Genomic DNA, 65,290 nt, shown 5'->3' with positions numbered 1-65,290 from the left:
TATTGCGTGTCATTTACTGCGGTTTTCTTTAGACGCAGAAATAATTAGCAAAAAAAAAAGGAAAAAAAATAAACCACAAATGCTATGGTTTTTTGCAGCCCGCAGCCAATAATCTCACAAATGCTGCGATTTTTTGCAGCCCGCAGCAAATAATTTCACAAATGCTGCGGTTTTGTGTAGCCCGCAGCAAATAACCTATAGCATTTTACTTATGGAAAATTTAAAACCCGCGTTTCAACGTTCATTTTACTCAAAACCCTCATATACTGTTGTATTCACCTTAAACCCACGACATTTGCTGTTCTTCAAGTTCTTCAATTTCTTCAAGTTCTTCAAAAATTTCTTCAAAAACCCACGACATTTGCTGTTCAATCTGTTCTTCGGGCTTCTTCTTCCTGCTTCTTGTCTTCAATCTGTTCAAGTTCTTCTGTGTTCTTCATCATTTTGCTTAAACTCTACTTTTACAACATTTGCTTCTTCCTGCTTCTTCTTCCTCATAAACCCACGACATAAGCTTTCTTCATTTGCTCTCTTCTTCATTTGCTCATAAACTTACAACATAATTAAGCACGACATTTGAAGGCCACGAATTTGCTTTCTCATATACTCTGTTCTTCATAAACCCGCGAATTTCTTATTTAAGCTTTCTAAACCCACGAATTTTTCTTCATATACCCACGAATCTTCTCTCTTCAAGGTAATTTTCACGAATTAATGGTGTTTTTTTATGTTTATTTTTACTTATGTTTGGAAAAAAAGGTTTATGTGTAGTAATTTTGTTTTTCTTATTTCATTGTAGGTGACATTGTGATTGTTCTTCATCTACATACACAAGGTAATTTCTAGTGATGCTAATTTTTATTGTTTTTCATATTTTTAGGGTTTTGGGAGTTTGACATTGTTATATATATTTTGTATAATGAGTTTGATATTTTTCAAAGTTATGTTATTAATTTGTTAATTATTTTGATTTATGTGTATTTTGTTAAAAATGTGGTTTGTTGTTGTACATATGTTTTTAATTTTTAGAATTAGAATATACATATTTTTAGGGTTAAATGATTTTATTTTATTATTTATATTTTGAATATGATTTTATTTATAATGTGGTGATTATATTGATGTATGAAGTATAGAATATATGTTTGGTTATATAGAATTAGAATATGAAGTATGAAAGATGAAGTATACAATGTTAATTATTTTAAGTGATTTTATTTTAGAACACAATGTAGTGCTTATATTTTTAGGGTTAAATTTTTTTGGTATAAATAAGTATATATGTGTATTAATTTTATTTTGAATTAATTAATCACACTAATTAGGATGACAAAAGATCGTTCTTGGATGTATGGAAGCATTGAATCGTCAGAATTTATTGATGGCATATTAGAATTTTGTAGTATTGCGGTTGAACATCAAGTTAGGACGGGGGGAGTTGGTTTTTATTGTCCATGTGTTACTTGTGGCAATGTATCAAAGGTAGATAATGTTGATATCCTTAGGGAGCACATACTTCGGCGTGGGTTTAGGCCTCAATATTATGTTTGGGTTTGGCATGGTAAGGAGGGAGTTTACAAAGAGAAAAGTGTTGTTGAAGACGTCAATAATGTGGCTAATGTCAATGAGGATGTAGTAGATCATGTTGATGGGTATGAGACAGATGAAGAGAATGTCGATGAGGATGTCGATGAGGATGTGGATCGTGTTGATGAGATGATGGAAGGAGTCGAGGATGATTTAGGAAAACGTCCTCGTGTTTTTGACTTGTTGACAGAGGCTTCTCAAAAGCCTTTGTACCCTGGATGTATAAAGTTCACCAAACTAACAGCAGTGTTGACAATTTTCAACATTAAGTCAAAGTCCAATTGGAGTGACGCTAGTTTCACAATGTTATTAGAAGCGTTAGGTGAGATGCTTCCTGAGGGAAATGAACTTCTAAAGTCGACATATTATACCAAAAAGCTCATGTGTCCTTTCGGCTTAGAGTACCAGAAGATTCATGTGTGTCCGAATGATTGTGTATTGTATCGGAATGAAAACGAGAACTTAGAAAAGTGTCCTAGGTGTGGCTTATCGCACTACAAGCGTAAAGGGGCTCGGGATGCTAAAGGGCCCCCGGCTAAGGTATTGTGGTATCTTCCAATAATACCTAGATTCTAGCGCTTGTTTTCTATAAAGAAAGATGCGTTAAATTTGAGATGGCATGCAGATAGGGTGAAGAAAGGTCACTTGCTCACACATCCATTTGATTCTCCGGAGTGGAAGAGTATTGATAGGTTGCATAAGACTTTTGGGGATGAGGTTCGTAATTTAAGGCTCAGACTGTGTACAGATGGAATGAACATAGTACTTGGCCGGTACTGTTAGTGATCTATAATTTGCCACCTTAGTTGTGTATGAAGCGTAAGTACTATGCTTTCGCTTCTTATCTCGGGTCCTAAATAACCTGGCAATGACATAGATGTATATCTTGCACCTCTCGTTGAGGATTTGAGAAAGATGTGGGATGAAGGCGTTTCCGTGTTTGATGCATATGCTAATGAGGAGTTCACCTTGCATGCAATGCTTTTATGCACCGTTAATGAATTTCCGGCATATGGCAACTTATCGAGGTATAAGAACAAAGGGAAGAAAGCATGCCCAATATGTATCGATAACATGGAATCCACGTGGATTCCTAAGTGCAAACACGTATTCATGCATCATTAAAAGTTCCTCCCATAAGATCACCAATATCGTAAGAAGAAGAAGATGTTCAACAGGGAGGTTGAGGACCGTGTAGCTTGTCGACCGTTGACCGATTATGAGGTTTATGAACAGGTTAAGGGAGTTGAGACTGTATTTGGTAAAACAGGGCAAATGCAAGGGGGTGAAGATTGATTATGGAAAGAAGAATCAATCTTTTGGAAGCTTCCATATTGGAGAGATCTACAGGTTAGGCATTGTCTTGACGTTATGCATATAGAGAAAAATGTATACGATGCCATACTTGGGACTCTCATGAACATTCCGGGTAAGATAAAGGATGTTAGGGCCATGCGAGATTGGTTTGAATGTAAAGGTCTTCGTCCGAAGTTGTGGGCACATGTTAAGGTGAGTAAGAAAAGAAATAGAGCTGATGAAGTTGGTGACAGTAACAAGGGAAAGGGCGGTAAGAAGAAGATGAGTAATGACAAAGTTTATTTGCCTCCAGCTTGCTACACATTGTCCAAAGCAGAGAAGCGGGCATTTTTTGAGTCTTTGTATGGCATTAAGGTTCCGTTTGGGTGCTCATCCAACATGAAGAAATTTGTGACCCTAAATAGTGAGCTGAAGTTGGGAAGCATGAAATCTCACAATTTCCATGTAATGATGCAAGTGTTCTTACCAATTGCAATCTGTGGAATACTGCCAAAACATGTGAGATATGCTATTATCGAGCTATGTTCGTTCTTCAACACAATTTGTAGTAAAGTTCTTGATCCCTTTAAACTTGATGTTCTTCAAGTCGACGTGATTGTAACTTTATGCAAGTTTGAGATGTATTTTCCACCTTCTTTCTTTGTATAATGGCTCATCTTATTGTCCATCTCGTTCGTGAGATCAAGCTTTTGGGTCCAGTTTTTTTAAGGTGGTGTTATCCTTTTGAAAGACACATGGGTGTTTTACAAAACAAGGTGAGGAATCCAGCACAACTCGAGGGGAGTATGATTCAAGGTATTATGAGCGATGAGATTAGTAACTTTATAGCCGAGTATTTAGCCATGGCAAAGCCTATTGGACTTCCCACCTCTGGACATAAAGTAAGGCTTCAGGGAAAAGGAACAATTGGCTTCAAATCGATCACACCTCCTCGAGACAGTCTTCTACAAGCACACTTGTATGTGTTGCATCATATTCCTGAAGTCCATCCTTTTTTGAGTGAGCATTTATATATATTACGCGTAAATATCCTTGAAAAGGGGATAGGGGATTGATGCAGTTGCATAACAAGACATTTATTGAAACTTGGTTTGTTTTGCACGAAACTTGGCACTTTCGCGCATAAAGTACCTCAAACTTGGTTTGTTTTGCACGAAACTTGGTACAACACTATTTGGTATATATTATTGTTTTGAAGTGGTTAGAATTGAAAATAATAGTCATATGCTATAAATTACGTGTTAAGTTGCGATTTTATGGGTTTTAAAGTTTTTTTGGCACTTTTGCGCATAAAGTAGCTCAAACTTGGTTTGTTTTGTACGAAACTTGGCACACAATAATATTTGGTATATATTATTGTGTTGAAGTGGTTAGAATTGAAAATAATAGTCATATGCTAGAAATTACATGCTAAGTTGCGCTTTTATGGGTTTTTAAGCTTTTTTGGCACTTTCGCGCATAAAGTAGTTCAAACTTGGTTTGTTTTGCACGAAACTTGACACACAACACTATTTGGTATATATTATTCTGTTGAAGTGGTTAGAATTGAAAATCATAGTCATATGCTAGAGATTACGTGCTAAGTTGCGATTTTATGGGTTTTTAAGCTTTTTTGGCACTAACATCTATTTTCTCTTAGTGCTTTCGACAAGCTGATAATACCGTTGATTGCGGCTACTACACTCTCAAATACATGGACGATACCTTACAATCCGTGAAGGAGGTTGGAGTCAAAAACATTGACGCCGTAAGTATTTGTTACGTTCTTAAATTATATTATTATATATTTACTATTGCTAAAATCTAATGTTTATGTATCATTTAATTTAATATTATATTATAGGTTTTATATGACATTCCAAGGGAACACGCCCTTTGAGAGATGGAGAAATGTGCCAATTGAAAGACAAGATTGCCGCGTATCTTGCTAATTTTTGTTCTTGGTAAATAATGTAATTAGTTTAGATTTAGGACTTTAATTTGTATATGTACATATTATTATATATACTATCGAGAGTTTACAAAGAGATTATTGGTGATAATTGGTGATTATCATTGGATTAATCATTGTTTACATTGTACATTATTGGATATTTATTAGTATTAAACGAAAAAAGCAAAAAACAAAAAATTATATATGCTGCGGGCCTCCATAAAACCGCAACATATAGTCTTGCACTATATGCTGCAGTTTTAGGGAGGCCTGCAGCATATGGTTGACTTTTCTGTTGCGGATTTAAACCGCAGCATTTACAATAGGCCATCTGCTGCTATCACTAATGCTTGGGGCCAAAATCGCAGCATATTATGGCCAAAAAACCGCAGCAAATAAGGTTCTTTCCACTAGTGAGAGACCGTCTTTAATGGGCTGGCCCATTTATTATTTTTAAAATAAAATTTCAGAACTTGGTTTAATTAAAAAACTCAAATTGTGAGTTTCCAAATATTAAACTCTCTCATTAACCGTGCAACATTTATGTTAGTTTTATTTTTCCTTTATTAACTTCTTCACCTTCCTTTTTCTCATTCTTTTCCTTCTCAAGCTTTCTTTTTTCAAACTTTCTCTATTTTTTAGACCATTACTTGTTGAATCAACAAGTTTGATTAATTTTTTTCATCTTTTCATATTCTTTATTTTTCTTTGTTCATAGGTAAACAAGTTTGATTCATTTATTTGTTGATCTATTTTTTTCGTTTTTAGGGTATTTTTGACAGATTTATTTTTCTGAAGTTTTCTCCATTTTTCGAACCATAACTTGTTGAATCAACAAGTTTGATTAATTTTTTCATCTTTTTATCTTCTTTATTTTTCTTTGTTCATAGGTAAACAAGTTTGATTTATTTATTTGTTGATTCTTTTTTTTTTTTTTTGTTTTTTAGGGTATTTTTGACAGATTTATTTGTTTAATAATATGTATTTCGTGTGAATAGTGTGTAATTTTTTTGTGTGAACAATATGTAATTCTTTTGTTATATTTATGAAAACTTATAAGAAGACAAGCTTGATAAAGGATTATTAATCCCCAAATACAAGAACAAAGTTGTGTTATGTTAAATTGGGAACAGAAGAAAGGACGTGAATGAAGTTGGCATTAAATATATACTATAAGTAGGCATTAATTATACTGTAAGTAGGCATTAAGAATCTTGTAAATAAACATTAAACATATTGTACGTAGGCATTAGGCATACTGTAAGTATGCGTTAAGCATATTGTACGTAGGCATTTACATTAAACATATTATAAGTAGGCATTAAGAATGATGTAAATAAGCATTAAGGATATTATAAGTAGGCATGAAAGATGATGTAAGTAGGCATTAAGCATATTGTACATAGGCATTAGGCATACTGTAAGTTGACATTAAGCATATTCTAAGTAGGCATTGAAAATGATGTAAATAAGCCTTAAGGATACTATAAGTAGACATTAAAGATGATGTAAGTAGGCATTAAGCTAACTGTAAGTTGGCATTAAGTATACTGTAAGTAGGCATTAAGCATACTATAAGCTGGCATTAAGTATAATGTAAGTAGGCATTAAGCATTCTATATGTTGGCATTACGAATGATGTAAGTTGGCATTAAGGATTTTGTATATATTAAATCCTTCACATTTTAAATTTTTTTTGTTTTAATGCCTATTTACATCATTGTTAATGCCTATTTATAGTATACTTAATGCCTACTTACATCAGACATAATGTTAACTTACATTGTACTTCATGCCACCTTACATCACACTTAATACCAACTTACATAAGACTTACTTACAACACACTTATTGCCTACTTATATCATACTTAATGTCAACTTACTTCAAACTTAGTGTCAACTTACAACACACTTAATGCCTACTTACATCAGACTTAATGCCAACTTATATTAGACTTAATGCCTACTTATATCAGACTTAATATTAACTTACATAATACTTAATGGAACCTTACATCAGACTTAATGCCAACTCACATCAGACTTAATATCATCACTTATTGCCTACATACATTAGATTTAATGCCAACTTATTTCATACTTAATGTCAACTTACAGCACACTTAATTTTTATTTACGTCAGACTTAATTTTGAAAAAAAACAAAACACCAATTGGGAGTTTAATTTCAAAAAAATCAAGAACCAATTATGAGCCTTTTTTTCTTTCTTCTCAAAAATATTACAAAATTTAGAGACGATTAGCAAAATAACCATATCAATGGCGGAAGATTTGGTGTTAAACACAATAATGGCCGAAGGTGAGATGAGAAAAGAAGATGAATGAATATAACATAAATGCAACGCTTTTTTTCGAGAATTGCTCCTACTGTGCTTGGAAAGTTGAAACAGTTTCTTTTTGAAACTCACAAAACTTAAATCAGCATTACTATTTTTCAGTTTTTTTTATTAATTAATAAAAGGTATGTAGTGGGATGGGGTTGAGGACCGTCTCTCACAGAGACGGTCTCTCAAGAGACTAGCTGATAGGAGTATTTTAGCCAAAGTCATCAACTAAGGGAATAATTTGCCCAATTTTCCTTTTGATTCCATCCTGTTAAATTAGTTTTATTTCTATTTTTGATAATGACTCACAATCTTTCTTTAATTTTCATTAACACATTAAACTTGCTTTTTCATCACATTCACATATTGCTCTCATCTTCTATAAAATATCACTTAATCTAATTTTCTTAATTTTCTACTAATTATTAATAGGACAATTTTCATATGAGAACAAAACTAGTATCTATGAACCCATAGTTTCATCACAAATTTTTTTAAGAGATGTTCTCTTTAAGAGACCATCTCTAATTGTGCTGATCCATTATATATTTTTTTAAATATTGTAAGTGAGCATTAAGAATAATGTAATTAGACATTTAAAATATTGAAAATATGCATTAAAGATAATATAAGTAGACATTAATATTTAATTGGTTGAACTTAAAGTACGTCTCTAAAAAAGACGATCTCTCAATAGACTAGCTGTAGTTTCATACCCATGATATTTTTGGCTAGGAATCAATAACTTTCCCACCATTAAAATTTCCCACAAGCCAATCCCATACAATTCCAATAGTATCACTTATTAGAATTATTTATTTTTTAAATTTATTTTATATTGTAATTAATATCTAAGACAAAATATAGTCCAATACAAATTTATTTAGATTGTATAATGCATAATTCATAATATCAATCTTTTGTAAGTATTAATTAAGAATAATTTAAATTAAATTTAATCAAAAATTAAGCATTAAATTGTGTAAAAATAAAATAGAAATTTAGCAATTGTATATCGAAGAGGAGAAATTAGAATCACACCTCGATGCCAAAAATAATTCCACAAACAAATCTCCCATTCCGATTTAAGCCAGCACATGTCCAGGTCATCTTTTTTTCTAAATGCCCATAATCCCACAAATTGTCAAATTCAAATCGAAACCGTTGAATTCATCCATCATTACTCCAAATCGAATGATTGTGAATCATCCACGAAGCTCTCTGACAAGCCTTTGATTAAAGCACATTAATGTATGGCTATATTATCTCCACGATTGTTGATTGTTGACCGCTCATGTACAACACCATCTCACGGCTCTCTTTCTCTCTCTCTCTCCTCCTTTCATCTTTCTTAATTCTTACATGAACATCCCGCCGTTTTTTCTCTCCCAAAAATCTTGGAATTAGGGAGAAATATAATTACTGGAAATTATTTTATAGCTAAGGGTGGATTTTTATTATTTTATTAATATAAATTATTGATAAATAAAAATGCAAGAACAAGCTACTACAAGTGCTACTTCTGCTGCTGCAAATTCTTTGCCTTCTAGTAGCGAGAGATCTTCTGGTTCTGCTCTTCAACTTGAAGTTAAAGAAGGTAATCTTACTAAATTATAGAATTTTTTGCAATTTTAGTTATATTTATATGATATTTTAATGAGTTAATGAATTTGAAATGAAATTTATTTTATGTGTAGAGTGGAAAGGAGAAAAGTAAAGGTACCCAGTTAAAATTTATGATTTTTCTTTATTGGGTAGTGTAGAAATGTGGTTAAATTTTGATTTATCATGTGTGATTTTAAATAAAGGTGACATTTTTTGATTTAAATAGATCACTGAAATTTTTTATTATTTTAGATGTGCAGGGTGAGAAGGGAAGGGAACTAGATTTCACTTATGTTGAACCAATTTTTTTTACTTTTTGATACTTGCTTTTTATTAACTATATTAGTCTATTATTGTTATTTTGAAATATTTTTTATGCATTATAAATATCTCTAATTATTCGTAATTATAAATTTTAAAATTTTAATATTAATAAAATTATAATAAAATAAAATAAATAAAATTTCAATTTACCGTATCAACTTATTAAGTTAATAATAAAGAAAAAGTAGGTATCTTAATAATAAAAAATTATTACGATAAATATTACGAAAAAAATATAAAAAGCTTAATCACTAAAAAAAATACTTTCTCAGATTTGCTTTACTTGTGAACACTATTCATCAATTACCTTGTTTAATTCATTTTATTATAAATTTTATTAATATTAACTTTTTATAATTTTTACTCGAACACAGTTAGATATTTAAAATTGAAAACGTGCATTAACAAATGTATCAAAACCAAATAGGATAACTATAGAGAATAATAGGAAATAGTAAAGTTAATGAAAACACATGTGAACATATCAAATATTAAAATTTAAAATGGATAAAATTATTTATATTTAAAGTGTATGATATAAATAGATAGATTTCTTTAGAAGTAATTTTTTATTGAAAATATATATATTAATAAAAAATGTTTTGATAGTATCTTATTCAATGAATTTGGAAATGAAAGTAATCATGGATTATGATATGGAATTCTGTAGAAAATCCAGATTTTTCTGAAGAGTACTCCTAAAATCCTACTATGAACAGGAATATATTGATATCATATCCCACTACCTTGGGAAGTGTTGCATTTTATTATCTAGTCTTTTCAGTCAATTGTTTTTTTTATGATCCTGAATTTCACTTTTTATTTTATTTTAAATTGTTGGTTATGGTGAACTGAAGGCCTGGAAAGTGATGATGAAATCCGTAGAGTACCAGAGATGGGAGGTGAGCCGGGTGCAACATCAGCTTCTGGCCGGGACACCGGTTCAGTAGCCGGTCCAGACCAGGTTCAAGCATCTGGTCAAGGCCAAAGAAAGAGAGGTAGAAGCCCAGCTGACAAAGAAAGCAAACGCTTGAAAAGGTATACTCCATGATACCTTCTCATTTTGCAAAAGCTTAATCGGATGGTTCTCAATTTGTAAAAGCTGATATGTTATATACTTTAATACGAGAGGCCTTTGGGCTATAAGTATGGATGCAACACAAATCCCTTTATATAGCTGGTGCTAGATATTATTTGAACTCGTGACCTCTTGTTATATTGAATCTAATATCATGTTAAAGAACTAACTCATCCAAAAATTTAAGTTGATAATTAAAGCCATAATATATACTATAAACTCTAGCAGTTATGTCTCATCCATTTTTCATCATTTGGAAGTGAACCCACTAGTTTCTATTAATATGGTCTTTTTCTGAAAACAATCAACTTCTTCTTTGATGCTAATATCAAGTAAATGGCATTTCACTTTCTATGTTTCTGATTTTAAGTTTAAATAGTTTATTCCTTTAGTTAGTAAAAAAAGTTTACTTGAGAAATGTTCCTAGAATAATTAGTTTTAGGTGAAATTGTTAGATTTGATTGTTGATAAAGAGAGGCTAAAAGCGGTAAAGTTTGGTGATGGGGGCAGGTTGTTGAGGAATAGAGTTTCAGCACAACAAGCAAGGGAAAGAAAGAAGGCTTATTTGAATGATTTGGAAACTCGAGTTAAAGACTTGGAGAAGAGAAACTCTGAGTTGGATGAAAGACTCTCTACTTTGCAAAATGAGAATCAGATGCTTAGACATGTAAGTTTCCAAAACATAGCTTCATTTTTCAAAATGCAATATTATTGAACATGCCAAAACAATGTAATTTGTTAGGTGTCTCTTACTAGTTGTTGCGATCATATATTATCATTTTAATCAAAAACTGATAGAATATATATCATATTACGCCGACAAAGACTTAAAAACCAATACAATATCAATGGAGTCTTAGACATGCTAACTTTACGACGACCATAATAACTCCTAGAGGTTTGGACTCTTGGTATTTAAGCATGATTAGCTTTAGCTCCTTTGCACTAAAACTTAGTTGGGTTAAAAAAGTCCACAGAACTATGTGATCATTACTAAAGTGCAGGAAGGAGTAGTTGCACATTCAGTCTATTGTACTTATGCTGTATATGATGATTACTATTTTCTATCGTTGTGCGGATGAGTATTCCTTATGCCTTGTGTTTTCTTTCCAACTATGCCCCCCTTCTAAGTTTAAAGTGAGGAAAACTCCCAAGCTCTCAGTCACTATACTACTGTGTTCCTTTAAATTACTATTAATAGAGATATTTTCCCTCAAAATATGTCACTATAAGATGCAATCTCATAGGTACAGAAGGAATATTTCGAGAAACGTTTACAATCATGACTCAGTCAGTTGGATGTTTTAGTTTTCCTGTTTGGGGGTTTTTGAATGAGGTCAAAAAGTCCCATAATATATGTCTGGACCTCTTTTTGATGTGGGGTGTTTATTTGCGTGGCCTACTAGCCCATAATCTACTATTTTATTCTTCTTCAACCTTTGTTTGACTGATATATCACATAGATTCAATGAATTTTCATGTTGGATTTGCTCGGTTTGCACAAAAGTTCAATTTTCATTGTATTCTTGGGTTAAGTGGGGTTAGCTGGTATTTAGATCTATAATGTACTTTGTTATGTATGATCTGTCGACAGCTTTTATCTGTGTGTAAACATAAACCTGATTTAGTTTAACAGATTGCCACATATGTAGCAGGTTTGCTCGTTTTTACTTGCATCACTTAGTTACCAGTAGAGCAAGCTATAAAAGTTAACTTGTTCTTTTATCCTTTAAGACTGACGCTACTCGATAGCCATATTGGTACTTCCTTCGTTCGAATTTAATTGCTCCAAATGATATTTTGTTGCCTTTTGGGTTAGGTATGAGTATTGATTTGGAATATTAATTCAAAATCAAACCAAGAAAGTTTCTTTTTACATTTTAACAATAACAATATATCCTTATTAGATTCAAATGAGATATATGATTAGTAAACACAAATTATTGTGAGAGATCGTCTTTTATTGGGTTGGCCCATAAAAGAAAATGTAGAATAAAATAGGCATTAAGCTTTAATGGACCGGGTTTGGGAGACCGTCTCTCTAAGAGACGTCTCCCAAGAGACTTGGCTGATTAGTAAAGTACTCAAAAGGAAAATCGAGCTACTTATTTGGGATGGAGGACGTAGTAGATATCATTAACTTGCAGTCTTTTACTGCTGATTATATTGTTCCTACCTGGAAATAAAGCACTTGATACATTATGCTTATGCAATATGTATTGTTTAGACTACCAGGATGTGTCGAGCATGGGATTCCCGGAACTTATGCTAGCATAATGCCAGTGGCTCTTTTGTCCGACTCTCAAGTCTTGGAGACTAGTGCTGGGCTGCTGAATTATGATAGTTAACACTTTCCACGAGAATGAAATCATTGTATCGACTGGAGATGTTGGCTATAAATAAAATAGCGTATTTACTTGGCTTATGGTGAGAATTATGAGTAGCTAGTTAATGACCAAGACAAGAAATATGTGGAATAGGGTTCATAACTTCAAAATGTGCTAATGTTCCCATGTGTTTTCGTGAGTAACTGGACCAACGTTTGAACAAGATTGTCGGGCATTTGATGAAGCAGTTAGGTACTTAGGCTAACTCGAAACATCATCAACCGAACCTTTACTGTGTTCGCTTGTTAATCATTGACATCAGACGAGTAACACAGTCGTTTCTCATGGTGATTTTCTCATGCGTTGTTTTTACTGATAATATGCAGATATTGAAGAACACAACTGCAGGTCGAAGAGGAGGTGGTTCTAACGCAGATGCATCCTTATAACATTGCAAAACAGTGCGATCCTCACATTGAAATCGCCTTTTATGCTTGCCTTAAGATTTCGGATAGCTTTTCTGCACAAAATTACTTCTTTGTCTCATTTAGATTGCTTTCAATTCCTCTTCCATGTAGGAATTTTTACTGAAAATATAGCAAAATAAGTGGGATAGACGAGTATTTGAAAGATATTAGGCTAAGTTGGGTTAACGAAAAAGCTATTACCTTGGTTGTGACATTTATGCAATTATTCCATGAATTGCGTTTCCTGAGCTTGCAGGCTAACTCGTAAATTTTTAACAGAGATAGGAGAGGATTTGATCGTATTGTAATGTAGATGGTATTGAGTATTGACTACAGAACACCTCTTTGATAGCCTTGCTTATAACCATGCAAACAAGGCTGATTTTGAGATTTTAAGGGCCAAGGCGAACTATAAATTATATGTTCTAATGATATATTTCTTCCATTTCATTTCTACTTGCAATTTTATAATAAAAAATGTCACTGTGATATATAACTAACTAAATTGAAGGAGTATAAAACATAGATTAAGCAATTCTATGTCTAAAGTATTGGGTATGTGCAATATAAAATTTAATAATCTCATGTTTGAAAATGATGATTTCTTTTAGAAATTTGGAATTGGTTTAAATTTATTATTTGACAAATTAAAAATTTTCAAATTTAGATTTTAATTAAATTTTACCATTGTTTTAAAAATAGTTAAAATTGAGAATTTGAGAATGACTATTCAAATTTTATCATTTTCAAATTCTTTATTTATGATTTCACAATTGAAATTCATAATTTAGAATGAAATATTTGTTTTCAAATGAAGTACAAGAGAAATTTTTAATGAAAATTCACTAATGATTAAAATTTTGTCCGGCTTGATTCAATAAGATTTTAGTAATTAAATAATGTTGCATAAATGAACTTTCAGTACGATAAGTTTACTTTAGTATTTAACATAAAATTTCCTAAAATCAAGCTGCCTCTTTTTCCTTTTCTATCTTCTCTATCTGAAAAAACCCTAATTTTTATAGTTATTTTGGGGGCGTCATCAACCTTTTCATTGATGGTAACCCTTTAATTTTTCCGTTTTAAGTATTTTGAATACGATTAGAATAACAAAAAATTACTAGGTTTAATACAACTTTTTGCTTATTTCCCTTCAATAATACCAACATTTAATTAACCATAAATAATACCAATTTAAGGGTGTTTTCCTAGAATATCTCTAATATGTTTAAAATCAAACTATAGGACATATGAAAATAAAAAAATTGGTAAATTAGTTAATAAACTAAAGTTGGTATTACACTCTAGGAAAAAATCCTCCTAAGTTCGTGTTATTCATGGTTAATAAAAAATTGGTGTTATTATAAGAAAATTAATGAAAGTTTGTATTATTGACGGTAATTTTTCCTTAGAATAAATAGTTGTTCTCTCTCTAGAGGAGAGTTGTACCCATTTGTTGGGTTAATTCCACCCATATATTATATATTGGGTTTTATTCTTTCTCCACGTGAGAGGTCGAAGTTATGAACTTTGGTCTCTAGTTGAATTGTTGGTAGAGATTAATGCAATAATGCAGTAGACACCAAAATTGTAATTACCATCAACAACATCAAATCCAATTATATCTCAAGATTACAACATATTGAAAGACCCCCTCGTAGAAGGTTGATCAAACAGTGATGTGAAAGAGGATATTTAAAATTGTTAGATCTCATACACAACGATTGTAGTTTTGTTAATTCTGAATTATATTTTGTTAAAGTTGTTATGTACTTGCTAATTTTTATTTCTGATGTAGATGTCGCATGACTCTTTAATAATAAATCGAGGTATTATTCAAAAAAAAATTTTGCTCTAGTAGTGTTTGACAACTACACAAATTCTTGTATGAAACAGTCTCACCGTGAGACATGCCTCATACTTGGGTTAAATAGCCCAATTATAAAAATTTCTAGCTTATGAGATTCTTGTTTTGGGGTCGTCTCACCGTGAGACGGTTTCATAGAAGACGGGTTGTGACAATTGCATTTTTGATGGTATTTTTAGTTGACTTTTAGATTCTGGCTTTTTGGTTGATCAAACAACCAATAAAAGTGCTTAGTACATGGCTTATAAGTTAGCTTTTCAGCTGGCTTCAAAGCTAAATTAAAAAGATATTCTTTGTAGTTTTTCTTGGCTTTTGCCTTTAACTTATTTTTTTCATTAATAAACAACTAGTAAATAATAAATAATTTTACCAAATATTTCTTCAACAGCTCAATTATCAGCTAATATTTTTAGCTGCCAATTGATCGCACCAACCAACAACTATAATAACTACAGCTAACAATTATCTTGTCAAACACTTTTCTCAAAAAGTTAATTTTAAAATAAATATGAAATGGTGGTACGATGGGTAATGAGAATTTTATTAGGATAAAAATACATATTTGACATGAAGTTCCATTTCCATAAAAGTAATATGGTAATGTTCATGAAAAGTTTTAAGTACACTAATTGTTGTGAGAGACGGTCGTTTAAACATATCATTTCTAATGGGTCAGCTCATTATATTTTTTAAAATAAAAAAAGAAAATATAGTGTAACTGCACACTTACTCGGTAGCGTTTTAGGATATCTTAATTAGGCATTTAGGATATGTCAAGTAGGGGTTGACATTATGTAAAGTAGGTATTTTTAGCATGCTGAAATTGTCAAGTAGGTGTTTTAATCGCTTGATTCTTGTAAACGTCAAACATCTAGTTGTTATACTTAAAACACCTATTTAACATATCTCAAACAACTACTTGATATACCTCAAATACCTACTTTACATACTTAAACCCATACTTAATATACTTCAAATACATACTTGATAACCATAAATATACCTCAAATACCTACTTTACATACTTAAACCTATACTTAATATACTTCAAATACATACTTGATAACCATAATACCTGATTGGTATACCCTAAATACCTACTTGGTGTATCTCAAATTCCAACTTGACATACCTCAAACACTTACTAAGCATACACTAAATACCTAATTGGTTTATCCCAAATACCTACTTAGTATGCTACAAACACCAATTTGAAAACTGATAAGACAAATTTCAAATACAGCAAGCGCACGGTTGACGTGTAGTCGCGGGTCGAACACAAGGAAGAGAGTTAATCAATTTGTTTGTTTTATGACAACAAGACACGGATCAATAAGTAGTGCGGTTGAAAAGCTAGGACTACGATGAAAAAACTAAAGCTAAAACAATGATTAATATGAAGATGAATATGATATGACAAGCTCTACGGTGTCGGGCATCACCTAATTCTAACATGGGAGTTGATCACTCTCAAGATTGTATGAAATTGAGTTATTGGCATAATTAAATGTGATCTAATTAATCTCAAGCTTCCGCTCTATTGATTAATATCGATTTAGACCAAACTAGTGTTAATCCTCAAACTTCAGTTTTATTGGCTAAACTAGTAGAAATTTAACTTAAATATATCCCAATCCTAAATTAGTCCTAATCTTAAACTTGCATTTTATTGAAAAGGTTAATAAAGACGTTTACACCGAGATTCATTAAGCGTAGATTTAATTATAGACCCAAATTTCATACAATCAATCGATAAAATGTCATCCCATACTTCGAATTAGGGATTATACCCTAACTCGAAAGAAGAAAACTACTCACTAGACATGGTAATAAAAATGCAAATCATGATGAATGATGACTTAATAGAAATACTAAACATAAAGCAATGAATGATTTCAATGCACAAACATAAATAATAAAGCGATGAATGAAGAAAACTCATAAATTACGAAGAACGAAAGTGTAAATTGCAAGAGAAATTAGTGTAACAACAAAGTTTTGCATCGAAAGCTTAAAGAACAAAGATAATTCTATGGATCCTTCACTAGAACTACTACTAAAAATATGATAAAAACTCTTTTTTTAAAATAAAATAACTACCACTATAAATAATGGCTCCAAATATAGTCGTCGCTTTGCTACTACTTGGATTATGTGACTTTGGGTTTTCAACCTAGCTGGGCTTATCTCTTTTCAAGTATTTTTTTTTCTTTTTCCCTTTTTAAATAAAGAACATAGTACAAATCCAGCTATAATGAAGTTGAAATTACAATGTATATACTAGCTAAATCCATACAAAAATGTGGAACAGAAAACATGAATAACCAAGCAATAGGTTCCCCCATGCTTGCTTTTCATGGTGGGTAGCAACAGGGTGTTTAGCAACCCTTATAGGTGTAGGGTCTTTAGTAACCCTAGATATAACAATTAGGCACAAAGATGTAAGAATGCAGCCTACCTAATAAGCTTCAATGTTGAACCGGGATAGCACCATCGGTTACAACAACATTACCTCTTGGACATGAAACATCGGCTCTACTTATGACTCCCCAAAAATAAGAGGCTTTTTATCTTAATTTCATTTCCCCTCACAAGATAATCTCACAAAAAATCCCAACCCCTTATCAACCTCAAACCCATCCCAACACATAATTCCATCATCACAACCACAACATAATGTACCAAAATAAATACCCAAACTCCAACACTATAAGGCTCATATAATGGAGCTCTTGGATCTCGCAATCCAAGAACTTACTTTGGACAGAGAGTATGGGGGCCTATTGTTGGTTTAAATTTGTAGCTCATATGCATGCAGTGGTTAACAAGAGATGATGTGGGAGAATCTAAGTAAGGATGTCTAGGTGGGTCAAGGAATGACAATATGGTGGAGCTAGAATATAAGAAGAGATGAGAGTAGAGATAGGGATAGAAATATACCTGTCGAGCGCCACGACAAAGGACGAACAATGATGGCAGTTGATGAACACTCACTCTCCTTTTGCCTAGACCTCCTTCACAGGTTATTGGCTAGCATTCTCTCTTATTTTTTTTCATTAGGGAAACAAAAGGAAAAACAAAACAAAAATAATAACAAAGGCAATAAAAATCTTAATTAAGAAAGCATAAAAACTAAACTAGGAAAGCAGTAGAACTCTACACTAACAGGTAACGACTCCCTCCATGCTTATCAAAAGCATTGTCCTAAATGCTTAACAACATAGCAAAGTGATATGACCATAAAAGCATAGGCATACAAATTGGGGAAGTCTAGGACAAGTGGCCGTCAGTGACCACTCGAGGAACCGCGGTGAAAGATGGAGAAAGACTTTCTCGTCGACCTTTTAGCCTCTAAATGGGCCGTCTTTTCCCTCTCTCTTTGGGCTTCCAATTCAGCGATTTGGGCCCTAAGGTCTTGGAACGGGGTGCTCGCAAAATGTGCAGTATGGGCCCCCTAAGCCATCATCAATGAGCTCAGACGAGTATTAATATCATACATGTCCGAGTCGTATGAATCATGCAACTCGTTCCATTGGTAGCTGCAGGTTTCGTGGAGGGTCTGTAGGTTGTCATCTATGCGGTCTATACGACCCTTCATATACTTAAAACGACCTAGCATCTGCTGACGCCAGGCTTGGTCATCCTCATAGGAATATGATGGTACCTTCTGCCTATACTGAGGCTCTTCCTGATAACGTTGAGCCTCTGGGGCATCCTGCTGTTGAGGCTCGGGCTTCTACTAATCGCCCTCGGCCTCCTCATCATCCCCACCTTCCTCTACCTCCACAACATTGCCACCAAATAACTCAACAGCGTGATCCTGTGAGTACTAAATGACTCTCATGGTGAGCGCGCGGACATCATCGTTCTCATGAATGTCGAACAATGTGCGCGGTCTTGGAGGAAGGGAAAGTGTGCGCCCATTAGGGCATACCAAGTAAGGACCATCACGGCCCTTATAGTAAAAGAATTTCCCCTTACGCAGGGTGGCATAATCATAGTAAGTACTGGCGGTGGTGGCCAAGGTACCGCAGTTCTCAGGGAACTCAATCCCGAGACTCCAAGTAAGCATGGTAATCATGCCACCAACAGAGATCTTGCCTGTAGAAGATTTTTGGATCTCCAGGCACTTCTAGACAAATAAGTGCACCCAATTAGGGTGTATGGGTCCAGGTACTGCTAAGGCATAAAAATACCCCAGCTCGAACTGCCCCACCTGAGTAGGCTCGCCTTGACCAAAGATGGTCATGGCTAGAAGGCGATATACATATTGCAGGGCAGGGTGCCAAAACCTACTAATCTTGGTACCAGACCTAGCATAGAGTAGGCCCACTAGTAGAAAAAACCTCATTTTCTGCGTGTCATTTGCTGCGGTTTTCCTTAGACGCAACATTAAATAGCAAAAAAAAAAAAGAAAAAAAAATATATAGTACAAATGTTGCGGTTTTCCTGATGCCCGCAGCAAATAAGCATTATTTGCTACGGTTTTATTAAGCCCGCAGCAAATAAGTGCTTATTAAACGTAAAAAAAGCATTATTTGCTGCAGTTTTATTAAGCTCGTAGCAAATAAGTAAAAAAAAAAAATTCGTTTAATAAGCACTTATTTGCTGCGGGCTTCTTAGAACCGCAGCAGATAATGCTTATTTTCTGCGGTTTTTTAAGAAGCCCAAAACAAATAGTCAGTTCAAAAAATATAAAAAACGCGTTTTGACGTTCAATTGCTTAAAACCCTAAAATAACTTTCTTCAAAAACCCACGACGACGACTGTCTTCTTCTTCAAGCTCTTCAATTTCAGAAAATTTCTTCAAAAACCCACGAAAAATCTCTTCAAGTTCTTTAAGTTTTTCAAATCATACGACACTACTGTGTTTTCTCTTCATTTCGTTCATCATTTTCCAAACCCCACGACTTTGTTTAAGTTCTTCAAGTTTCTGTGTTGTTGAAATTTGTTGCTTTAATAACCACCCATTGCACGAATTTCCTTCTCCATCTTTGTTTAAGTTCTTCAACCCACCATTGTTGTTTTTCCTTTAAAAGCCACGAAATTAGGGCTAGTCTTGTTCTTTTTCAAGTCATTGTGTTTTAATAAGGATTTAGTCTTTTTTTATACTAATTTTGATTTTGTTTTTCATTGTAGGTTACATAATCTTATTGTAGAAACAAAATTATCATATCTCATTACCAAGGTATGTATTTTATATTTGAATGTGAATAATTTACTTATGTATGTACTTGAATATTTGAATATGAATAATTTTAATTAATTAGGATTTTTAGGGTAGATTGAATGTGAATAATTTACTTATGTATATATGTAGTTGTATATTTGAATGTGAATAATTACTTATGTATGTGGTATCAATGGTTCAATGGTAGTTGTTCTTGTAAACGACATCATGTAAGATTATAATCATGTAATTTAATTATCAGTCTTTATTTGGTGATGATAATTTTTGCTGGTATTAAACCTGCTTTGCTTAATTATCTGTGTGAAGTAGAAATTTGGAAGTAGGATAGTGGCTTTTGCTTATCGAAAATCGAATAAGAAACTGAAGAGGTTTAAAGAACCTCAGAATGAAATATGATTTATATACATTACTTATAAAATACAAGAAGATATCTTTTAGCTAATGAACAATTCTTTTAGCTTCAATCAGGTTCAAAAGGTTTGTTGCTTTTGTGTCATTATTTTTATGTTTATAAAGATTTAAGATTGCATGCGATGTTTGTGAATGATCAAGTTCCTTGGTGATTGATTGTTGATAATGTATTATTCATTTTCTATTTTTAGGATTAAGTAGGTATTCTAATGTACTTCTAGGATGTTAATTAATTATTTTTTTGGATGAGTTTAATGCTTATTTGTGTTTCGTTGGATTTGCAGATTGATAGTTTGCCATGTCGATATTTATTCGAAGGACAAAAATTCTCAACTCGAATCCACTATTCTCTTTCGCAAGCTGTTTTCTATATGAAACATGTAGGATTGAATCTCAAAAACCGAGAGCTTTTGATGTGTGACACTCTTTTTGGAGTCGAGCATTGTTTTAATGACTAGAGTAAGTTTAAAAGTAATTGTGTCAAGTTTAAAAGCACCTTTTGATTTATTAGGACTTTAATTTGTATATGTACATATTATTATATTATATATACAATCGAGAGTTTACAAAGAGATTATTGGTGATTAATGGTGTTAATTGGTGATTATCATTGGACTAATCATTGTTTATTACATTGTACATTATTGGATTATTTAATACTATTAAACGAAAAAAGTAAAAAAAAAAAGGCTATTATTTGCTGCGGGCTTCTTAAAAACCGCAGCAAATAGTCATACACTATTTGGTGCGGTTTTTTAAGAAGACCGCAGCAAATAGCCTTTTTTTTGCTGCGGTTTTAAACCGCAGCATTTAAAATAGGCCATTTGCTGCTATCACTATAGCTGCTGGCCAAAATCGCAGCATATTATGGCCAAAAAATCGCAGCAAATAAGGTTTTTTCCACTAGTGGCCGCCAATCATGTCGGCCCAAAAAGCACATATGTCCCCCCTAAAGGGGATCTGGTATTCTTTTGTGGAAAACTCCCACCCGAAAGCTTCAGCTATCTGGGGGTACGTCATACTATATGTGTAGTTAAAAGCGTTGAAACTAATGTAAGAGTATGTGTGCCCCCTTGATGAGCTGTGATGCTCAAGGGTAGATATGAACTCATACGTTAAGCGCGGGAAAACTTCCGCGCTTTTCCCTACTTTGCCTCCTAAATCGCCTCGTCGCAGTAGGGTTAAAACCCCATCGAAGAGACCGTGGATAGCTAAGGGAATGTCCTCAATACATTTTGTGGGAAGGAGAGTTCTCCTCTTGAGGGTGTTGAATTTTTAGGCTAGGGATGGCGTTAAAACGCATCTCATGGTGGCAGCGGATGAACAGCCAATGGCCCTTGTGGGCTCAGGTGGTGGTGGTGAGGGATAACTGAGAGTCCTCCTTGGTGGGGAAGGATCCTCACTTTGGGGTCTAGATGGACCCTCACCTGCTTGCCTAGCTCATTTAGATCGGGATCTAAATAGATTCATAGTTAAAGCAGCTAAGACCAGCAATCACACACAAAAGCAACAATGCATACAAATCAACCCACACAAGAATGAAGAACAAATCAACCCAAGCAACAATGTAGGACAAATCGACCCACACAAGAATGGAGGGAAAACACCAGAATAAAACACAAATTAAAGTAGGGAAATTAGAGTTATACCTGAAAGAGTCAATGGGAACACCAAGGGATGAGAGAGCACTTGTAGAAATTGAAGCCTTGAGCCTTGAAGATTAGGGCTTTTCAATTGAAGAGGTTAATTGATGAAAATGGAGAATTAGAGAGTGGAGGAATTGAGGAATAGAGAAGGTGATAGAGTAAGAGTGGGGTGGAATGAGATGAGGATGGGTATTTAAAATAGGGAAAAAAACATGGCTATTCAATGAAACCTGCCCAGAAACACGCGAAATTCAAAGGTGACGAGTCGTCGCATAGGCTCTAACCTTCTAATTCACCCGTGAATTGCTGTCTGCTGAATAGTTGAGGCAGTGAGGATGAGATGACTCATCGCCACTAGGGACAACTCGTCGCTTTCTCTCTGCCTTATTCTCGTTTCTGCCCTTTTTTTCAATTAAAACAAAACAATAGACATAGTAATGAACATAGTAATAAAATGCATAAAGAACTAAAAACAAGTAAATAACATAAAATAAAAGAAAAAGAGATTGTAGAATATACAAGAATACGGGTTGCCTACCGCAAAGCGCTTGTTTAACGTCTGTAGCTCGACATGACTCAACCTAGTTAACTAGGTTCGATATATAGGACATTTGAGACCTCAATCGGCTCTCTAATATGATAGTGCTTAGCACGGTGACCACTCACCTTGAAGGTGTTAGTTGGCCCTTGAACCTCAATGGGGCCATGTGGGAAAACTTTAGTCACCTTAAACGGTCCTGACCATTTAGATTTCAACTTTCCAGTAAAGAATTTCAGTCGGGAGTTATACACTAGCACCAGGTCACCTACTTTAAATTCAAGTCTAATAAGCCTTTGATTGTACCATATTTTGGTTTTCCCTTTGTATAGCAAGGGACTCTCGTAGGCGTCCAGACGGATCTCATCAAGCTCATTGATGTCAAGCAATCTTTTACTACCTGCGGCTTGAGGTCGAAGTTGAGGGTTTTAATGGCCCAATGGGCCTTGTGCTCCAGCTCCACGAGAAGGTGACAGTGCTTCCCATAGATGAGTCGAAAAGGTGTGGTCCCTATAGGGGTCTTATAAGGTAAAGAAAATCTTTGTAGCATCCCGTACTTCCTAAGAAGTGACTCAAACTTATGCTCGATGAAGTGGGTCCCATTATCCCTTATGACTATGCTGGGGCAACCGAAACGTGGAAATATGACCTTTTTAAAGAACTTGGTCACAACCTACCCATCATTAGTCTTAGTGGCTACGACCTCCACCCACTTGGAAACATAATCAACAGCAACCAAAATATACTTGTTTCCAAAGGATGAAGGGTAAGGACCCTGAAAATCAATGTCCCACACATCAAAAATATCAACAGCTAAAATTGGGGCCATAGGCATAGCATTAGCCTTAGGTAGATTGCCAACTCGTTGGCAACGATCACAAGTCTTAACATAGGCCTGCATATCTCGAAAGAGCGTGGGTCAATAAAATCCACATTGAAGAATTTTAAAGGAGGTCTTAGATGCAGCTGCATGTCCACCGCAAGGTAGGTCATGACAGTGTTGTATGATAGAGTGTACCTCAACCTCAGGAACGCAATGGCACAACATGCCGTCTGCAAAAGATTTGAACAAAAGCAGGTCATCCTAATAGTAATACTGGAGATCATGGAAGAACTTCTTGCTATACTAGGCGGAGAGACCCGTAGATAGTACTCCATTAGCAAGGTAGTTCGCTATATCGGCGAACTAAGGAGTCTCGTCAACAGCTGCGAGATTCATTAGCTGATCTTATGGGAAAGAATCATCGATGTCAGGCGTACCTGACACCTCATCTAAAACAAGCCTGGATAGATGATCGGCCATTGATTTCTCTGCTCCCTTTTTATCGATTATCTGTAAGTCCAACTCTTGGAGAAATAATACCCATCTTATCAGTCTGGGCTTGGCATCCTTCTTGCTCAACAGAAATTTAAGAGTTGAATGGTTCGTGTACACAATGATTTTAGATCCTATTAGATAGGATCTAAACTTTTCTAAGGCATAAACCACTGCCAGGAGCTCTTATTCTGTTGTAGCATAGTTAACCTGTGCCTCATTCAAAGTTTTACTAGCATAGTAGATGGCGTGCAACTTTCCATCCTTCTTTTGCCCCAGCACTCCCCCTACCGCATGATCACTAGCATGCACATAAGCTCGAAGGGCAAACTCCAATCTGGGGGCTAAATTATCGGTGCTGAGATAAGTGCCTGTTTCAATTTCTCAAAAGCATGTAGAGCTCTGTTAGAGGTCGGGCTATCTTAGAGAAATCTGATATGAATCGTCTATAAAAACCAGCTGCCCTAAAAACTACGAATCCCCTTCACATTGACTAGAGGGGGTAGTTTTTCAATAACCTCTACCTTGGCCCTATCGACCTCAATATCGTGACTTGACACCGTATGACCCAGCATAATCCCTTTTTGTACCATAAAATGACACTTTTCCCAGTTCAAAACTAAGTTGACTTCTTCGCATCTAACAAGCACTCTCTCCAAATTGGCTAAGCAATCATCGAAAGAGTTGCCATATACGAAGAAATCATCCATACAGACTTCCATGCACTAAATAAACTTAGAAAAAATACTCATCATGCATCGTTGGAAGGTAGTTGGGGCGCTACATAACTCAAATGACATTCTTCGATAAGCAAAGATACCATAAGGGCAAGTAAACGTGGTCTTCTCCCGATCATCAGGATGGATAGGGATCTGGGAAAATCTAGAGTATCCATCTAAGTAGCAAAAATGGGAATGATTAGCTAGTCGTTCCAACATCTGGTCTACAAAGGGGAGTGGATAATGGTCTTTTTGGGTGGCTTTATTCAGCTTCTTGTAGTCAATGCACATGCGCCACCCTATGACTGTTCTTGTGGGTATCAGTTCATTCTTACCATTCTCTATGACAGTCATACCGCCCTTTTTAGGGACAACCTGCACTGGGTACACCCACTTACTATCAGAGATAGGGTAGATGATCCCCGCATTCAACAATTTCAAAACCTCTTTCTTAACTTCCTCCTTTATATTGGGATTGAGTCTCCTCTGTCCCTCTATGGAAGGAGCGGCATCGGGCTCCAGGTTTATCCTATAGGTGCATATAGAAGGATTGATTTTCTTTATGTCATCAATGGTGTACCCAATGGCTTTTCCATGTTTTCGAACAAGGTTGACCAAGCGGTCTAAATCAGCGCCATTGAGTTCACTATTGACGATGATAGGATAGGTAGAGTTAGCACCTAAGAAAGCATATTTCAGACTAGAAGGGAGAGTTTTCAATTCTACCTCAGAAGGTGTGGAACTCTTCTTACTCAGCTCTGATACCTGCTTAATTTCATTTGCCTGCATAACCTCATTATACAATTCAAGATCATCAATATAGTCACCCTCAAAAGGGTCTTCCCATCCCAATACGTCTGCATTATCTCCCCCTGTTCCTTCAAGAAAGGACTATAGGGCATCGACCTCATGGTTCCATTTAGACTCGAGAGGTACATCTTCAGATATGTCAATAAGGTACATAGATTCATTCAAAACATCCCTTATTTCAAATTTGACTTTCTCCTCCCCCACACTCATAACCAACTTACCCCTAGCTATATTAATCAGGGTATTAGCGGTTGCAAGACATGGTCTCCCTAATATGATGAGGGTCTTAACATCCTCAGGTATGTCCATAATGACAAAGTCACAAGGTACTACAAGTTTTTCAATCCTTAAAGCCACGTCAGACAGGATTCCCTTAGGGTAGACAATACAACGGTCAGCCAACTGTAATATCATCCTAGTAGGGGTCAATTCATTCACATTGCGGAGTCTCTTATACATGGAGTAAGACATTAGGCTAACACTAGCACCTAAGTCACACAAATCTCTATCCACAGATATATTCCCAACAGTGACGGGAATAATAAAACTATCAGGATCAGCTAGTTTATGAGGTAGATTTCCGATCATGAAAGCATTAACATTCACTTCATTAGAGACCTGCACTGTCTCATCTAGCTTCCTCCCATTAGAACAGAGAGTCTTAAGAAATTTTGGAAAGGTGGGTATCTCAGACATTGCATCTAAGAACGAAAGTTCAATGGATACATTTTTCAAAAAATTCAAAAATTTCACATATTTCTTTTCTAACTTAGCTCGCGCCAATTTCTAAGGAAAAGGCACGTGCTTAATCAGAATGTCGGTGACCTTTGACTTTGATTTATCATGTTTGCATTGGTCACAGTGTTAGTAGCATCATTATCATTCAAAACAGTTTCATCACAAACCACATTATGATTTATAACAAGCTCATCAATAATCACATTATCAGGAATAACATCATTAGGTGCTAGCCTTTCAGAAGATACCTCCACAAGGGGGGATCGGCTAGCTGCTTACAACTTCGCGTGATAACTGCATTTATGGACTGGTTGGGCTCTTTAGTACCCTTGGACTCTGGCTGGCTCGAGAATTGGTTTGGAGCGCGAGTGTTGATCTGCTATGCTACCTGAGTTATTTGTGTCTCGAGAAATTTCATGTGTGAGACACTGTTTTGGATGTGGGTCCGCAACAAGTTTTTCAGTTCATCAACCTCAGACCTGAGACTAGGTTGGGCTGGCTGAGCGTATTGCTTGTACAGCGGTGGATGTTGGTATGGAGCTTGCTGATGCTGTGGAATAGCACACTCGTGCTTGAGTAGGACAAATTAGGGTGCTTAAAACCTGCATTATATGATATATCTGTTAGCGTGTGGGTCATCAGGAGGTTTACTGTACAAGGCGTTTGCCTCCTCGTAGACTTGGGAGCAAGTGCTCGAACAGTGGCCTGGGACGCCACAGGTATCACATAAATTAGCAGCATTATTAGAACTAGAGGAGGAGCTTACCATGCTTACCTTAGCCATCTGTTCAGTGAGATTTGCTATCTGCTTGGTGAGTGCTTTGATGGTCTCGGATTCCGCATTATTACTCTGGGGCACTGGAGCTCTATCATTGCTCCATGAGAAACTATTTTTGGCCATGGTCTCAAAGAGTCTCAAGAGGTCATCTGGGAGCTTGGAGTCCATATCGCCGCCACATGCGACATTAATCGACGACTTGTGCTCATCAAACAATCCTCCATAGTAGGATTGGGCGAGTAACCATTTGGGTATCTGATGGTGAGGACAGCTAAGTTAAAGGTCTTTAAAACTCTCCCGTGCCTCGTAGAAGGATTCAAAAGGCTGCTGCTTGAAGGTCTGCAGCTGTGTCCGGATTTGAGAGGTCTTTCGCAAAGGATAGAATTTGGCCAAAAAGCCATTGGCCAGTTCTTCCCAAGTCCTATATATACCGGCGGGCTCGGAGCCATGACTTGGTTTTATCCTTTAAACTGAAGGGAAAAAGCCGCATACGCACTACTTCCATGGAAAGATCCTTAGCAGTGATGGCGTCACACCTTTCTATAAAGTCTGCAATATGGTCATGAGGACTCTCACTAGGGTGACCGCCGAATTGGTTTCTCTCAATCATTTGGATGAGGTGAGGCTTCAATTCAAAATTTTCTGTACCGAACTCGGTTTTGACGATACATAGAATGGAAGTTTGGGTGAGCGTGGGCGCACCCATTTAGTCAAAGGATTGGTTAGCATGATTGGCCATTTGGTCTTGGTGTCGCCTTAATTGCCTTAGGCGTTCGGCGTTCAGTCTACGGGCAGTAGCTTGGATCTCTGGGTCGAATCGCTCTAGAGATCGAGCTTATCTACGCATTCAAAGAGTTCAAAACACAAAGGGGTCCAAGAGAGGGGACAACAAGTAAGTGACACATAGATCAATCTACGAAACAAAAGGATTATCCGTCGCCTCCCCGGCAACGACGCCAAGAACTTGATTGGGCAACTTTTAAATACCGCAAGCGCACGATTGACGTGTAGTCGCGGGTCAAACACAAGGAGACGAGTTAATCAATTTATTTGTTTTATGACAACAAGACACGGATCAAGAAGTAATCCGGCTGAGAAGCTAGTACTACGATGCAAAAACTAAAGATAAAACAATGATTAATATGAAGATTAATATGATATGACAAACTCTAGGGTGTCGGGCATCATCTAATTCTAACATGGGAGTCGATCACTCTCAAAATTGTATGAAATTGAGTTATTGGCATAATTAAATGTGATCTAATTAATCTCAAGCTTTCGCTCTATTGATTAATATCGATTTAAGACCAAACTAGTGTTAATCCTTAAACTTCCGTTTTATTGGCTATACTAGTAGGAATTTAACTTAAATATATCTCAATCCTAAATTAGTCCTAATCTCAAACTTTTGTTTTATCGAAAAGGTTAATAAAGACGTTTAAACTGAGATTCATTAAGCGTAGATTTAATTACAGACCCAAATTTCACACAATCAATCGATAAAATGTCCTCCCATGCTTCGAATTAGGGATTATACCCTACCCTAAATAAGAAAACTACTCACTAGACATGGTAATAAAAATGCAAATCATTATGTATGATGACTTAATAGAAATACTAAACATAAAGCAATAAGTGATTTCATGCACAGAGATAAATAATAAAGCGATGAACAAAAAAAACTTACAAATTGCGAAGAACGAAAGTGTAAATTGCAAGAGAAATTAGTGTAACAACAAAGTTTTGCAACGAAAGCTTAAAGAACTAAGATAATTCTATGGATCCTTCACTAGAACTACTACTAAAAAACTGGTAAAAACTCATTTTTAAAATAAGATAACTGCCACTATAAATAATGGCTCCAAAAATAACAATTGAACGCACGGCGACGACTCGTGACATCAGGAGCGACGAGTCGTCGCTTTGCTACTGTCTGGATTATGTGACTTCAGTGAGTTGGCGACGAGTCGTGGCAATATTGGGGACGAGTCGTCGCTCAGTCTCTGGACTTCATTACTCATATCAGAATGTATGCGACGAGTCGTGGCTTTGGCACTGGACTATAATGCTGAGATTAGAATGTATGTGACGAGTCGTGGCATCTTCGGGATGACTCATCGTTTTTGTTCTGGATTCTAATGCTGAGCGACGAGTCATGGCTTTTTGGCACGGTTTAGCTATGACTCATTTCTTCCCCTTGGAGCTTGTTTGGCTCGATCTCTTCACTTCTTTTAGAAGCCATTTCTCCAGGCCCTCACCCTCTTATCACTCCCCAGACCTAATAAAACTTCAATTCAATGCCTCAAAAATTACTTAAAATACACTTTTGAACATATGAGACGAAAATGTCAAATATCACCTACAACACTACCTAAAACTCACTAAAACATCACATAAGGAGTATAAAAATAACACAAATAAGTGCAAATAATTGCACTCATCAAAAAACCCAAAAACCTACTTGATTCAACCCAAGTACTTGTTTGGTATATCTCAAACACCTATTTGATATAACTTAAACTCTTACTTGACAAACCTAAATACCTACTGGTATGCCTCAAGTTCCTATTGATATACATTAAATACCTACTTAATATATATTAACTCTCTGCTTGGTATACCCAAAATCACTACCACAATAATGTTTAAAAGATAATTAATTAGCGTTTCTTCTAATTAATCATTTTTTGTGGGTTGGGCTTCTTGAGAGTCGTCTCTCAAGATAGTTACAGTTTTAAGTATATATTTCAAATCATTATCTGATGTCATTGTGGAAATATCACATTTCACGATTGTTATCAAATGGGCTGCAAGAGTTTCGATTGTTCTTTAGTGTTGTGTGTAAAAAATGGAAATCTATTTGCCAATTTGCTCAACCTTAGGAAATGGCAAAAGCTCGGATCTTGGATTCAAATCTAGATTCCTTATTAAATAGGTGTACATAAAATCTTCTATGATATAAATATTTTGGTGGCAATTTTGTAAATAATAGGACATTTTTTAAAAAGGTGTACATATTTGAATGACAGTTCTATAAATAATATGAATTTTTTCTATTACAAAACTATGCACTACATTTTAGATAGTATGTACACCTTTTGCGACAATATGTATATCTCAGTCAGGTTATCTGTATCATTCCGTATAAACTCGGTTCGATAAAATGAATATATTTTGGATAAAATATAGTGCGAGTCCATAAAGGATGTTATTTAGAAATATCAAACTAAAAATTTATTAAAACAACTTGGCGGATCGAGTTCTACTAGAGTCATTAAGGTTGTAATAAAGTTTAAAGTCTAGCAGCGGAAATTAAATAAAATAACATACAACTCGAGAGCGTTAACGCCTCTTAACTCAAAATATTGTGAACTCACTCCCCAATCCCGCAACTTAACTAACTGCTAGTTGTAAACAACAATATCATGATCTTTAAAATCAAAGGTACATGTCAGCAAATTACTACACAAAATAAATCATAACATAAAGTAACAACATTTCATGTAAACCGATCCATCGTAGTTATTTTAGTTACTTTTCGTTAATGTTGACTTCATCGTTTATAAATAATTCACTTATAAATAAATAGTCATCCATAATGCTGTAACTACCTAGCCATATTGCCGGAACGAAGCCGCCATACTGCGGGAACAACCCAATCTCCATTTTGAGAACATAACATTAGGGGAGCTAATCCCTAAGCTTGCTCTACCATAGACACACGCCTTAATTTGCTGCCATATGGTCAAGTATGCATACCTCCGCGGTGGCTCATAATACCCCCACATGCCGCGACTAATTCATTGCACCAATTGACGTCATACTACGTCGTACTTGTTATGTTAGTGAGAACATACTACCTCTACTTTTTTAATGGTTGAGATCGTAATTCTTTGATATAAGGTAATGTACTACCAATATTAACATGCCATTTCACAATAAACCATTAATACAAAATAGTATTTTACTGTGTATACGTACCTTATATAGTGTATAAGAACTCAAAAGCTAGCTAACAACCTCCAGTCAGGAATTGCGATCCTACATTGTTAAATTCGCACTATCTCAAATCACACTTTGACCATATATACATCATCTCAAGATACCACCCATTGATCACAAAGTTCCACAAAGTCACCTATACGCATTACATAATCAAGTTTTTATAATAACGTTCAGATTTGTAAATCTGCCCAGAACAGTACCTTGTGACTGCCAAATCAAAAATCCGACTTTGCCACTGCGTTTAGAAGGTATCATACTATACGGATTATAATTTTTGTATCCCAAAATCTTAAATAAAATTAAAGTTTGTTTCATTCAGAAGTGACCCAACCAAAAAAGACTAATTTAAAATAATTTGATTTCTATTTTCATATACACAATCTTAAGTCTTAAGCTCAAAATTTATTATATATATATATATATATATATATATATATATATATATATATATATATATATATATATATATATATATGATAAAAATCAAAAAATTAGATTAAAATATAATATGTTGATGGAAAATTTAAAATATTTTAATGATGGGATCATAGAAAAAAGAATAAGTTTTTATAATAAACAAGTATTTTATTGCATGTTAAAATTATAGTAATAAAAATTTAATAAGAACTATTGACGACGTTTTTTGACTTACTTGGGCTGATTTCATCAATATAATATAGCTTAACGATAATCAATTTGACCTGCATTTTCGGGTTTTCCACGTGGTAGACAAACCTTTTTTTAATCCACATGGTGACCCTGACCTTCCAATTTTTCCACGTGGTAGATAAAAAAAAAGTTTTTTTTTGTTAACTTTACTCTATTTTTACCAATATAATGACTTTTTTTCAAAAAACAAATATCGTGATCACCCTAATTAGACCTGATCAAACACCGGGCCGGTGGGGAAAAAAGTCCGTTGATGCGGGTCGGGCCGTAGTGCGGGTCTAAAAGTTCCTGCCCAAACCCGTAATATGCGGGCTTGCAGGCCTATGTTATATATTATTTATACATTATAATATTTTGTTTATTTTATTATACAACTCTAACATATTAGCTCAAACATTTTAAATTCTTTGAAACGGAATTGTATTTGTTTTCTTTAAAAAAAATTAAGATGTTATTTTCCAATATTTCTATACATGTACTAACGGTTTTAATTATTTCATATAGGAGCATGTAGTTTAACATTACTACATAAAAAATATATTTTTTTCATATAGAAATATGGCAGCAAATCAAATTAACAATCTAAAGAATATTCTGGAAAAAAGAAACAAACTGAAAAGAAAAACTAAGAACATTAATTATTTGAAATTATTACGCCAATCGTGAAGCAATCAAACAGAGGCAATTTTTCATAATATAAATAGCACCAAAGAAAATTAATGAGAATAAAATTTAATTATGTCAAGCAATTATTTCAATTGGGACGGACCTAGAACAATATTAAATGATATCAATAAGAAAATAATGTTAATGCTAGTGCCAAAACCCATGACTTTTCGGGCCGGCCCGCGGGCCAAACGCCAATCCCATACCCGCCTCAAAAAAATTCGGGCCACTTATTTTCTGCCCAAACCCGCCCATCGGGCCATATTTTGGTACCCAAACCCTCACTTTTTCGGGTCGGGTTGGGCCGGGCCGCCCATGATCAGGTCTAACCCTAATTAATGACGTATTTTGATATTAAGTCGAAATAATTACTTAATTTAACAAAAAATTTAACGTTTTGTCTACCACATAGATGTAAAATAAAAATAAGCTTAAATGGTGAATAATGCCAATAACCGAATTAGCAAGTATTTCAGAACGGATGAAATGTAAAGGGTTTTTGTTTTAGAAAATTATTATAGCCTCTAAATAAGTAGGTGTAAAATAAAATTAGGTATGAAGTGTTGGAAAATAAATCACAAGTGGAAGAATTAGAGAGAAGTTGACTAACATATATATTTGATGGATTACTCCTCCTAATACCATTTGATTTAATGATGAAACTTTGTCAGATTTAAGTGTCGTCAACTCTCCTTTAATGCGGGTCATGTGTATAAAGTTATTTATACCAAAAATGGAGTATTCCCCATATTCACTATTATTGTCTCATTTGCTTTTTGAACACTATTTATCGATTACTCTTAATTTATGTTTTATTCTTAACCTATATATGTTATAATATAGTCAAGTAAAATCTTATTTGATTTGTATTAATGTAAATTTTATTTTTATTATCAACTTATTATAATTTTTACTTAAGTATAATTAGAGATATATACAATTGAAATAGTGCATTAGTAAATGTGCTATAATCAAATAGGACAATAATAATAAATAAAAAAATATTATAAAAAGCAATTTAAAACAATTGAAGAAGAAAAGAACTAACAAGCCTCAGACTTCAGTTTAGTGTCCAAATAAATAGTAGAGAGAGATGAAACTGAAGTTAAAATCAAATAAAGGTAAAATAAAAGGGCAAAACAGTCATTTCAGTTAAACTAAACGAAGCTCACCGAACAAGCGACTCCACCGACACCCTATTTTTGTCTTTCCACTTTCTCAACTCTGTGCTACCGACACTCACTTCTTTTTTCCAACTACAGACTGTCTCCAACTTGCTATTCCTAATATTTTAGTATTTATTTTATTTTTTAATTATATTATTTTCTTTTTTCAAATAAAATAAATATTAAATATATCAATAATTATAGCCAAAACAATTAAATCTTTACATAAGGACAAGATGATAAACACAATTTAATTTAAAATAAAAAGTAGAACAAATTTAATGGACCATTTTTTACGAATACAAGAATTTGCTATAGTACATTATTACACTGTTTTTGAAAAATTAGTATAGGCACTTTAACTATGCCAATAAAATTAGAAAAGAGATAAAATAAAATAAAAAGTTTGAATAAAAATTAAAAATATTATAAACATATGAAAAAAATCTTATCATGAAGTATAAGAAACGGAAAAATACATATGTTTACAAATCTAATTTTTAATACTTTTTCGTTCAATTATATTATATTTGAATTTTTACGTAATTTAACTTTTTTTTATTTTGATAATTTAATAATTAAACTATTTACATTTAAAAATTATAAAAAGTTAATATTATGAAAATATATAATTATACAATTCAAATAAAATTCCACTTAAATATATTTTTCTTATATATTAGTCATAATAAACAAATAAGTTAGACAAATAAACTTAAATAATAAATAAAATATTTCTTCTGTTCCAAAATGCTTACACTAAAATACCATTGATTTAAAATATCAATAACGGTTAGCAAATATATTTCAAAACCAACAACTATTACAAATCCAATCAGATTAAACTAGATTAATTGATTATGATATATAATATAATATTAATATAATAATGATAATAATAATAATAAAGTGATAAATAAAGACTTCTTGTGTAAACAGAAAATGTGCTCATTGAGTGTTTAGGGAGAGAGAAGCTGAAGAAACAGGGGGTATGATATGATATTCCCCTTTTCATTTGCTTGGGTTTCTTACAATTTGAGCAATTACCCATTTTAGATCTCTAAACATTACTACAAACCCAGAAAGATCAGCTAGATTTTGGGTTGATTTTAGTGAGAGGTTGAAGCTTTTAAGGATCCAACAATGGAAGCTACTGGTGGGATGGTTGCTGGATCTTACAAAAGAAATGAACTTGTTAGGATTCGGCATGATAGTACTGACAGTGGGGTGAGTTTTCCTTTTCTACTTTTCATTTTTCATTTCATCTGATTCTGATTTTGCATCTTACTTTAATGCTTAATTCCTAGATCTTCATCTACTATTGATGCTTACCTTTATGTGCTTAGATCTAAGGTTGATACACTGATTTGAGCTCTTAATGATGGTTGATCAATGAATGAATGGATGAATATGGATGGATACTTAGAATTGGATATTGGAATTCTATTTTGTTAAACAGATTGTTGATAAATTACTGATAATTCTGGGAACTTATCAAATTTGAGATTAATTAGTGTGATTTTAGATTGAGAAGTACTTACTTTTTGTTTCAAGTGAGGTGAGGGTTGTGATGCTTAAATTTTAACTATATTTGAAGTTTGTTTTTATTGTTTTAGTCACATAATATGAAATTATTTAGATTGATTCAAATGCTTGATTTTAGATCAGAGCAAGATGAATGTTGGGTAGTGAGATTGTTTGAAAAATAAAAATCTTTGATTTCTGTCATTTAAATGGGGATGTAAGTTGAATTTACTTGTATTATGTTGTCAATTTTTGTGAAATACATTTTCATTTTAATCTATTGATATGAAGCTTCAAGCTTGTGATCCAAATTGATAATTCCTGTTATTAATTCTGCATCATGATGGAAATTGCAGTCCAAAATTTTGAAGAATTTGGATGGCCAAATCTGTCAAATCTGTGGAGAGAGTGTGGGACTTACGCCAAGTGGCGATGTCTTTGTTGCGTGCAATGAGTGTGCATTTCCAGTTTGCAGGCCTTGTTATGAGTATGAGAGAAAGGATGGAAACCAGTGTTGTCCTCAGTGCAAGACTAGATATAAGAGACATAAAGGTTAGTTTGTTTGAAGCTTATCAAGCTCTAATGTTTCAGCGCTCAATTATGCTGAATTATCGAATAACATTGAATTTTTCATCAGGGAGTCCTCGTGTGGAAGGAGACGACGAAGAGGATGATGTTGATGATTTGGAGAATGAATTCAATTATACGAGGGGAACTAGCAAGGCCAAACGTCAATGGCAGGGTGAGGATGTTGAGCTTTCGTCATCGTCTAGGCATGAATCGCAGCCAATTCCACTGCTTACTAATGGTCAAGTGGTAGGTGAACAATGCACTATCTTTTTCGTATTTTTGTCCTCTCCCTTTCCTTGTTGATCACCATTAGCTTTAATACTACCTCCTATTCAACCCATTAGTCCCATTTAGTTTTTCGGCTTGCCAAAGTAACAATTTAACCCTTAATATCTCTAATTTTTTTTAAAAAAAGTTATAAAAAATTGATATTAATAATCCTTGTATTGAGACGAATCAAACAAGATCCCGGATGAGCATGTTTTAACTTATTGATTAACAATAAAATACAAATTAAGAGTAATAAATTAAGAGTAATAAGTCAATACTGAGAAAAAAATAAATGGGACTAATGGGTAGAATAAGAGGGAGTAGTTCTTTGCGTTTATTTTCATTGCACTTTACAGTACAATGCAGTTTGATTAAGTGCGGTTAACGTTTAGGTGTTTTGTTTGTAAATGTTCATGGTTAGAAGGTTTATTTGCTTATTGTAAATTGTTAACTTTTAGGTTTCTGGAGAAATCCCAAGTGCCACACCCGATAATCAGTCTGTGAGAAGCACATCGGGTCCTATAGGTCCTGAGAAGCGTGTTAACCATGCACTTCCGTACACTGATCCATGCCAGCCTGGTAATCTGTTTATTTGATCTGTAATATGTTACAAAGCTCAAGTCTTTGTTGTTGGTGTTATTCATGTTTCTAATTGTATTAATATGTTGTAACAGTTCCGGTGAGAATTGTGGACCCTTCAAAGGACTTGAATTCTTATGGGCTTGGTAGTGTGGATTGGAAGGAACGAGTTGAAAGCTGGAAGCTCAAGCAGGAGAAAAATATAACGCATATGGCAAACCGATATACAGAAGGGAAAGGGGGTGGTGATATGGAAGGTTCCGGCTCCAATGGGGAAGAACTCCAAATGTGAGTATTTCTTCCCAATGTACCAATATTCTTTGGATTGGACATTTTGTTTCTCAAATATTTTCTCAAAAATTCAGGTGGCTTTTGTTTGTATTTTCCTACTTGCAGAAATTGTCGATAATGTTTTAGGTTTTCCATGTCCAAAGAGAAAACAATTATATTTGGGCTTTAAATAATAGAATGTTAATTTAATACTTCTTTTGCAGGGCGGATGATGTGCGTCAACCTATGAGTCGTGTTGTCCCTATTCCTTCATCACATCTCACTCCTTATCGAGTTGTGATCATCCTTCGTTTGATCATTTTGGCCTTCTTCTTGCAATTTCGTATTACTCACCCCGTGAAGGATGCATATCCACTGTGGCTCACATCAGTCATCTGTGAGATTTGGTTCGCTTTGTCATGGATTTTGGATCAGTTTCCAAAGTGGTATCCTATCAATCGTGAGACATATCTTGACAGACTTGCATTAAGGTTAGTGCGCTTTTCTGTTAAGTTACTCTATGTTTATTTTTGCTGTCATCATTTCCGACCATTGTATGAGATTCTTCTTTTGGGTTTTCAATCCCCTGGTGGGCAATTTATGGTTGTGATTTGATGGTCATTGTATAACCTCTAAAAGTCTGAACTTAATTCTAATACATTCTTTTCTAGGCACGACCGTGAAGGAGAGCCATCACAGTTAGCTCCTATTGATGTCTTTGTCAGTACGGTGGACCCACTGAAGGAACCACCTATTATAACAGCTAACACAGTGTTGTCCATCCTTGCTGTGGATTACCCAGTCGACAAAGTTTCTTGCTATGTATCAGATGATGGTTCAGCAATGCTGACCTTTGAGGCTCTTTCTGAGACTGCTGAGTTTGCCAGAAAATGGGTGCCATTCTGTAAGAAGTTCAATATCGAGCCCAGGGCCCCAGAATTCTACTTCCAACATAAGATAGACTACTTGAAAGACAAGATTCAGCCTTCTTTTGTCAAGGAACGCAGAGCTATGAAGGTAACTGATGAAAATATTTGGTTACTTTTCTGGATTAGCCGCTCATCATTTTTAAGCGGGTGTCTGTCTGGATTTGATTGGGCCGCTGCCCATCATCAGTCTTTGAAATATCTGCCTTTTGAGTATAATGATAATATCTTTTCTTGATGCAGAGGGAGTACGAAGAATTTAAAGTCCGAATCAATGCCTATGTTGCAAAAGCACAAAAGGTACCTGAAGAAGGATGGACAATGCAAGATGGAACTGCCTGGCCTGGAAATAACCCCAGGGACCATCCTGGAATGATCCAGGTAAAAATGACCGTCTTTCAGCTGCTAGTTTTTTTCCTAATTGAATTACACTGCTTATCCGATAGCCTTTTCTCTACAGGTGTTTTTGGGACACAGTGGAGGACTCGATGTGGAAGGGAATGAATTGCCGCGATTAGTTTATGTCTCTCGTGAGAAGAGACCTGGCTTTCAACATCATAAGAAGGCTGGTGCCATGAATGCCTTGGTTCGTATATGTTACAACTTTCAATCTTTGTATTCCCCCTCTTTTTGTTGTGAACTCATTAGTGCGTTGTTCGGTATAATCTATCATTCATGCTTCCTTCTATCTTATAATTGTTTTCGGATCTCTTTGGAGACATCTGGTAAGAAGTGTTTTGGACGTTGAGTTATTTTCATCCCCCGCAAAGTTGTAATTTCTATCCATTTTGTATATGGATGTGCACTTCAGCACTTCTGTGAATGTAATTTAAACCTTCACCCGTGATTATTAGAGTTTTGATTTGTTAAGCCTTCCTGGATTTTCAGATCCGTGTTTCTGCAGTGCTGACCAATGGAGCATATCTACTGAATGTCGATTGTGATCACTACTTCAACAACAGCAAGTGTCTTAAAGAAGCCATGTGTTTCTTGATGGATCCTGTTCTTGGGAAGAAAGTCTGTTATGTTCAGTTCCCGCAAAGATTCGATGGTATTGATCTTCACGATCGATATGCTAACCGAAATATTGTGTTTTTTGATGTACGTATCTTTCTCTCTATCCTTTCAAATTTCTTAACCTGCAAGTCTAATTTACATCCAAGCTTGAATAATATTTTTTTCCCTGTATGTGCAGATCAACATGAAAGGGCAAGATGGTATACAAGGACCGGTGTATGTGGGTACTGGATGTTGTTTCAACCGACAAGCACTCTATGGGTATGATCCAGTATTGACTGAGGAAGATTTGGAGCCGAATATCATTGTTAAAAATTGTTTTGGATCAAGAAAGAAAGGAAAGAACGGTAATAAGTATATGGATAAAAAGAGGGGACCTAAGAGAAGTGAATCCTCCATACCTATTTTTAACATGGAAGACATTGAAGAGGGTGTTGAAGGTAAAACTTGATGCATAATTTTTTTCCCGTTGTTGTATTTGAGTCTTTGTTGGGGATCGCTTGGATTAAGCGTAACTATTTAAGGGGTAAAAAAGTCAAAACTAGTAAAGTAAAGGCAAGTAGACATGCAAATAAAGTAATTGAAATAATTATGAAAGAGGTAGAATGAAAGTAAACAAAAAAATAGAATGAAAAAGGAGAATGATTTCCCTCATTTGGAGGAGAAGTATTACCCAACCTTTCATTGGAGTAAATTTATACGCGAAAATAAGCGAACTAATTGCTATTTTATCCCTTTTTCATTAGTTTCTAACTAATTATTCTACTTCTCTAACAATCAAATTTCATAATCTTCTATCTAATTAACTTTGTTTTGTTTACCCCTTTAATATTTATACCCAATCCAAGTGAGCCCTTAAAAGGGAAAGTCTTAGGCGGTGCGATTGTGGCCTACAAAGGTATTAACTCTTCTGTTGTTGTTGTATAGGCTATGAAGATGAGAAGTCTCTTCTTATGTCTCAAAAGAGGTTAGAGAAGCGATTTGGTCAGTCACCAGTGTTCATTGCAGCCACCTTTATGGAGATGGGTGGGATTCCACCTACAACCAATCCTGCAACTTTGCTGAAAGAAGCCATCCATGTAATTAGTTGTGGATATGAGGACAAAACCGAGTGGGGTAAAGAGGTGAGAGCAAATTTCCTATATTTACCTTGTGTCATGGTCTAATGATATCTTTTAAGCTGTTACTTGGACTCGGGTACCGATGTGGGATACTGGTACGTATCCAAGTGACGGATACGTCTATATATTCAATTTTACACCCAAAATGAAGTGTCTAAGTGCCATACCAATGTTCGAGAATCAAGGACCGGACACGGGTATGTGAAGCAAATGAAGAATCCGAGTAACATAGCTTTTAAGATCCTTCCAATAGTTCTTTTGTTGAAAGAGAGAAAAGAAATCTCCTTGTTTTCGAAAGATCACGTTATTTTACAAGTTCCTTGTTTTCTTACGTTAATTGTCTAATGTCGCGTACCGTGTATCCAGATTGGGTGGATTTATGGTTCAGTCACAGAAGATATTTTGACTGGATTTAAGATGCATGCCCGTGGCTGGATTTCAATCTACTGCATGCCTCCAAGGCCGGCATTCAAGGGTTCTGCTCCCCTCAATCTTTCTGATCGTTTGAACCAAGTGCTTCGATGGGCTTTAGGGTCTATCGAGATTATGCTTAGCAGGCATTGTCCTATATGGTACGGCTACAAGGGGAGGTTGAGGTTCTTGGAGAGATTGGCATACATCAACACCGTTGTCTATCCCTTGACCTCTATTCCACTTATTGCCTACTGTATTCTGCCTGCTATCTGTCTATTGACAAATAAATTTATCATTCCTACGGTACGTTTACCTTTTTCTTTCTTTATAATGAATGCCCGTTTGGATGTTTCTAAAATGGCTGCAAACTTGCAAACAACAAATCCATCCATTCACCACATTGTTTTTGTTAAGGGGAAAATTTCGCATATTGATCACTTATTTTTTGGAAAAGGATTACATCCATGCAGGGCCGCCCCATTCATTTCTAAGCCCCAGAGCGAAAGATAAAAAAGCTTTTAAAAACTTAAGGCATAATGAATAATATAATACATCTTTTGTTTTTTTATTGTTAATATTTGAACTACTTAATATTAAAAAACACGAATAGCTCATATTATTTAACAAAAAATGTAAATTATATTTAAATTTAATTCAAATTAATATCACTCGTATACATGAAAATATATTTTTTGGGCCCTAAAAATTTTGATGCCCAGTCACTTTTCCCTTGCTAATCAACGGCCATTTATCCATGTGCAGAAAGTTTTGTTAGTGCGTGACTAACTTCATTTCAGTATTTTTTTATCCTAGGGATGATGTTTAATTTTGCGTTTTTTTGTGTTTTGTCGCAGCTAAGCAACTTCGCTAGTATATTGTTTATCCTGCTGTTTATGTCTATTGCTACTACTGGTATTCTTGAGCTTAGATGGAGTGGAGTTTCCATTGAAGACTGGTGGAGAAACGAACAATTTTGGGTTATTGGTGGTACTTCGGCCCATCTGTTTGCCGTCTTCCAGGGTTTGTTGAAGGTGTTGGCTGGTATCGACACCAACTTTACCGTTACTTCCAAGGCAGCTGATGAAGATGGTGAATTCGCGGAACTATACATATTTAAATGGACATCACTTCTCATTCCTCCTACCACTGTGTTGATTGTGAACTTGGTCGGTGTTGTAGCGGGTGTTTCTTATGCCATTAACAGTGGTTACCAATCATGGGGTCCACTGTTCGGTAAACTTTTCTTCTCGTTTTGGGTGATTGCTCACTTGTATCCCTTCCTTAAGGGTCTCTTGGGTCGTCAAAACAGGACGCCTACAATCGTCATTGTTTGGTCCGTTCTTCTCGCTTCCATCTTCTCCTTGCTCTGGGTTCGAATCAATCCTTTCACATCTGATGCTGATAAAATTGCTGCCGGCAATCAATGTGGTGTCAATTGTTAGATTGGTGCTAAATTATGAGGTTTGTGTAGGCTACACTTATGGTTCAAAGTTTTAGCTGTTGTGTAAATACGAAGGCAAATGCGGGGTGTCGTACTTGTAATGAATCATGAAGAAGAGCATGACAGACTTCCCCCTGTAAGCGACCAAAAGGGGCGGCGTACGATTCGGTTTTGGTCTGGCCTTCATATGTAATATTTTTGTGTAGATGGACACTTTGGTGCAGGTGTGAAAACACATGTCTCATTTTGTTGTTTATCTATTTGTAAAGAAAAATACTCTTAAATGTACCATTATTCTTTTTGAACCATTATTATCTAATGTAATACATACAACTTTGCACGTGTTGTGCATCAACACAATTTAATGTTGAAGATTTGAAGTCCCACACCTTCGTTTCAGAAGGTTGTTACTTGTTATGTCAGCGCATAGTGTTCGTTGTAATCACATCATGCCGCCTTTCCACCTTTTGCTTTTATATCCTGTTGTGTTTGTGTTGGGTTGTGTCTGTTACTTAAAAAGTGGCCTATAACCTTGAATGATCAGCTGTGTTTGTTGGATTTGCATCGTGTGGGCTGTGCACTTCCTGCCATTGGCTTGATTTTTAGTACATAAATTCTTTTACGAGACCGTCTCTTTTAGAGACTATTTTTAATTGGGCCTGTCGATTATATATTTTTTAAAATATTGTAAATAAGTATTAAGAATAATATAAGTAGACATTTAAGATATTGAAAGTAGGCATTAAAGATACGGTAAGTAAACATTAAGGTTAATGTAAGTAGGCATTAATCTTTAATTGGCTAGGCTTGAGATACGTCTCTCAAGAGACTAGCTGTTTTTAATATCATGTTGTGTTGTGTTTTCCACTTAAAAAGTGACCAATGATCTTGTATGATCAATTGTGTTTGTTAGATTCGCATCGTGTTGGTTGTGCAACTCCTACCTATCCTCGATTTTTTTATCATGTCGTGTTGTGTTATGGTTAGACGGTCTCTTACAAGACGAGTGGATTTCTTAACATATAAAAGAAAAGTAATAATAAAAGTAATAAATATCCAATATGTAATTCTATGTATAGAGTCAAAGACTGTAGACTACTTGTTATACACGAAATTCTTAAAATTCAAATTTATGTACTTTTACATTTTTCTTTGAGTTATTAAGATATTTTTTAAGATATTAAAAAATTCTTCAAATTAATTCCGCTAACACATATGATTCAGAGAATATATTAGAAGAACGATGTGCATAAAAAGAATTATGAGAAATGGAAAACATTTTCACCGAAGATTGAGCATAGATTGTCTATGATTATATTGATATGTAATAAGTAATTTTATGGATATTGTATGCATAAAATGTGTGGGTAAACATTAAAATGACTTCTAGTAGATGATGCCTAATTGCCTACCAGACGTTCTAACAATCAGACTTAAGGATCGAGCAACGTATGGTAGAGAGTAGAGACTCGTAACTTCTAGAATCTTTGCAAATCTCACATGTATTTTCTTTCTCAATTTGATTTTTTATATATTAATTCAACAATTTTATTGAGTTTCCTATTAATTTTAGGCTTGTGGTATTGATTGTCTCCTTTTAGCATTGTAAACATTTTTAATATAAAAAACCGTGTCAGCCATTCACGAGCCATCAAGCCTTAAAGTGGGAGCCAATTGACTCGAACTATACGAAGTTAAAGAGTAAAAAAAAAATATATACAAACTAATTGCCAAAGAGCTGACTCTTGTGAGAGACCGTTTTTCGTTGAGATGATCTCAAAAAAAGAGTCTATATTTTCGTAATATATATTAAATTGGTTATTTAACCAATGTATAAAGCGTGCGGTGCCAGATTTAGGGTTTAGAGTCCTCTGGGGCACCAACGAATGAACGAAATTAGCTAGTGTGAGCAACAAATAGCATCTTCGTAAAACAATCTGTCAAACTAGGAAAAAGGTTTAATATGAAGCAATTCCCCAGCAAAACAGAGAAGAGGGAGCTGGGAACGGTAATTAACCACTCACTTGAGATTCATATTGATCAATCGAAAAAGTCATATTCAACCAACCTAAATCTCAACTTCACCTAAAACATTGCATTCATAAAATGAATTAAGCAACAAACTCAAATCTATCCACCCCAAACTAAGACTCACGACTTTGGATTTGCAGTCTAACTTCACAGTAATTCACGTGAGATTCTAACCAAATACCTAAAAACATAATCTGCAACTATCCTTCTAATTTCTAAAGAATCCATGCTCTTGTGTGAATCTGTGTACTTGGTGTGCTATATAGTTATATAGCCTGAATGAACACTTGCAATTCTAACTTCAATCAAATTTAGATGACATTGTTATCAAATACCAAAAAGCACTTATATGCAATAAGAATCAAGATTAAGAATAAAGATTAGAACAACAAGATTAAGAATTTAAAATTAAGATTAAGATTAAAGATTAGAACATAAAAATAAAGATTAAAATATAGAGTGAAAATACCTAAAAGAATCAAAATTTTGAACATAAAGATTAAGATTAAGATTAGAACAAAAAAAATTAAAAAAAAATTCTTCGGGGCATGTGCCTTGGGGGCCCAAACATAGATCCGCCCCTCAGAGTGCGTCTCTTAATAAGACCATCCCATACCGCAATTTGTGATTGCCATAACACCGAGTAGAAGTGTTCATTCGGGTGATCGGGTCGGTTTCTGGCGGGTGTCATTCGGTTCGGTTGTATTTTTGATTGGTTATTTTTTGGATGCGTGTTACGACGGGCTACCCTCAGGTCAGGTCGATTAGTCACGATTCGGTTGAATATCGGTTATTCGAGCTATCGGGTTAGCATCGGTTCGGTGTCGGTTGAAGTTCGAGTCGAGTGTCGATCGGTCTCGGGTTGTCATCGATTAATACTTGGTTCGGTTTTACCGGGTTCAGATCGGATTCGGGTATTTTTCAAGTAGAATTCGATACAAATTACTAATTAATATCAATCGAGTCAATATCAAATTAAGTTGTTAGTAATTTTTCAATTGAGGATAAGATTTTCTCTATTTAAAGCAATATAGTTAAAATGCAAATCAATTAGTAATTATTACTTTGTTTTTTTTACTTGTTTGACTGTAAATTAAAATTAAATAACTATCAATTTTCATCTAATTTGATTAATAGTAGTTAAATAAACATTGACCATTATTTATTAAGTCTAAATATATGAAACCATGTATTTATAAAATATAATTTTTAAAATATCAATCATTTTATTAGATTAACTAATAAGATGATTAAATATGAGTTGATCATAATTTTATGTAAAAAATTGGTTCAAATTTACAGTTGTTTGATTAAAAATTCGTTCGAGTTAAATCGATTTTAGCCGGATTGAGTTCGATTTCGACCATGATTCGGTTCGGATATGACTCGGGTTGGTTACTATTAGTTTCAAGTAATCTCAGTTAAAGGTTTATGTTGGTTACAAAAATCGGTTGCAGCTCAGGTTCAGTTATCCCATTTTCGGTTATCAACCGGTTTGGGAACAACTTTGATTTGGGGTAATGTTAGTTCAATAAATCTGAAAAAGGAACATATTCTCGAATTGATTTACTTTCGGTTTCAATTCGATTTTTCGGGTCGAATCACATTTAAACCGCTAATGAAAAAATTAACGCTGTATATTAACATGTCAATAATAGATTAACATGCAAGTAAAAGTAAGGTGTAAGCTAAAAATATATAGCCCTGCCTAGTGCCTTGGTGGGCAACCGTAAATCCTGTTTCTTTTGGGAATAGAAAGTAGTAGTCATCAAGGGTTTCTCTGGCCTCAACAACGTTCCAGATTCTCAAAAATGGAACAAGTTACAGAATCAATTAACAATCTTAACATCACAGATTCATCCAACAACATTAAGAAAAACCGTATTCAGGTCTCCAACACTAAAAAGCCCCTCTTTTTCTACGTTAATCTTGCTAAGGTATAATTTTTCTTTCTTTCGTTTTTTCCCTTCTTGATTTTCATACTTTTTTCTATGTTTTGGGTTCCGTTTCTTGTTTGGCATGCAATTTCTTCTTGTTTTTCAGTGTTTGGTGAACATTAATTTGGGATTTTGTTCATTTTAGTATTATTTTTGTTTAGTAGAAAATGGAATTATGGGTTTGTTTGTAGGATTCTATTTTATTACTGTGATTAATATTAATGAATACCCTGATAAGCAAATGGGGTTAACTTTGGCAGGATATCTTATTAGGGCATAAAGATAAAAATTGTTAAGGAATTGAAGGAAAGTTTGAATTTTTTTACAGAGATTATATTATGTTTGTGTCGTTAGGAATTGGGTGATTTTTGTTTTGGTTTATATGAGATGAATTTGGGGGTTTGTTGTTATTTCCAATTAGTCTTAATGGTTTAAATTAGCCCTAATTTTTTCTTGAAGCGAATTAGCCCTAATTTAGAATTTACTTATTGCAATGTGATAGCTGGTGATAGTGGCGATGTATAAAAATGCTAATTTGTACCTTGCTTTGATCTAGATTTTTTTTTCTTTTGGTTTGTAATGGTTTTGATTTTGTTAGTGACCTGGATATATGCTTCTCTTATCATATTTGAGCTGAAGTGTGCAGTTGTTTTGTTGTGTGTCTAGATCTAGATTGCGTCTACCATGAACGCGAAATTGAATTTATTGATCTGTACTACAATCTAATGAAGGAAATGTGGCAAATTTTGTTTTGTAGAGGTACATGCAACAACACGATGAAGTTGAGCTCTCGGGTCTTGGAATGGGTATTTCTCTTTTAAGCTTAATTTCTTTTGTTTGTTTAATCCACTATAATATTTTCTCAATTGAGGTGCCCTATCTAACCCCTAAATAAAAGTGAAAGCAATTTTTTGAGGGGAGGAAGCCCTTCACAGTATGAACTAAAAAAAGATCTAAAATTTGTGATGGTGGTGACGTGTAGTTAACTAACGAGTGAGGTCATAGCAAATTTACCTATACTCATGTAAGCATTATCGCTTCACGTGCTCCCATTATATTATTGGGCTATAAGTTGAATGCTTTAGGGTTTCCTTCATTGAGCTGCCTAGGCCAGTCTAGTCTATGCAAATGAGATTTTGTCTAAGCGTCATGTCATTGATCTGCTAATTCATTTGGATGATATGGTGGTGTTATACATTTGGGACATTGTAATTTGTAACTTAAACTGATTGTTATAGGACTTGGATACTCTGAATACTTTTTGTCAGACACAACCTTACAAGAGTTATATATTTTAGAAAAAAACTATCGTGTAAAATTGTGTTTAGAAATCACATTTGTAACTTTAACGGCTGGGATAAGAAACGGAGCGTAAGATGCGGGTGGAACAATTTTTGTGGAATGGACCATCTTGTGTCGTGCACAATGACCGGAAGAGTACTATAGTGACTATTTACTATAGTTACTATTTACTATAGTGACTATTTACAAGAACAAGGGAGATGTTCATGATTACTCCAACTATTGAGGAATAAAACTCATGAGTCATACTATGAAATTATGAGAAATATTGGTAAAAATAACTTTGAGGAGATATACTAGTATATCAAATTACCAATTTGGATTTATGCTCGGAAAATGTACAATGGAAACAAATCATTTTATGAGCTAAATGATGTATTAATATAGGGTTAGAAAAAGAAACTTGAACATAGATTTTATTTACATGGAAAAACATACAATAAGGTACCAAGAGAAGTATCTTGGTGGGCAATGACAAAGAAGGGTATTTCCAAAAAATTCATTAATATAGTGCAACTGTGCAAGATATCTATCGAGAAGTAAAGAAGAACTAGGATATGTGGAGGGGCAATGGAGGATTTTCTAATCATAATTGGTCTATGTCTAGGCTCGAACTATGCCCCATCCTTTTTGCAATGGTCCTATATGAGATAACTGGGTTGATATAAGGAGACAAGCTTTGATGCATGTTGTTTTTGATGATATTGTTTTGGTAAATGAAACTATGAAGGTAGTTAATGCTTACTTAGAATGACAGACACAAGAGTATTGGAGTCATGAGGGATTGATGTAAGTTGGAGTTAGATGGATTACGTGAATTGTAACTTTAGCACAAACCAGATCATGAGATGCGCTATAAAATTAGAAGATAAAGAATTGCTCCTAGTGGATACTTCAAAGACCTTGGATCTATATTTTAAAGCAGTAAGGACGTCCAATAAGATGTGACTCATTTGACTAGCGCTACTATATAGATTAGAATGTAGAGCGAATACTGTGATAGTATGTGATAAAGGTGTGCCCCTAAAGCTAAAGGACGTCCAATAGTGCGTTTAGCTTGCTTGTTTTCTCTGGTGTTCCTCTTGTGTTAGCTTTATTTTGTTTTGTATAGCATATCCTCACGAAACACATCAAAAAAAATTTAATGGCTCTTTTGAAAACTTGTGCATTGATTTTCCCCATTGCTTTATTTTGACCTGCTGTTGAAGGGAAAGAAAGGTCGGGAAAGGAAGTGTGCTCGTCTTATTTCCTGCTAAAGTTGGAAGGATTAGGTTATTAGAAGGTAAAGTTATTGGATCGTCTATCTTCCAACCTCGTCTCTTCTCCCAATTTATATCCCAAACAAAAGAAATTGAATTCATCAATCTACATTCTCTTCTTTATTCTGCAATTCATCTCACAATATTGTCATTTTTAGGAGCTGAATGAAAAATTTGTCGCTCTAGTTATGAACTTTAGGCTTTGCTCGAACTCCTGAACCACACATCTATTGGTGCAGTACTTTGTGATTTTCATTTTCACCCGACATGCTATCAATCAGATGTTCTACTCCATGTTTTGGACATTATTATATTGCTGAACTTCATTGTTATCTTGTTTTGCCATGTTTCTTGATTTCTTCTGAGAATTGGGTTTTCGAAAGTTTTAACATTGAGTTCAATTGTAAATGCCTGTGGTCTGTTTTATCTATATTACTAATATCAAAAGCGTCTGTTTTCCGAAAATATGATTCTTATGCTTGATGTCACCTGCAGCGATTGCAACTGTCGTGACAATTGCTGAGATTTTGAAGAACAATGGTTTTGCTGTTGAGAAAAGTCAGTTTTTCTTTTTCGCTTCTTTCCGATTTCTATTTAAAACTGTGGTTAATCCTGATACTGGGTCGTTTGTATGTTTGATAGAAATAACAACTTCTACTGTTGACATCAATGAATCTGGGGGGCGACCGGTCCAGAAAGCTAAGGTATTTAGCCAAGAATTTTGGCACTTTTCTTATTTGGTTTCGTTCGATTTGAGTTTAATTGATTTTGTTTTGTAGATTGCGATTGTCCTGGGTAAGTCAGCAGAATTTGACGAGTTGATGGCTGCAGCTGCCGAAGAGGCTGTAGAAGGGGAGGAGCAGCAGGCATAGGGTTTTTATTTTGGCTATGTGTCACTATTTTTGTGTTTGTCTCTTAATTTATAAGGGGTTGTCCTGGATTTTATGGACTAAATTTTACTAACTTATTTAGCTGCAAGGCTTTACCTATCAATTTTGTAACAAATCTTAATGCTGATTTCTTACATTGCACTTGTGACTCACTTTTTTTTTCTTGATTTTAGGCTTTACCCTAGACCCATACCCCTTTATGTTTTAAGACCTGGAATTGGACCCGGATCCATTTGGTCTTAAACCCTTAAAATGAGGGCGAATCTAATAAAATCTTAGATCCATGACCATCTCTAGTTTCTATTAACAATTGAATTAAGTTTGAGCAGATAAATATGAATTGGAATCAAGCTATTGTATCACTAATATTGTTAATTACATTGTATACTATACTATAATCAGGCAGGGTCGTTCCTGTCTTTTTCAGGGCTCAGGGCGAAATAATAGATTGGAGCCCTTTAAAATAAATTTAATATTCAACAATTCAAAAGCTTCGAAGTAACGAGATATTGTTTAACATACAACTATACAAAGGCCATATGATATCTTCTTAAAAATATGTGTGTTCAATTTCTCTTCATCTTTGTTCCCCTCTTACAATCATTTGAAGTTAATAAGTTTAAGTATAACAATTGGAGTATTTGAACTTTAAATACATTTAAAATGGGAAGAAAAAAGATAACATCTTAAGTAAAAGAAACCAAAGCTTAAAAAACAAACTCTACGTCTTACTATACTTGAGTTAGAACACCCTTCTTACTTTCATCAACTTTATCAAAATCCTAATAATTTTTAGGAAAATTTGCAAAGAAACACCTTATAAAACCAGTTTTTTATAAAAAAACACCTTTTAAAATTTTTTTGTAAAAAAACACCTTTTAAGAGACTTTTTATTAAAAAAAAACACCTTAAATCAGTTTTCGGTGACTTTTGTCAACTTTCCGGCGTTGACTATGCCATATGAGCTCAAAAGTCAACGCCTGAAAGTTGACAAATGGCATAGTCAACGCCGGAAAGTTTACAAAAGTCACCGGAAATTGATTTAAGGTGTTTTTTTAATAAAAAGTCTCTTAAAAGGTGTTTTTTTACAAAAAAAAATTTTTAAAGTGTTTTTTTTACAAAAAACTGATTTTATAAAGTGTTTCTTTGCAAATTTTCCTAATTTTTATTAATAATATATTACTTCTCCAACCCAATTTAGATTGTTCTATTTGTTTTTGACAATATTTGCTAATCAGTATAATTATTATTTATTCTTAATTTATAAGTTGACATAATTAAATAGAATCTATATTAATTAATCTCAATAGAATCAATAATATTAACTTTTAAAATTTTTAATTATATTAAATTAGATATATTAAAGCTTAAATAATTGCATTGTTTCATATGTAAAATTGATCATATGATTGAATTTTTGGGCGAGTCTTCCAAGTTACATCATACATAGTTTACGCCATGTTAAGAGCAATTTAAAAGTTTGACTTTCAGTAGGTTGAATTTAGGCTATCTGAAATTCAAGTATGAATGACTAGATTTTACTCACCAATAAAGACAAAAATAATAATAATAAAATAAACAAAACAAAAAAAGGTAAATTAAAATCACAAAACTCTCATCCTATTAAATCCTTCCACATAAGGGTAATTTGTCCTACCACATAAGGGTAACTTGTCCTACCACATTAGGGGTGATTTACTTGACAAATCACCGTTATTTACCAAGATCCCCTCTCTTTCTCACTCAATCTCTTTTGATTTGCCTGATCTTATATTTTAGTTAATTCCAATAAATTTATCTTTAACTACTATTGGACATAAACCAACTACTTTAACATATATTCTTTCTCGGTTTAATATTTCTTTTCAGATCTAAAAATACTAATATCCAAGGTTGGAATCTTATTTTAGGACATCATCTTTTGGTGAGCTATTCCAATATATAGTATTTTTCTTCTATTCCGATAATTTTCATAAAAGATATCATATCATTACCATGACAATAAAATTTGACCAAAATAAATTTTTCTCTTTACAAATTTTCATTACCATTAATACCAGCTATCCAAATAGTGCTGCGTTGAAATAAATTGTGTGAATAAAAAGAGATGATTGAAATAAGACAAATATAAACATCAAACTTGTAAACAAAACTTTCCAACTAAAATTATCGTAAATTTTCACCATTTTTTCACCATTTAATAACATTAACTAAATTGAACGCAACTACGCTTTTGAGAGACTCCATAAATGTACCAAAAAGGAACAGAACTATTAAAAACTGACTATGTTTCACTTGACATAAAATGGACCATTTTAAAAAATGTATGAGTTGTCTTCTTTTTCTCCCCACATTTTATTTATAGTTTCCTATGAGCAGAATACACTAAGTAAGATGATGATAACATTATTGTTCAAAATACAGATAAATGCACTAAAAAATGCCACTTGAGCATCTTATTCAGTTTCATTTCATTTCATCAGTTCATCATAATCAAGAAAGATATCACAAGAAAATTAAAGAAAAATTGTGATGTAAATCTAAACAAAAGGTATTAGCCTTTAAAGGATGGCCAATTTTTGGAGCAAAATTTAAACAAAAACCTTGTGAGTTATGATAAACAAAATTGCTGGAAGTACTATGCCTCGTCTTCATTCTCCACAAGTATTCTCTTACAAGCTTCGTAGCACATGAACGAAATCCCAGCAGCCGGTACTAATTTGACGCAACTAGGTCCCAGACCTCTATAAAGCCCTTGCATTCCTTCCTGCTCCAGGATACTACCCAAAGCATGCAACACGTTTTTGTATACCTGTCTACCGCTAACAGCCCCTACTTGCATATGCTTCCTGGCCACCTCAAGAGGGAAAGTCGCGGAACTTGATATGGCACCAGCTAAAGAACCGATCAGAAGGGTTTCAATATTACCAATCCTCTCTTGCTTGAAGAATTTTCTATATGCTTTCCGCAGCGTGTCGTACGCACAGTAGTTCGTTGCAGCATAAGGAATCACTCCGATCAAGCTAGGACCAAGGCCTCTGTATAGCTCAGACACGCCTTCCTCACGTATTATTTTCACAAAAGCATCGACTATACCGTTGTAGACATCCCTCTAATGATTTTAAAAAGACGATCAGTCAAAGTCATGATATCTGCCTCTATAATGGAGTGAACGTATAAGAAAGCTGAATTACCTGTATAGTTAATCGGGTTTTTACCAACTCAAGAGGGTACGTTAATATGGTAGAGGAGACCCCTGCACAAGCCCCAGCAATGAGAGAAGGGGGAACAGGAACTTTACGTTGTTCGCCCGGCTTAGATGACAAGCACTTATTGACTGTGTCATATGCTAGCAGCTGCACAGAATACAAAGGAAAATGAGCACAGTGTTCATAAATATGTATCGTTGATTTCACGAGTATTTTTTCAAGAAGAAACATCCTGCTAGCATAACCTTAATTTTGCAAAATCGCACCAGATTCACAATAAGCCAAAATAAACATCAGTCTCTAGTACCCAACTTCAAGCGCAGATGGGAAAAAGATAATCAATTTCATTCTTCTACTATTCCAGTACCCTTGGATGCTTAAACAATAAGGCAAAAGTCAAAACATTTTGGGACAACGCCAAGAAAGTTCATATCTTGGGGTTTTTGGATTCTTTCATGTATAACTAGGGATTAAATTTACAAGATCCAAATACAGAATACGGAAAAGCTCAAATTACCAACAAATAGATTTAGGCATGTACACTTGATTATATCAAAAAATATCGTCTGTATCAAAATACGTGAATAATGGATGCATGATCAGGATGCAACACATTTAATCATAATAAATATTTCAGCTACCAAGCGCACCCAGAATTATTCCAAATCATGTCATCTGAATCCGCAATATTACACCCCATGACAAGGACTATTGTCATGTCACTGATCTATGTGGTAATGCTGACAAGTTATGACAGTAATGTATGAATTTATGAGCTTAATGCAAAACTACTGAATTTACGCTAGACAGAATAAAATGTGACAATCTGCAACAAAATTCACAAGTACCCACATCTAGATCCACTAGGCTATTTTCTTTAAGTGAGCTGATCAAAGCAGATGATTTGCTTTAGCCGGGGGATCTAAACTTTAAAGCATAATCTGTCATCGTCTAACTGCACTAATCATTTCTCAATATCTCAAGCCAAATTCAGTCTAATTAAATCTTCTGTTAGTAATATGAAATGCTAGCCTATTTTATGAGGTATGTTGTACATTAACATTTGCAGCTATATAATCATCATTGCAATGTTTGGTACGAGAAAAAAAATCCTAACTGTAAAGGAACCCACCAAAGCACATTTGTACAACCAAACCGTTGCTACTGTAGGTTAAAACAAGGATAAATATGTTGGCAAAACATGCAAGACTATGTCAATGCTCCATACCTATACATACAAAAGTTAAAGATAGCTATACAAGTATGACATAGCCTACATAAAATTCAATAATGACAAAACCTTCAGCATACTATACTCCATAAATGATCAGTGTATGATCTCACATTGAGAAAAAAAGGTGACCCTTTATAGTTGGGATTTTGGAATAAGGCTTGGACATTGTTGTTGTTCCCTCCGCTGTCTCCTTACTAATAATCCCCCTTGAATGTGTACAATGGTAAATTCCCCAAATTTGTAAAGAGGGTAATTACATAGGAATTCAACAAAAACAAAAAATTTGGTTGTAGCAAAAATTTGTGTCCCACTCCATTCACACATAGTCATGTAAAGCTTTGGTAATTTGGATCGACACATCCATTGAAACCTTAAAACAAGTTTAAAAGTAACCACATGTATATCTTCTGCCAAAACAATTAACATTGAGATCCAAACCATACTTTAACTCATGGAATTAAAATGAGTTCGTTACGTTACGTAACAGTTGCTTAATGGATTTTGAGGCTACCGAACCGCAAAACCTTGTTATGAAACTTGTGATTTTAAATATAGAGTAACAGTCATTATTATAAGTTATTATTCTAGCATATTAGTCATCATTATCTTTTTGAAGTGTGTTATTAGTAGCTAGAAAGTGTATTATATAAGCTTAAATTTAAATATACTAGAAAACTTGGATAAAATGAATTTTTTCCAAGTTAACAATTCACGTTGCGACGTTCACAGAACGAGTCATAACACCGCGAGGTGCCACGTCCGCGACAATGCAGCCATTAATGCCATCGTGACTAGGATGTTTTCCTATGTAAGACGAAGTTCAACTTACATCATAACAAAGCAAGCTCCAATGAAACTTAAATCATAACAAAGCAAGCTCCAACGAACATTTAATCTAACTTTACAGGGTGTAGATGATGTACTAGGAAAAAAAATGAAGAAATGTGTATTGCCTATCACTACAAAGTAACATTTAATGCAATACAAAAATATATACTTTGAGAACAGAAACAACTGTAAACTAGGCAAAATTTAAAATTTGCTTCACAAATCCTTGTCTTGATAATTTATCACTAAAAGAACACACCCATCATTTGCACACAGAAGACACATAGTAACCAGGACAAGGAAAACAATACATATGAGCTACATCTAGCATTATTACAACTAATAAAAGAAAGTAACACTAAATCAAAAAAACATCAGAACTTATTAAGGGGAAGAAAGATTTTGTAGTTTGTACCTCAACAGCTTTACTAGGAGCAACCCTAATAACATTGACTAGATTCCCCCTAAACAATCCAGTCCATCCATCAGTCTTCATAATATCCTGGAACACTTCTGTAGTTGAATGCCCACTACTTCCAACCATCAAATGAGTCCTAATTGTCTCTAATGGTGCTACAGCTGTCCTCGAGACCGCCCCAGCTATCGCCCCGCTAATCAATCTCCTTAATGAAGGATCAGCAACCTTAATCTTCAACTTAAACTTATTCTTCTTCTTTTCCTTTTCAGGAATCCCACAAATTTTGAACCCTTCAGGAGAAGAAACACACTTTACATACAAATCCATGTATGGAAGTTTAAAGCCACCTTCATTATCCTTTGAATCTGTGGGATTTGGAGATACTCCACCACCAAAACCCACACTACCCATTTGTCCAATGCTTGCAAATAAACCTTCTGTAGAAGGTACAGAATGGATACAACTCTCATCTGGGATACTCCATTGAAGCCCCAAAGTGCAGTTGGTCAAAAACCCATTATTTTTTCCATTAGAAATTTGCAATCTATCCCAACCCATCATTCAAATACTCAAATTAAGCCAAAAATAAGAAAAACACCCACACCCTACCAATATTGTGCTAGGGTTTTAATGTTGATAACATCAAGATGATTAAACGAGGGACAATTGGGTATTGGGTATCTCACAAAATTGCATCTTGTATGCAAATGTCACAAAAAGGTGAAGAATTTAAAGAAAGTAGAATAAAGGGATAAACTTTTTTGATGAATTTAAAGAAATATATTGTGTTGTTGAATGATACACACACCTACCACTTAGAAAGAGAATTTAAAAGAATTGGATAAAAAATAGTAATCTTAATAGATGACGCTGAGAAGCAGAAGAGAGGGGTTGAGAAGCAGAAGATGGCTATCACTATTCAGTATTCACTGTTTCTCCTCCTCAGGCTTAATCAGAAGAGACAGGAAAAGGGTTCCGGTGGATTTAGGTTGCCTGCCTGCTTCAGCCTGCAGGTATATTCTATTTGATAGGCGTAGCTAAATTGAAAAAGTACGACCGTGTTAAAGAAATGACTGATAGCTGATTATAGTGATTGATTTGACTAGTTGATTTTATTAATTGGCTTGATCAATTGATTTTGAAACTGCTGCTATAAGCAGTTTGTTCAAGAACAGTGTATGCATATCAATAAGTTGTTTCAACCAGCTAATTCATCAAACACTAGCATTAGCTGGTTTGACCATTCAACCTTCTATTTACATCAAAATAAGTTAAAGTTGCTCAATAAGTAAACAACCCTATGTTTTTTTTCTTGTTGATTAACTTTTTCCTTACTAAAGAGTTAAATACAATAATAAATACTTAATTTTGAAGTACTAAACATCTCAAGCTCTCATATTTTGCATTTCAAACGATGAATTAGATAAAAAGCTAAAAATAGTCACCATTTTTAACTGATTAAATAAGCTAACTAAAAAATTAACAACTAACATATATTATTAAACTAAAATTATGAATAATAAGTAAATAAAAAATAAATGTTAATTAAAAAATTTTTTGAATAAAAAATCGAAAAATGGACCACTTGCACGTTTTGTACGACTTGAGCTAGACCAAGTCGCACGTTTTTGCGCGACTGAGTCCATTTTATATATTCAATTAATATATATTTTTATATTTCATTAAAATTTTGATTTTAGCTCGGTTGAAGAGATTTTATAAAGAAAGGGAGCAAAAGCGAAGAAAATTATTTATAATGCAAATTTTTTGTGTTGAAATTTGATATATATTTTCACTCTTTGGTCATGTGACTTTCGATAGGAAAATTGCATTTATGTAAGGTTTGCAACATTAGAAACTAAACTTTAAAAGTTTTCTAGCGATATAATATGTGCCTAATTCCGACAATCAAGCGAGAAATGACGATCGTTTAAAGTTTGTTGTAATTTTTAGTACAAGCCGTAAATGAACCAAATTGTGTGCGATTAGGCCTTGGTCGAGTTGCACACAATGTGCGCGACTGGGCCTAGGTCGAGTTGCCCATTTTGAGTGAATCGACTTAGGCCCAGTTGCAGGCTTTTTTTGCTACGGGTCCATTTACCATGTACAACAAACTTTAGTCTTTATTACTGGAAAGCTCTTAAAATCTAATTTCAAATGCCGCAAACCTTGCATTAATACGACCTTCTTATCAAAAGCTATTATCAAAAGAATGAACATGTATCAATTTCAGCACAAATATATTTGTATTTATAAATACTTTTCTTCTCTTTTGCTACTCTTGTTTGTAAAAATATCCAACCAAGCTAAAATTTAAAAATTAATAAAATAAAAAATAAATATTAATTAAATTAATATTAATGCTAAAAAAATCGAAAAATGAAACTAGTCGCACGACTCAGCCTATAGCCAGTTGCACGCATGTTTTGTGTGACAACACTTAAGCTCAGTTGCGCATTTTGTGCGACTATTCCCTATTTATTTTTTTTTAAAAATTTCAAATTGCATGAAAGTTCATTTACATTCGTAATCAATACATACCGAATTGTTTTGGTGATCAAATTCATCGATCATATTGCTTTGATGTTTAAATTTAGTTCAGAGTAGTTTTTAGAGACAATTATAAGGATAAAGTTATGAAATTCATTAAAAGCACTATTTAAAATTTAATATATAAAGAGTGACCGAACAATAAAAATGGTGACAACAAATAATTGCCTAAGAATACGAAAGGAGTTAAAAAATTTCTTGGACTGATGATTGATGAGTCAGTGGCGTAGTAAGTGAAAGATAGATGAGAATGAGAAGTGAAAATGAGAGGTGTGTTTAGTCTATTGGAGTCGTTCATGCCTCGATGCGTCATTCATCTTCGTCCGAGAATCTCATTTGTCATTTGTCAATACGTGCAGCGAAAAGCTCTACTTCAACACGTAAAAGGGTTGCGTTTAATATTTACTAGAGATTATAAAAAATTTATGTAAAATTGTATTCGCTAAACCTCTTCATCAATAAGAATTGTATGGATGCCGTTCACTTTACCATTCTGTTCATAAGTTTTCCATTGATAAATTGCTTTGATTTTTATTCTCCATGTTCCGGTTTCTCCCACAATATTTCTAATCATGTGGTAGCTTCGAGCCATAGGGATAATTTGTGCTAAAAACTGAGATGAATGACAAAAGGATAAAATTATTGAAGTGTTTGATGGGTGAATGACAAAGGGCTAAAATTTTTGAAGTGTTTGATAGGTGAATGACAAAAGGTTAAAATTTTTCATGCATTTTATAGCATGAAAGTCAGGTTCAATAATCCTAAAATTCAAATATATGTTTCTATACCTAATGCCATAAAAAGTTTTGTACAGATTTCATAGTATTCTAAATTGAGTAAATTATAAAATATATATTGCATCATATTATGTTATTTTTGTATTATTCTCAAAGTTAATTTTGTTCTATTCCCAAATTAAAATCCCTAAAAATAAAATCCTCTCAATTTTTCCCCAATAGAACCCTAAAAATCAATTTTAGACTTCACTGATATTTTATTGGTTCTCTTATGACTTGTCTGATTTAATATCTAAAATCAGTATAATTAATTTTAAAGTGTGAGTTAGAATTTTACAAATTGTGTTCTAAATAAATTGCTTTATTCATTTTTAGAGAAGTATTCGTTCTGTTTTAATCCTTAAGTGTCTCAATTACAGATTGGTTGTTAATAATTTCTGTATTTTAGGAAATGATATTGTAATTATAAAGAATTTATTGACAATATTACAGAAAATGACAATATTACAGAAAATTTGTAATTATATATTTTATATTGACAATATTACAGAAAATTCGGTATTTTAGGAAATGATATTGTTATTATACAGAATTTATTGACAATATTACAGAAAATTTGTAATTATATATTTTATATTGACAATATTACAGAAAATTACAGATTGGTTGTTAATAATTTCTGTATTTTAGGAAATGATATTGTAATTATACAGAATTTATTGACAATATTACAGAAAATTTGTAATTATATATTTTATATTGACAATATTACAGAAAATTACAGATTGGTTGTTAATAATTTCTGTATTTTAGGAAATGATATTGTAATTATACAGAATTTATTGACAATATTACAGAAAATTTGTAATTATATATTTTATTGTAACACCCAGTAATTTATCGGGTCTAGAAATAAGTAAAATATAATAAAATAAAGTATAACAAAATAAAATAAATTAAGTAATATTAAATTATGCTACTTTATATAGTTAATTATAAGTAATAAAGTAGGTTTAATTTTAACGGTAACGAGTTTTATCGCGTGACGTTTCTTTTCTATTGTGACAATAATATAATAATTACTCAATTAATTAATTAATTAAAAAAATTGTTAAGGAGGGAATGGAAGGGGCAGCCGGTGGAGTGTAAGGAATGGGAGGAGTTTGTAACTCCTCTCATAAGTGGGATTTATAGCGCAATTATGTTTTGTTTTTAATTTGCCCATTATTAATTCTTAAGCCTCACATAATCACTCCATTTTTTTTACTTTAGCAGCCACAAAATTTCGGAAAAAAAAAAAATTTCTCCCTTTGTTCCATTTGTTTCGGCATTCTCAAGAAGAAAAAAAATCCTTTGTTGTTCAATTCAATCTTTTGTTCAAGGGGTAAGTTTAGTTGAATTGTTATTTATAAATTTTATTCACAAGATTTCTAAGGTGAAATATATTTTATGTATGATGATATCCTATGACTTTTAGGAGGATTGAATATATTTTCTTTTATATATAATTTTCTCTACTAATCCTTTAATAAACTTCAATTTTGTTAAAAGGATTGAGTTATGTTTCTAATTTATATCCTTTAGCAAAGTTTAATTTGTTAAAAGAATTAAGTTAATATTGATATTTAAATAAATTTCTTTTATGATTTACATTTCTCTAACAAAATTACAATTTGTTAGTAGGAATTTAAATGGTATGGATCAAGTAGTGTAGTCCTCTATGAAGTTAAAAATCGTTTAGAAAAATTGGATTTTTGCTTGAGGGATTGTGTATTTATATATATATGTCTTGAATTAAGAAGGATGATTTTTGTTTTATGATTCTCTACAAAATTTTAATTTGTTAAGAGAATTTAAGTATTTAATTTAATTCTTATAATTTGTGGAATTTTAAGTCTCTTAAAGATCTTATGAATGGGCCTATTCTTTTTATTTTGATGACTCTTATGCTTTGATGATGGGTTTTTTGTGTATGAATATATATAAAATAATAATAGCAACAATAATAATGTAATGAGAGTTCTGGACAGCAGCTGCTGTCTCGGTATTGTGCCGATTCGGAAAACGTTAGTCGTTTCCGTTGTTGGTTTATGTACCCGATGTGTTTTTTTTTAAAAAAAAACTCGTTAAACGCTTAAAATAATTGAAAATAGTAAATGGATGTTAGAAATTACGAAATTTGGTACCCAAGGTAATTGACGTGTTCCGTTATGGCGAAGTCGGATTTTTCATTTGAATTTTCTAAACTGTCTGAAATGGCCAATAAAGTTTCTGGTCAGAAATTAATTTTTGGAATCATTGGAAATTGGATGAAAACATTTAAAATTATCAAGTCTTAGTGATATCTTAGTGGTATGGAGTGGATTAAATGTGTAAACACGATCTAATATGTGATCGTTTTGTGTGTGTAATATAGGACCTCGATTTATAAGAGGGCGAAATTCCTATTGTGCTTGAGCAACGTGTGTTTGCAGCGTTTAAGGTACACGCTTAGACCATACTGTTTATATGGTTGTGCAAGTAGTGTTGTTTCATTTCTAACCGAGGCATTGTAAATCACATAAGGATTAGACACCTCCAATAATATGAAATAATTAATTGGAAATTGAGAATTTATGTGTTTGTCACCCAAAGGGGTTGACGTTTGGTTATGTTACCCAAAGGGGTTAACGATTGGTTTGGATTATTATAATTATTGTTCCCATGGCAGTTTTGGATCATTACGGTCACCATGGGGGTATGCATACTTTAGCCTTTGGCGACCCGAACAGGAAGGGCAACGTCTTAGGTCAGTGATTGCCTTGGGATTAGCTCTCCCAAGTGTATTCCACCAAAAATATTTGAATTTATACTTGAACGACCCGAACAGGACGGGCAACGTTACAAGATTGGAGATATTGAATAATGAATATATATTAGAGCCTTTGCATGTTAGGATAAACACAATGCTTGTATTCAACCTGTTTGACATATGTATGAAGTCTCTGACGTGTATTGGTTGTTCTTTGGAACCTGCTACGTGTTGTCATACGACGTTCAGTAGGTTGATTGCAGGTGGGGGCTGGAGTGAGGACCCAGCTTAGAACCCGTAACCATCAAGACTAAGATATATTTTGTAATAAGTTTATGGGTCGAAATAACTCGGTTTATGTAACGAAAGTTTATGACGTTTTTCTTTTTATTTCGTACAACTTTTTAACTAGTCTAGAGGCCGGTAGGCTCTCGAGTTGTATATAAAGACTTCCGCTGACTTGTTTTCTTTGTTTGGCGTTGTTTTCTTGCGTTGACCATATTCCTTTACCGTTGGAACGTTGACGATCCGAGTAAAAAAAATAAAATTTTATTTGTGTCCGTTTGTGAACCGGGATCATGTTTTCATATGATTTCCGGGTCACTTAAACCGGGCCGTTACATTTATATTGACAATATTACAGAAAATTTGTAATTATATATTTTATACAGATTTCACAATATTCTAAATATGTTTCCAAAGTCAATGCCATAAAAAGTTTTTATTGTATGCTTTCTCACAATAAAAAACTGATTGCACAGCTCTAAACAATTTTGGAAGATAACGTTTCTGTATTTTAAGCATTCATGTGGGCGGGAAACTGTTGAAGGAGAGGCTGACATGTGTCAGTCTGTTTCTTCATTATTATAATTAATGATTAATGATTTGGGCTCATTTGTAAAATTTCATAAAAAATTTAATGTTATTTCTATGATGATGAAACTATATTCATAAAAAAAAATTTTGTTAATAAATTTTTGTTATCATTTAATACTATTTTTTCCAATAGTAATATATTGGAATGAATTTTATGAAAAGAATGAAATTTTTCAACCAAAATTACACTAGTTTTCATTCTCATTACCACCGTTAATACTGCCTACCAAACGGACCGTAAAATATAAAAAAATGAGGAAAGCGGGTAGAAATGAGTGTGAATTATGGTAAAAAATAATACGCAAGTTGTTGTATGAGATTGTTTCATTGTGAGACGCGTGTCATACCGCATATGTCACTAAATAATCTAACGAATACAAATTAAATTAATTTAAATATAAGCCTTTTATTTTGGAATTGTCTACAATCTTTGGTAAAAAGTAGCTGAAAATATAAATATAATTCCTAGTAATACTTTCTCTATTCCACTCATTTTGCATCAATTGTTATTTTGGTCTGTTCTATTTATTTCGGATCAATTCTATTTTTTGACAATGACCTATCATTTTTTTTAAATCTTATCCATATATTTTAATTCTATTTTAGTTTCATACACACAATTTATTTTATCTCTTTATTTGTTATCAATTTTTTAAAAATCTCACAAGTTGTCTTTACTCCCAATTTGTTATTCATAAAGAGTAAATTTTGTGGAAACGGATCAAAATAAAAAATATATTGCAGGAACCCAAAGTTTGCATGAAACCAAAAAAACCGACATTTTAAGAAATGACAGTCATTTAAATTGTGTAATTTATTTATCTTCGGTTGTATCGTTGTTCATTTGGTTTTGTAATTAAGCATTAGCGTAAATAGACTAGTAGAGTTAAATTTAGCACCTCTAATGCACGTGTCAATGAAATACTCTTATAAGTACCGGTATACTTTCTCTGTTTTTATTTACTTGCACTTAAGAATAATTTCATACTATTTGTCAGTGTTATTTAATTTTCATATTGTCTTTAATCTATAGGTTAAAATATAGTCATGTCGGATCTTGTTAGAATCATCTCAATGTAAATTTTATTGATTTTCAATTTCTATAATTTTCAATGCGTATAATTAGAGATATAAATGATTGAATTAGTGCAATTAGGGCGTGTGAAACTGTCCTTGGGTGCAAGTAAAAAAAAAGAGAAAATATATAATTATATATAACACTTTTGCAATTTCTTAGATTTTTCATTGATTGTTTTCCAAAATTATTATTAACTTGATAAATAATTTTAAAAGGCGTGTTAAAATTTTTATTGACTGGAAGCAAAAAATATTGCGAGAGTAACTCTTTTCTAACCAAAGTTGCCATTAACTAGACATATTTTTTGCAAAAAATCTGAAATAAGTACCATAATAATAGTGACGACATTATTTTAATTAGATTTACTTTTTTTAATCCTTAAATTATGAATTATGTTATTTATTTATTAAGTTAAAAATTTTGTTTTGATATATCATCATCATCATACCCAATATTCTGTCTGAAAGCGGGTCTGGGTGAGGTAGAGTAACGGACAATCCATATCCGTACTTTCTTTATAGGAAGGACTAGAGGAAAGCAGTCGATTTTACCCATTATAGTAAGAGCCCTGCAAAAGTAGGATATGTAAATATAGTTGATCTAATAAAAGATTTTCATATAATATTATTGTAATATTTTATTTCATATAAACTACCATTTTTAGATGTTATTTTTATACATGAATATCACGTTAAAATTAAAATCTAATAAGTGTGTTGCATTTGGCAAATGGTTGTGAAACTGCTTTTTGACATTTTACAACAAAATTATTAAATTGTATGTTTAGACTATAATCTCTTAAACTAATATACTCTTGCCCGGACTATTTGCTACATTATTGTTTTGAATTTTTTTTATTATTGGTTGTTAGTAAGAGAATATGCCAAAAAAAATAAGGAAATTAAAAACCATGTTGATGGATGATAAGAAAATATTGAGTTTAAAGATGAAAATAGGAGAGAGAAAATATATAATTATCATTCCTTAACAAAGAAATGTATCAATCTAATTAAAACCCGGAAAGAAAATTATATATAGCAAAGTCGTTGCGACAAGGAGAGTGTATGTAGTAGAAGCACATACACACTTATTTAAGTAACCAAGATTATGAAGAGTAAATAATTTGATAACAGAATCTGTAGTATATTCAACATATTCGGTTGTTGTTGGTTTTCCTTTTATGTTAGACATTATTGAACTGGGAATAAGTATACTCTAAGAAACCCATGCTCAAATGAATTTTTTTTTTATTTAATTTAATGCCAGAATAAATAAGCAACCCAATGCGAATATGCTATATCGTCGTTTAATTACCGTATAAAATCATAATGCGAAATTTGGTTAGTCTTTATTCTGGTGAATACTGGATTTGCATTGATCAATAATGAGAGGTAACACCTCAATTTATACAAGAGGCTGGGACTAAAATAAGGAAACAAAATATTAACCTAAACCTAAATCTAAATAATAGGAAACAAAATAATCTTAATAACCTAAATATTAAAAAAGATCTTAACTTTCTAAAACATAATATTCTAAAATAATATCTTTATTTTATTCTCATCTTTATTTTATTCTGCATTCTGTTTTCCTACACTCCCCCTCAAGTTAGGTCTCGGATCACCGAACCAAACTTGCACAATAATTTTCAAGTCTTCGAATCCAATTGCCTTTAACAGAAAATCCGCTAGTTGATCTTTTGATTTAACAAAGAAAATTTTGATAATCTTTTCTGCAAAATTTTTATAATTGATTTTCAACTTTTCGAATTTAGATAAAAGGTAAAGAAATAAATTGAGTTGATTTATTTTATTATTTGGTTGAAGGTTAGAAAACTAATACAGGTATGGATTTAATGAAACAGTTTGGATAGGAATTTGGGTAAGATTAGTAGAAAAATGGGTATACAGAAAGTATTTTTCATATGTACCAATTTTCTTTCCTGCCTCCTTTTTCTCTTTCTTTTCTTTTATCACACTTTTCTCCATTATTTTAAATGAACTGCCATTGTAAGCTTCGGTGGCCACTACAACGGTAGTTGCCGAAGCTGCTTCAAAAATGCTCAAGTTTATCTTGCCTCCGGTGTCTCTTATATTTCTCCCCCTCGCGACATCACGCTGGATGGATTCATTCACGGGAGGTAGCGAAATTGACCCGTGTAGAGTCCAAGTCCATAATTCATGGGCAGTAGTAGTGAATGAAATAACGAGGGCGATAATGTCGGAGTTAATGCATGCGAGAATCTATGACATAACCTTGCTATCATATTGTTTTCATTGTGGAGTTATGGTTGTCAGGGGAATGACGGTGATATGATTGAGCATCCTCCGATCGCCAAGTTTAATTTTCATTTCTTTACACCACTTGGTGTAATTTTTTCATTAAAGTTTTCGGATACCTTTGGTTTTTTATTGATTTTTGGGTTTGTATCGATTTTTTGGTTTCTTTGTTGAAGAGAAAGATAATTTGCTCAACCTCTGCTAATGAAAACATTATGTTTTCCTTTTGATTTTTT

The 65,290-nt window shown here is 33.6% G+C and overlaps 5 protein-coding genes across 5 annotated transcripts; 3 read left to right on the top strand and 2 right to left on the bottom strand.

The window, feature by feature from the left end:
• Nucleotides 1-8,094: 8,094 nt before the first annotated feature.
• Nucleotides 8,095-13,434, top strand: LOC130817979 (transcription factor HY5). Its single transcript, XM_057683987.1, has 4 exons — nt 8,095-8,780; nt 9,970-10,150; nt 10,701-10,857; nt 12,904-13,434. Exons 1-4 carry the CDS (start codon nt 8,675-8,677, stop codon nt 12,964-12,966), a joined length of 507 nt encoding a protein of 168 aa, XP_057539970.1. The 5' UTR covers nt 8,095-8,674; the 3' UTR covers nt 12,967-13,434.
• Nucleotides 13,435-23,310: 9,876 nt separating this feature from the next.
• LOC130818423 (uncharacterized) lies at nt 23,311-26,177 on the bottom strand. Its single transcript, XM_057684594.1, has 7 exons — nt 25,703-26,177; nt 24,773-25,549; nt 24,428-24,667; nt 24,163-24,323; nt 23,898-23,970; nt 23,656-23,690; nt 23,311-23,532 (listed from the first exon to the last, which is right to left on the bottom strand). Exons 1-7 carry the CDS (start codon nt 26,175-26,177, stop codon nt 23,311-23,313), a joined length of 1,983 nt encoding a protein of 660 aa, XP_057540577.1.
• Nucleotides 26,178-34,393: 8,216 nt separating this feature from the next.
• LOC130817478 (cellulose synthase A catalytic subunit 1 [UDP-forming]) lies at nt 34,394-42,045 on the top strand. Its single transcript, XM_057683201.1, has 14 exons — nt 34,394-34,730; nt 35,384-35,579; nt 35,665-35,843; nt 36,326-36,446; nt 36,542-36,734; nt 36,941-37,207; nt 37,388-37,733; nt 37,886-38,023; nt 38,103-38,228; nt 38,531-38,743; nt 38,838-39,099; nt 39,587-39,783; nt 40,147-40,497; nt 41,049-42,045. The coding sequence occupies exons 1-14, from the start codon at nt 34,647-34,649 to the stop codon at nt 41,634-41,636; spliced, it is 3,261 nt and encodes a 1,086-aa protein (XP_057539184.1). The 5' UTR covers nt 34,394-34,646; the 3' UTR covers nt 41,637-42,045.
• A 3,326-nt stretch (nt 42,046-45,371) lies between these two features.
• On the top strand, nt 45,372-49,206 carry LOC130818119 (uncharacterized protein At2g34160-like). Its single transcript, XM_057684158.1, has 5 exons — nt 45,372-45,603; nt 46,361-46,409; nt 48,660-48,722; nt 48,807-48,868; nt 48,944-49,206. The coding sequence occupies exons 1-5, from the start codon at nt 45,478-45,480 to the stop codon at nt 49,034-49,036; spliced, it is 393 nt and encodes a 130-aa protein (XP_057540141.1). The 5' UTR covers nt 45,372-45,477; the 3' UTR covers nt 49,037-49,206.
• A 2,277-nt stretch (nt 49,207-51,483) lies between these two features.
• Nucleotides 51,484-55,762, bottom strand: LOC130818068 (adenine nucleotide transporter BT1, chloroplastic/mitochondrial-like). Its single transcript, XM_057684096.1, has 3 exons — nt 54,741-55,762; nt 52,249-52,410; nt 51,484-52,166 (listed from the first exon to the last, which is right to left on the bottom strand). The coding sequence occupies exons 1-3, from the start codon at nt 55,302-55,304 to the stop codon at nt 51,693-51,695; spliced, it is 1,200 nt and encodes a 399-aa protein (XP_057540079.1). The 5' UTR covers nt 55,305-55,762; the 3' UTR covers nt 51,484-51,692.
• Nucleotides 55,763-65,290: the final 9,528 nt, after the last annotated feature.

Source organism: Amaranthus tricolor, chromosome 7 (assembly GCF_026212465.1).
Source record: "Amaranthus tricolor cultivar Red isolate AtriRed21 chromosome 7, ASM2621246v1, whole genome shotgun sequence".
In the NCBI taxonomy this organism is placed as follows: Eukaryota; Viridiplantae; Streptophyta; class Magnoliopsida; order Caryophyllales; family Amaranthaceae; genus Amaranthus; species Amaranthus tricolor.
The sequence above is the reverse complement of the archived record's forward strand: the minus strand, read 5'-3'. Positions and strand labels throughout refer to the sequence as shown.

Excerpts from the sequence above, each read along its gene's own strand:
- LOC130817979 (XM_057683987.1), top strand. The coding sequence starts at position 8,675 with ATGCAAGAACAAGCTACTACAAGTGCTACTTCTGCTGCTGCAAATTCT. Across the intron at positions 8,781-9,969 it reads TCAACTTGAAGTTAAAGAAG|GCCTGGAAAGTGATGATGAA; the intron begins GTAATCTTACTA and ends GGTGAACTGAAG. Across the intron at positions 10,858-12,903 it reads AGAATCAGATGCTTAGACAT|ATATTGAAGAACACAACTGC; the intron begins GTAAGTTTCCAA and ends GATAATATGCAG.
- LOC130818423 (XM_057684594.1), bottom strand. The coding sequence starts at position 26,177 with ATGTCTGAGATACCCACCTTTCCAAAATTTCTTAAGACTCTCTGTTCT. Across the intron at positions 25,550-25,702 it reads CCTGATTAATATAGCTAGGG|GAACAGGGGGAGATAATGCA; the intron begins GTAAGTTGGTTA and ends CCTTTCTTGAAG. Across the intron at positions 23,971-24,162 it reads AAACTTTGAATGAGGCACAG|ATAATCGATAAAAAGGGAGC; the intron begins GTTAACTATGCT and ends TTGGACTTACAG.
- LOC130817478 (XM_057683201.1), top strand. The coding sequence starts at position 34,647 with ATGGAAGCTACTGGTGGGATGGTTGCTGGATCTTACAAAAGAAATGAA. Across the intron at positions 37,208-37,387 it reads CTTGACAGACTTGCATTAAG|GCACGACCGTGAAGGAGAGC; the intron begins GTTAGTGCGCTT and ends ATTCTTTTCTAG. Across the intron at positions 40,498-41,048 it reads ATAAATTTATCATTCCTACG|CTAAGCAACTTCGCTAGTAT; the intron begins GTACGTTTACCT and ends GTTTTGTCGCAG.
- LOC130818119 (XM_057684158.1), top strand. The coding sequence starts at position 45,478 with ATGGAACAAGTTACAGAATCAATTAACAATCTTAACATCACAGATTCA. Across the intron at positions 46,410-48,659 it reads GCTCTCGGGTCTTGGAATGG|CGATTGCAACTGTCGTGACA; the intron begins GTATTTCTCTTT and ends TGTCACCTGCAG. Across the intron at positions 48,723-48,806 it reads TGGTTTTGCTGTTGAGAAAA|AAATAACAACTTCTACTGTT; the intron begins GTCAGTTTTTCT and ends TATGTTTGATAG.
- LOC130818068 (XM_057684096.1), bottom strand. The coding sequence starts at position 55,304 with ATGATGGGTTGGGATAGATTGCAAATTTCTAATGGAAAAAATAATGGG. Across the intron at positions 52,411-54,740 it reads CTCCTAGTAAAGCTGTTGAG|CTGCTAGCATATGACACAGT; the intron begins GTACAAACTACA and ends TATTCTGTGCAG. Across the intron at positions 52,167-52,248 it reads AAACCCGATTAACTATACAG|AGGGATGTCTACAACGGTAT; the intron begins GTAATTCAGCTT and ends TAAAATCATTAG.